Source organism: Mauremys mutica, chromosome 7 (genome assembly GCF_020497125.1).
Source record: "Mauremys mutica isolate MM-2020 ecotype Southern chromosome 7, ASM2049712v1, whole genome shotgun sequence".
Classification (NCBI taxonomy): domain Eukaryota; kingdom Metazoa; phylum Chordata; order Testudines; family Geoemydidae; genus Mauremys; species Mauremys mutica.
Window position 1 is genome coordinate 120,620,663 of NC_059078.1, and position 72,089 is coordinate 120,692,751.

General features: G+C 45.0%; 1 protein-coding gene across 1 annotated transcript; it reads right to left on the bottom strand.

The window, feature by feature from the left end:
* Positions 1-12,490: 12,490 nt before the first annotated feature.
* Positions 12,491-27,662, bottom strand: DUSP5 (dual specificity phosphatase 5). The gene is made up of 4 exons (XM_045024919.1): positions 26,985-27,662; positions 21,418-21,560; positions 18,019-18,238; positions 12,491-14,112 (listed from the first exon to the last, which is right to left on the bottom strand). The coding sequence occupies exons 1-4, from the start codon at positions 27,376-27,378 to the stop codon at positions 13,712-13,714; spliced, it is 1,158 nt and encodes a 385-aa protein (XP_044880854.1). The 5' UTR covers positions 27,379-27,662; the 3' UTR covers positions 12,491-13,711.
* Positions 27,663-72,089: the final 44,427 nt, after the last annotated feature.

The window sequence follows — 72,089 nt, forward strand, 5'->3', positions numbered from 1 at the left end:
CCCTGAGTTTCAATGAGGTTTAGCCCAACCCATCACAACATTTTTCTTCAGCTGACTGTTTAATGGCAGGGTAAGTCTTCACATTTCTTTCCTGTGGCAGCCTCCCTTGGTAAAAACCTCAGAAAATGATCTCCACACAGCAATTTGTTTAGTGCTTTCCAGCACAGAAACTCGTGTGCCTATGAAAACTAGTGATAACGCTACTATTTTGCTCTCTTCCCTGCTGGGTGTATACGTATGAACTCACATGTGTAGTTAAATTAGTGCCCTAGACATCAGGAAGTCAAGTATATTTTGAAAAAAAATGGAGATTATTGCGCTGCAGACTTAAAACCACCATCCAGCAGGTGGCAATGCGTCACACAACAGACAGGGCTGGTATTAATTTGAATTTCCTCATGTGGTTTTCTGCGTTGCTGCAAGTGCGAGCAGTGTCTTCCCAGTTATTCCCCCTGGTTTGGGATTACCTGGGTTCCAATTCTGCTTACACCAGTATTTACTTCTTATGCTTTTTAAACAAAATTTGTAATAGCATTTAGTATACTTTAGAATACTTTAGAAATAATAATAATCAATTACATATTAGGGAAATAGTTACTTTAAAAATGATACATTGTATTGTCGATGTCCAAATGTTTTGAATGTTTATTAGGGGGAAGGCACTTTTTCTGCTCATTGCCTTTCAACACAACACATATCAATAAAATATGGCTTGTGGCTCAATTAAAGGATTGCATGTTTCCCTAATTGTCTGAGGCAAACCGTACACCAATAAGAAATTAAATACAGAGCTCAGAGATAATTCTGAACACATGTAATGGATTTCTACCAGCAGGTGGCGCAGGTGAAATCCCACAGCATATTTCCTACACAAAGTTGATGTTTAAAGGCCTGATGTTAGCTGGCAAAAACCAGAGGGGTTTCTATATTTTTTTCTAGGCTTGTAAATTAAACACGGACAAAATGTTTGCAACTTTTGTGAAGGAGAAGCTATTGCTTCAAGTTTTGACCCAGAGAAATTTATTTCCACCTAGAACTCTCTAAAAAAAAACAAGTGAAGGGCCGGATCCTGCTATGTTCAGACTAACCTCCCCTCCCTCCCCCCACCCCCACTTTCCCCGACATGATAGTGCATTGAGTATACACAAGATCCTCAGCACCTCACTGGATCGGATCCAAATAGTATTAACCCCTACACAGTGGTTCTCAATCTTTTCAGTCATCTCTAGCAGATGATCGGACTGAGGACTTAGCTTCACTGCAAAGATAACTTGCGTTATAACTGAGAGGCTGCCCCTAACTTGAGGCCCACCTACACCTGAAACCTCTTAGCTCACGTGCAGTGGTGTTTTTTACTCAAGTTGCCTGGCCCAAGAAGGTTACAGGCTAAAACCTGAGTGGGCACCACTCATCAGCATCTAGCACAGGGGTAGGCAACCTATGGCATGCATGCTGAAGGTGGCACGTGAGCTGATTTTCAGTGGTACTTACACTGCCCAGGTCCTGGCCACCGGTCTGGGGGGCTCTGCATTTTAATTTAATTTTAAAGGAAGCTTCTTAAATATTTTAAAACCCTTATTAACTTTGCGTACAACAATAGTTTAATTATATATTATAGACTTATAGAAAGAGACCTTCTAAAAATGTTAAAATGTATGACTGGCCCACAAAACCTTAAATTAGAGTGAATAAATGAAGACACAACACACCACTTCTGAAAGGTTGCCGACCCCTGATCTAGCACAACCATTCAGTATAGATACACTACTCTAATACCTTACCACAGTTCCTCTTGTGTGCTAGACCAGAGAGACAAGCTCGTTCACAGTTCCCTGGGAAAGAATTCATAAAGCGGCTCAGCTTATTGCCGAGCTAAGAGCCATGGGTTGTGCCCATGTGTTCTAGTGTCACAGTCAGTGTGGCCCCAGCAGCTCTAGTGTTATTTCACAGCATGGCCAAGTGAACGCTGCTGTGAAGACATACCCTAGGACTGCATCGGCACTAGCTATTTCCTTCCCTCCTCCCATTCATTGTGTCTCCCGACGACAGAGCCTGGGCTGCGCCAACCCCTTCTGCCATTTGCAAGACTTATGGCTCATGGGAGAGGCAGTGCGGGCCAGTGGCTAGGGAACAGGACCAGCACTCAGAAGACCTGGGTTGTATTCTCAGCTTAGCTGTGAGACCTGGGGCAAGTCACCTCACCGACCTGTGCCTCTACTACAGATGGGTGGCTGATGGGAGGCATGCAGCAGTGCATTGAGCTCTGCCCGGGGGCCTATTATTCAGACAGAGAGGAGGAGCCTAGAGCAACATGCACAAAAGACTGATGTATCTATGCATTCACCAGTGATCAGGAACCACTGCTCTAGCTAGCTCTCCTACACAAGCACCCCCGGCCCTGGCTGCCCCATGGAACTTTCTGGGTATCGCAATCATTGAGGCACATTGTGATCACAGAGTCTACAAGAAAAAAAATGTCCCTTGGCTCAGGTGCATACACTTTGGTGATTGCCGAGGGCAATGCAAGGCATTCCATGCTACTCCCATTTCCAGGGTGAAGTACATCCTGGGACCTAGTTTAAGGGCCTGTCTATATTGGGGATATTTGTACTAGGGTAGCTACATCAGTGCAAACCCCCATGTGGATGTGGTGTAAAATTGGGCTAGCAAGGGCAGGGACTAACCCTGGTTTCTAACCAGTGTGCTACAATGGTATAAGCACTTTGTTACACTGGTGCAGAACCTCTGCCTGGGAAGGTGGCGGGGGGTTGTGCTGGTTTAGCAGCAGTGTACCTGCATCAAGGCAAATATCCGCATTACTGACAGGTCCTATATTTCTGGAGATTGGATCTGTACATCTGCCATTAGTGTACTCAGGGAGTGCCCCGGGGAGTGGGAATGGGGATGAGCTGTTCCTTGTCATAATAATAATCATGATAACAGTAGCCTTATTCACTTACAGAGAATTTCCCCACACCAAGATGCTCAGCAAGCTGAACAAGCAATTGCAAGACTTCCTGATATAAAGGAGAGAACTAGTGAACTTGAATGAAAACTTTACAGCTGCATGATCACCACTTGCACTGAAACCGTGTCTGGAAAAGACTCATTTTCAGACACTGTGGAATGGTGGGTGAAGGCCTGTGGGAAATCCAGTAACTATCTAAGGGAAGGACGGGCACATTTCCAGGTTCTGTAGGTGTCTCCTTTGGGCTGATGTCAGCTGCAAATCCACCAGCCAGTGGGCTGCTTAACCTAAGAGATATTTTGAAACCCCATCCCCCGTTCCTGGCTGCGCAGGGATATGCTCTAACAATGGGCTGTGGTGACACCTCAGCCTGTAAGGAAACCAGCATGCTGCCACAGAGAAGTGTCTGAAAATCCCTAGGAGAGTCATGTGTGGTAAGATGAGCTGTGGGATGAGGAGGAGGAGGAAAGTTTATGTGCATGAGCTCAACCAGTGCCATATAATTAAAGGGCAGAGTTTTGATTGTTTGTTTGTCTTCAGATGCCAGCTCATTTCTTACTGATTCAGCTAACAGGGCATTTGACTTCCACAGGAAGCTAAGAAACACAGAAAAGTCCCTCTTCCCATCCCAGTGCCCACTCATTGGTTCCTTGAAAGGAAGCTTTTGTATTAATGTTAAATCTGAGGTCCCTCACCAGAAGCTCTTAAGCAAATAGCACCCAGGGATAAGAGGGAAGGTCCTCTCATGGATCGGTAACTGGTTAAAAGATAGGAAACCAGGGGTAGGAATAATTGGTCAGTTTTCACAGTGGAGAGAGGTAAACAGTGGGGTTCCCCAAGGATCTGCACTGGGTGGGACCACATATTCATAAATGATCTGGAAAAAGGGGTAAACAGTGAGATTGCAAAATTTGCAGACGATACAAAATTATTCAGGCTAGTTAAGTCCAAAGCAGATTGTGAAGAGTTACAAAGGGATTTCACAAAACTGGGTAACAAAATGGCAGATGAAATTCAATGTTGATAAATGCAAAGTGATGCACATTGGAAAACATAATCCCAACTATACATATAAAACGATGGGGTCTAAATTAGCTGTTATCACTCAAGAAACAAATCCTGGAGTCATTATGGACAGTCCTCTGAAAACATCTGCTCAATGTACAGCAGTGCCAAAAAAGCTAGCAGAATGTTAGGAACCATTAGGAAAAGGATAGATAATAAGACAGAAAATATCATAATGCCACTATGTAAATCCATTATAACCCCACACCTTGAATACTGAGTACAGTTCTGGGCACCCCATCTCAGAAAAGATACATTAGAATTGGAAAAAGTACAGAGAAGGGCAACAAAAATGATTCGGGGTCTGGAACAGCTTCCCTCTGAGGAGAGATTAAAAAGACTGGGACTGTTCAGCTTGGAAAAGAGACGACTCAGAAGGAAGACACGTCTATAAAATCATGACTGGTGTGGAGAAAGTGAATAAGGAAGTGTTATTTAATCTCTTCACATAACAGAAGAACCAGTGGTCACCCAATGCAATTAATAGGCAGCAGGTTTAAAACAAATATAAAGAAGTACTTCTTCGCACAGTGCACAGTCAACCTGTGGAACTCATTGCCAGGGGATGTTGTGAAGGCCAAAACTATAACTGGGTTCAAAAAAGAATTAGATAAATTCATGGAGGACAGGTCCATCAATGGATATTAGCTAAGATGGTCAGGGATGCAACCCTCATGCTTTGGGTGTCCCTAAACCTCTGACTACTAGAAGCTGGGACTGGACAACAGGGGATTTATCACTCCATAATGGCCCTATTCTGTTCCTTCCCTCTAAAGCATCTGGCACTGGCCACTGTTGGAAAACAGGATACCGGACTAGCTGGAACATTGGTCTGACCCAGTTTGGACATTCTTATGTTCTGAGTTTCCACTTCAAGCCCAATTTTGGGTCACCCTCTTACATCCACCAGAATGTCAGATTGGCCTCTACATTACATCTGGAATCATGTTATTCTACCTGGATCTAACTCCCCTTTTGATCAAGTGATGATCATACACCCAGATCCATAAAATCACAAGCTTCCCAGATCAAACACATGGATGGAACCAAAATCAGCATCTTGAAATGGCAGTTGAAGTTTTGTTAGGCATTTTAATGCCAAGGCAGAGGCGCCGTTTTATAATTGGCACTAATTGGATCCCACAAACAGCAGCATCCTTTATGGGCAGCTGAGTGGCCCTCAAAATGGGTGAAATTTATTTTCATCCTTTGAAGATCAAAGGGAAACAAAGATGAGTTGCAGTCTGATCCTGGCAGCTAACTACCCCAGTGTTACACCTGGGAGCGGTTTGGTCCTCTGTCTCCCTGAGCCTTGATGGCAACATTACTTAGCACTCTTATCTCACTACTCCTTCCCAGGGAAGGCAAAGGAAAGAGCAACTTCCTCTCTTAGGCCTGGTCTACACTGTGGGGGGTCGATGTAAGATACACAACTTCAGCTACGGGAATAGTGTAGCTGAAGTCGACGTAGCTTATTTCGACTTGCCTCCAGTCCTCACGGCGCGGGATCGACGGCTGCAGCTCCCCCTGTCGACTCTGCTACCGCCTCTCGCCCTGGTGGAGTTCCGGAGTCGACAGGAGCACGTTCGGGGATCGATATATCACATCTAGATGAGACGTGATATATTGATCCCCCATAAATCAATTGCTACCCGCCAATCCGGCGGGTAGTGTAGACATACCCTTATCTTGTAAACATTGCCTCTGTCTTACTAGTACTGCTGAAAGTGACAAGTTTCATTCAATCCAACTCATCATAGGCATCCAAATTACTTTTTCTGGGCACTCTTTCACCTCTGCAAGGAAGTGACTTAGCACAATCACCATGCGTTTGTACATTTTTCTATAGCTAACTGGTAACGCAGCTTTATTTTATAGAAAGATTCTCACACAAATTGCATCTCAAAATGCTTTACAGAGTTAACTGGGACAAGGCAGTATTTGGGTAATAAATTACAGAAATCAAAAGGTGTTCGCTCCAAATTCTGCCCTCTTTTACACCGACTTCAGTGGGGGTCACCTTTGTAGTCTACAGTGGAGCTATTGATACTTTCTGTCATCTCAATATCATTTTCTTGTCCATTGATGAAGCCTACAGGAATCGTCTCTCTGCTGAGCTAGAGCGTTTCAGGGAGTCAGGGATTGCTAGCTTTGTCTTCTTACTTTGTTTTAGTCATTTGTTGTTGCCTCGTTTCCTGAACCCCTTTTCCCACCCCACCCCTCCTTCCTCTCTGCCTCCATCAAAATTCCCAGCCTCCTTCCTGAAGCAGGAATTTCCACAGAAGAGGATTCTCTGTTGGCTCTCGGGAGAGGGCTGAAGGAGAAGGAAGTGGGAAAGGAGGCCAAGATGGGGAAAACATCTGAGGTGGAAGACTTGGCACCTTTCTACTAATGTCTGCAGACACCTCTCACTTGTCTTGGTGACCCTTTCCCACACACCAGCAAGTCAGACATTCAGGCAATGCAATGCAAGATTACTCAAAAGCATTCAATTTCTCTCTTCCTGGCAGGTTTCCTGACACCTCCTCCTGCCCCCCTCCCCCCGCCCCACATGCACACTTTCTCTCTCACACACATTTTTTTGAAGCACATCCTCACCAGCCGTCATGCTAAACTCCAGAAAAGCAAGTACTCTTCACAGCTGGGTTTAGTCATCAGAACCGTGAGAAGCCACTTCAAGCTCAATAGCACGCAGACTAATATGCTCTCCCATTTTAATTCCCCCCCTACAAGTGGCCCCCTGATCAATGCGCCGAAGCATATCCGCCTGCGTATGTCATGCTGGCAGCCAGAAAAACAGCTGCTGTTCACAGCTGGATTTAGGAAGCTGAACCATGTCCAGGCATTAGCATTCTGTAGCCCACAGACTTTTTACCACCCACTCAGGGCTTTGCATTGTCGACTTACTGGTAGAGGGGCTGGCATGCCCTGTAGTTTAGTAAACTATTTTATAAAGTACGGCGTGATGTTTTTGATTTGAAGTAAAACATATACTGGAAACAAAATCAGTTGAACATTAACAATCTTATCTCTTATTGAACATATGGGTTCAGGGACTGGGAGGACAGAACTTAATAAATAATAGCACTTTACACTTCTATAGCACCTTCTGTCTCAAAGTGCTTTGCAAACATTGATGTTTTTCTAAAAGATAGGCTCTTGTTCAAACAAGAATTAATTCAGGGAAGTCCTATGGCCTGTGCTAGACAGAAGGTCAGACTAGATCATCACAGTGTTTCCTTCTGGCTTTATAATCTATGAATAAAGCTTCAAAGCTCCGCTCAGAAGTAGGTATCACTATTATGAGATGAGACCAGAGTCTGAATGAGATCCCCAAGGTTGCCCAGGGAATCAGTGGCAGAACCCAGAACTGCTCCCAGCTCACCTGACTCCTAGCCCTGTACGTTAACCACAGAAACGTCCTCCCTCTTTGTCAATTGTTTGAGGGCACTGTGAACATTGCACAAGAGACCACAGTTCTTAGGATTCAAAGCGTCCCTAAAAGTAACAAGCACAAGTTTACTCCATCTTTGTTAGAAATCTACCATGCTTAAGTAACCTTTTTTTTTTTTTTTTTTTTTTTTTTTTTTAAATTAAATCACTCCTTTAAGTAGTCACCTCCAGGCTTGCCTAGGCCACAGCTTTTGGTTATATTTTAAATCCAATGAATTGGTTTTCAATTAGCTTGACTTAATTAACATGATTGCAAGTGCTAATGTAGACACTCAAAAAACAGTGGTTCCTGGGTGTGGTTCTCTCTAGTCGGAGTTCTATAAAAATAACTAATTAGAAATACAGCACAAATCAGAATTCCAGTTACAGGGACCCACTTTTAAAGTAAAGCTATTCGGGGGATGGGGTGAGATTCTTTTGCCATATGCCTTACCCAGAGCCTAGTTAAATCAATGGAAAGACTCCCACTGCTCACAATGGGTTTTGGGTTAGGTCCTATCAGTGGAATCCAGTGTAAGTTTAAGGACTATTGCTGACTCGTTATCCAATGCTGTCAGCCTTGCACAGAAAGCTCAGAAACTGAGTGTCACTTGATGACAGGCATAAACCACAAGTCATTTGTTTAACAAAAAGAATAGGTACACGGAAAAAAACCCACAATCCAGCTTTGCTTTGGGGACACAGGGCCCAGAGCTGTAAACACCTGCCCACGTGAGTAACTTTTCAACACGAGTAGCCCAGGGACTTCAAGGTTGGGAACGATGACCACGTAACGTACTTTGCTGAAAAGTTAATTGAGGCAAATGGAGAGAAAAGTATATTAAGGGTGGGATTTTCACCTGCTCGGCATTGGCCTAACTCTTCTCCCACTGAAGCCACTGGAAGAACTAATGATGTGCTGTCCAACTGGTATACTGAGACGACTGCCTATCATGCAATATTGTCTCATTGTTTCCATGTGCTCCTTTTTTTTGCTGGTCTGTATCCACCTATGGTCTCTTGTCTTATACTTAGATTGAAAGCTCTTTGGGGCAGGGACCGTCTTTTTGTTCTGTGTACGCAGAACTTAGCACAATGGGATCCTGGTCCATGATTAGAGCTCTTAATGCAAATAATTAATAATTAAAAAAACCCTCCCACTGATTTCAATATGAGCTGTTAGGCCACTCCTGACCGCTTCTGAAAACCCCACCTTAAAGGGATATTTTACTGACACAAACCCTCATGAGAACAAAGTTGAAACAACAGCTGAACATTTAGGACATGAGCATAGAGGCTGTTTTGTTCTGTAGCCTTTATATTCGTTGCATGTACCTGTACACTTCGTACATTACGTACGCAGCCAGGGCAGAGAAATGCATCATAACTGGTAATGGAAAACTGAATTTATCTCATAATCCTTAATGCCTCATGAATGGCTGAGTACTTACAATTTTTAAGTTGAGATGGAATCGGCATGAAATGGCCCCATCATTTATAATATGAATATGAAATAAAGTGGGACTTTACAACTGAAACTCAAGTACCAGCACTTCATTTGATTTACTTCGATGACTCAACCTATCTCATGAGCTATTTTTCATATTCCTTATTTAGAGGACTTACTCATGTCTCAGAGAAAGCCTGCAATGTGATAAAGCAAATGTCAGGGAAGTGTAATGTGTGGTGGTGGTAACACCTCCCCTGCCAAAAATCTTACTTCCAGATTTATGTGGCTCTATAAATTCATTCTTGCTTTTCCTCCCAAAAGAATGAGAAGATTTTGTCTTTCCCTTCCAATTAGCACGGCCCCATGAACAAGGGGTCAAACTCCTGCTGGGTGGCACTCCATTGCCTTTCACTGAGTTATGCCTAGTGTGAATTTGGTCCTTTGAATTTTCGGTGCCCAGAGTGTTATTTTTAACATACGAATTACAATATTGGCAGAGAACCATGTTCATTCAGTTTTTGTCTCCTGAAAATTGTCTCCAAGGGAAAGCAAGGAATTAAAAAATAAACAACTAAAGTAGGTCACACTCAGGCTATGGCTTCACTGCAAAAAGAGTGGAATTATAGTTAATTTGATGTAAAATCCCAGTGGAAACCAAGTGCAGGTAATTTTTAACCTTGATGTAGCTAGTCCAGTTTAACTCTAGACCCCTAAGTTTACCTCAAGGTAGCTAGTCAAGGTAAAAACTATATTGCCCTATCTCCACTAGGATTTCACACTGAGATAACTAACTCACTGTAAAAATACACCTGTTTTTTAGTGAAAACAGCCTCAGTGGTGTAGCTTCTGCAATGCGAAGGCCCATAATCATATAAAATAGGGAAAAAATCTATTGCCGCCATCACCACAGAACAATATAGACCTTCCTTAAAACCAGTTAATGAACATCAGTGCGAGAGGTGCATGAACTTTCACCAACCTCTCTCCATAGTCAGACTTCTAACCCTTGTAAAAGCCCGGGGAGCTGCTAGAATGTGACTTGTGATAGGAAAAAAAAACCCTTATTGGCAAGTCAAACAACAGTTCTCAAATGCTTTTCATATAGCTGTTGCTCACAAGGTTCAAAGGCCAAGCTCAACGGGGGTGGGGGTAAGCATAGTGTTGCACTTGCTTACGCCAGGACTTGATTTGACTCACTGTTAACAGGGGCTAAATCCGGGCTTCTCAGGGGGATTAACACGTATACCTCCTGAGCTGCGACTGTTCCTTACTGGTACCACGTCACACTGGAAGTGAGGATTAATGGCTCTAGAAGATAACAGCTTATGTTTATTAAGGATCCTTCTCCCACCAGGCCACAAAATGCCTCACACAACCCCTGCTGTGCCAAAGAGGAAAGGAAGTCTGATAGTGCCATTTGGAGAGAGGCTGTGACTCAGAAGGGGTGAAAAGCTCCAGACAGATGGGATAGCATCAGTGAAATAGTACCTTTGGACGTGGAGAGTCAAGAGAATCAGCCTAGGCCTGAGCTTGCTGAGTGTGGGTGAACGGGGCGTGAATAGGATTTGGAGATGGATAGGAAGCCGGTGAAAGTGTTGGAGGATGGGATAGAGGCAGAGAGTGAGACAGTTGTCTGGGACCTCTGGGGTTTAGAAAGCTGTGTCTACAGCAGCGCAGCAGCTGTGGAAGAGTCAACCAGGTAATAGTATGGAAACCAACCGATTGATTATGGGGTGGGAGAGGAGCAGCAAACAGAGGAAGACAACTGCTGTGCTGTTGTTCTTGCGTCTGCTGTAGAACAATAGCGGACAGAACAATTTCTTGGCGTAGCTATTTTCTGACAGCTTGTAGATGCATTTGCCATTAGTAGCGGATTGGACATCACACTTTCACTGGGGGACATAAAATCATCTTCTTTATGTGAGTCACTGGGGAAGGGGAGGAGGAGGAGGGGAAAGTGGCCTTTAGCAAAGTGCCTAGTGCACAGAAAATACGTACTAGAGCCATACGTTGTTTTGAGATAGGAGAAATACAAATGATGGATAATACTGCAGAGCTTGCGAGGGAGGCAGCCTGGCATAGGGGAACCACAGGAATGGGAGGCAGGAGGCACGGGCTCTATTCCCAGCTTCATCACGGACGCACACGGTGACCTCCAACCAGTTTAACACTCTGGGCCTCAGTTTCCTCAGCTGGAGGGAACAGTTCTGGCCCTTCTCTCGTAAAGCATTCGGCCTGCCTCTGATGAAAGCTGCCATAAAGGCATAGAGTTATTACTAGTACTTACATTAAGGCCAGAGCCAGACACTCCAGGCAGTCGGGACAGAAGCAGCCAGAGGAGGGAAGCGTGGGTATAAAGAGCCCCAGCTGGGGTTACCCTTTTCTCCTGCACCCCACTGGACCCAGAGACCTCCCCCACTCTCAGACCACTAGGACCCAGGTGGTGGCTCCCCGCTGCCCCCTGGAGCCAGCCAGAGACTCCAGCTGGAAGGAGCAGAAACAGCCACGGCAGGGATCTCTGGACATTCAGAGCTTGGACTTGGCTTTTTCTGCCCTGAGCTGATTGGCTGTTTGTTCCAACCCTCCCCATCTCTTCACCTTCGCTTCACGCCACACCTGCCTTGCCTACCCTCTTCTTCCCCTGCGCCCTGTCCCTCACCCCCCGTCCCTTTAGTTTAGCCTCTCCTACAGATGGATGAGCCATCACACAACATTTGGAGGTTCTGCAAAGGAGCCAAAACATTTCATTCGGATACCTTGGAGAGAACAGGGTGTAGCGCTGAGCCAGAAACATCACAAGGGCGGCTTCATGGCAATTGCCACTTGCAGCTGGTTCCTGGACAAGAAATGGCTCAGACACTCCGACATGTCACATGAATTTCTGGGTTCCAGACATCACACCCCCACAGTTGGCTGTGCACTACATGTCCCTCCCCTCACCCCTTTGGGCTCCATTCACAGAACTCTTACAGCTCCCAGGCAGAGGACCTAAGTCATGATAGCTCATCTCAGTTGCTTAGACTCTGCCTGTTGGTATGCATACTTCCACCTTTTCATGTTCTCTGTATGTATAAATATCTCCTGTCTGTGTGTTCCATTCTATGCATCCGAAGATGTGAGCTGTAGCTCACGAAAGCTCATGCTAAAATAAATTTGTTAGTCTTTAAGGTGCCTCAAGTATTCCTGTTCTTTTTGCGGATACAGACTAACACGGCTGCTACTCTGAAATAAGTCATTCAGTTCAAGATGTAAAAGGCTCATGGTTTGACTCTGGGAATCCCCAGTTCAGTCCCTGCTCACAAACAAAATGGCAGCTGTCACACAGGAGCGTTCCCACACACCACCTGGAAATAAGCCACCAGGTTTCCTGTGGTTCAGTCTTTTTAAAATAAAAATAAATAAATACTTCTGGGGCCTTCTGCAGGTAGCCCACTTGCTTTTACCCTCTCTTCTTTCAATATACCTGCTTTGAGGTTCCCATGGCCCAAGACTGCTTTCACTTCTCTCCGTGGCACAAGCTTTTCATGAGCCTAATGGACTTATTGCAAGCAAATCAAGCAGAATTTTTCAACAGTTTTTCTTTTATTTTACACTCCATAAAAACATTGCAGTTTTTCTTTCACATTCACAAGATCTTCAGGGAATTATTGCTATTTCCCATATTTAAAAAAAAAAAACAATAAAAAAAAGTCAACGGACAAAGCAGCAGCACACACCGAACTCCCTGCAGACACAGAAACTCAACACAAAAGACAGTCAGTCTCCTTGTGAGAGACAATTTTACCAGAAGAAACATTAGGTGGGAGTGACCATACATATGACAGCAAGCCATGTAACACTGAACAAGACCACTTTTCTCCACATAGTACGAACCAGTAACACTTTGAAGAGGTCAGAGGATGGGGCTGAGACTTTTAGTCTAAATTCCACCAATTACAGTTTCAATGGATGGAAGAGTGACTTTGAGGAGGGTTAGATAGATGTTCAAGTATTACAGGGCAGTTCTTAAATAACAGATGAGATAGTAGCCTGATCACGTCATTTAAAGTCCCTGGTTCTCTGCGTTAGGTAAAAGCACATACAGTACAAAGGCAAGTGCAGAAACACAGGAAACGCCACACCTAAATAGATCAATGGTCCATGTAATCAAATATCTTGTCACAGAGAGTGGCCAATGCCTGATGCTTCTGAGAAAGGTGAAAACCCCCTCTAATGCCCCTGATTCTGCAATAATAAAACCACAAAGGGAAGTTTCTTCCTAACCCCAGCTTCAGATCAGCTTAATCCCTGATGCATGAAACAAACAGCAAGGAAACAGGCAAAACGAGTATTAGAGTGCTTGCCCTCCCTGTCATTTCAAGGATTGTGCTTTTCATTTGACTTGCTCTTTCCTGATACAGTTGTTTATTGCTTACACTTTAAACAAGGCTGTTACAATTTTTCAAAGAGACAGGAACCGAGAGACTGTTGTATGGGTCTGACCCTTTTACGTGGAAGGGGTTCCATTGTTCCATAGGGATCTGGAAGTACAGTAGTGGTTGCACTCTATTAAAAACTTAGAAAAGCAATGTTGTTTTGTTTGTTTTTAAAGAGGACATTAAATCTCTAGAAAGCCAGCCCTGCGTACATCACTTTTGTTTGTAGTCAGTGTCCATATACACAAGTTACCACCAACTATGACTATTCCATTTTGGAATAAATCAGTGAGGCCTTCTGTATTGCACGTTCATGAAATGTTCTTATTGGAATCACAGTTGGTATCAAAGGAACATATTATTTCTCATTTCCAATAGGGTTTAGCATGATGAAGATGCAGTAATAGGACTAAGTTTTAGCTGATGGACAGGAGAACAAATGGGCACAGAACTCAAGACTGAGGTAGGAAATGTGTAACATGAGCCTTCAAAGTTTTTGCTTAAAGTCAGTTCTTCTGCAAAAAAAGACACAGCTTCCCTTTTGCACGAGGCAACAGGGGGGCTAGGAGTGGAAGACAGGATCTCTGACTCATACTGTAGTAATTGGCCCATGAATCCAAAATTTGGTGAGATCAGACTCCTACGTTGTTTGATGTAATCAAATGCCTCCTCCAGGCGGAACTTTTTCGTTTTCATGAGATAAGCCATGCAGATGGTGGGGGAGCGTGAAATTCCGGCTTCACAGTGTACCAGGATTTTGCCTCCAGCTCGCCTCACGCAATCTGGAAAGAAATAATTCATTACAGACATTAGTTCTCATTGCGGACAGGAAGCATGCTGCAGTAGCCATTTCAAGTGACACTGAAAACAAAATGCATCATCTAGACGAAGCCACATGTCCAGTCATCCAGGAGGAGGGTGAGTCCCCCTCTTATTAGATACACAAACAATTCATAATCAAGCAGAGATGGGCCTGAGTCAAAATACAGATTGGGGTCTGCTTAAGAATTGTCCCTTTGGTCCCAACGCTAATTTTAATAAGTCTTTTTCCCTTCTCTTCTGCAAAAAAATTAAACAAATTCTCTTTTCCTACAAAGAAAAGATGGAAAGCAATTCCATGGTAAGCAGAATGTTGTATTTGTTCAGCTTTGTGGGACAGAGTTTGGTACCCAACAGGCATTTGTATGATGCTGCCCTTCTAGCTAGCATAACATTTTCTTCGTTAGTGCTCAGAGTCATCAATGCATGGGGCCAGTTCTGCTGTCCTAAACTGGACAAAGCTGCCGTCATATTCAGTAGGAGTTTCACTTGGGATAGGACTGCAGAGTTTGATTGGGTAAGTTCACTTGGGCAACTAGTGTTTTTGGAAATGATGAACCTGAACCTCACTTTGGTTTTGAGAGACAACATTACATGTATTTGCCTTCATTTGACAGCTGTGTTGCAAAAATACTCCCAAAACACCAACCTAAAACCACTCTTAAATGGTCCCAAACTGGAAGATAGACAGTTATTAGGTTTGCACTGGGCAAGTATCTCAACCCATCTTTGAAAGTCTCCCAGTGAGCTGTCGAGCGCAGTGGGTGAAGATAAATAATTGAGGGTTCATCCACATAGCAAAAATGACTGTTATAACACAAAACTAGAGGAGAAATACAGCACCATAACACAGCTGTAACAAAGCATGCACCTGTTTGATTGTAGGGCAGAACTGCTGTATAACATGGCTGGGTCACTGCTATGTAATAGCAAGGTCTCTCACCACTGCTAAGATAGGCTTCTAGCCAACGTGAAATACCATCTTTGTGCCCTGCCCTGGATCTCTCTAGTATGACACCCCTCCACCTCCCCCCCCCCACACACTCTTACAGTAGTGTGGGGATGCCAACCTTGATTCCTGCGGCTTCCACCACAATGTGCACAATAAATAGTATAAAGTCTCTAACTATAGCCCAGTTAAAGGATACTTGGACTTAAGTCAGGATATAAATGGCTTGTGCAAACTACCATTTTCCACATCAGGAGGCACTGAGGTTACTCACACAACACAATTATTGTTGTTAGATCAAAGAAAAATGCTTAAAATAAGCTCCTTCCATAAAAATCTAGTTTGAAAATAGAAATTCTCTGGTCAGGCTGGCTTGAGAAATATGTTCCCGAGTTTGCTGAGGAATGGAACATGAGTGTCTGCTCTATACGTGGCCCTGAAACAACATAGAAAGCTGAACACGTTCTCGTTTCTCTTTCCCCTTTTGTTGCCTGGCAAAGGACCAAATCCACGGCAGTTGGTTAAATTTAGTTGTTGTACAAAACAATCGCTGTGCTTGAACTGCCACAGAAATCTAGAGTGCCCACCATGTTAGAAATAAAAAGGAAAACCAAACGTTACACCAGCCTCAAAGTGTTTGGAGAGTTCAAAGTGACTCAACCTCTACCAGAAAGGGGGTGGGGGAAATAATAAAAAAACTCCCTACTGATTGTGGTGCACGGGAGTTTCCTCATAAAAATGTAAAAAGCCCCATAAGTCATCAGAACCAGAAAGCAATTAGGGGCTAGAAATGTATTTTACAACCTGCAATCTACCCCTGGCTTTTTAAGAGTCAGCTGAATCTGAACGTCCGAACTAAACTACCAGCAACAGAGAGGCAGAAAGAAGAGACTTCACAATTAACTTTGTGATTCCTCTGTTTTCCTTTCAAATGTTATTGACAGCCACCCTTTTACGGTGATCAATAGCACAAGTCTCCACCCAGGGTTACACCCATCTACTCTGTGTTTTACATTGTGCCTTCTTTTTGTAGTGCTCCACAGTTAACTGCCATGCCATTAACCCTATCTAGGTCTAGCCAATATCCTGGGGGTGAGAGGGGAGGTCTGGATCTTTCAGAAGGCCTCCCAATTTTATGCAAGATAGGGTTACTCTAAAGCAAAAGTCGAAGGGTGTGTCTACAGAGGGATAAAAAACCCTTAGCTGGCCTTGGTCAGCTGACTTGCGCTCACAGTCATCACTGAAAAAATGCTGTGTAGATGCTCCCTCCTCCCTGGGTCCCAGAGCTGAGGCCCTGGCCCAAGCCCAGAAGTAAACACAGTAATTTTCCCCCATGCAGTCCAGGCCCAGTGAGCCCAAGTCAGCTGACCCAGGCCCACCGCAGGTGGGACATGGGTCTTTTATCCCTGTGTAGACATACCCTAAGTTACTAAGCACTTGTCTACATGTAAAATGCTACAGTGGCGTAGGTGCACCAATGCAGCTGTAGCATGTCAGTGTAGACACTGCCTACTCCGACGGAAAGGGTTCTCCCATCGGCGTAGGTAATCCACCTCCCCGAAAGGCAGTAGCTAGGTCAATGGAAGAATTCTTCTGTTGACCTAGCTCTGCACCGGGACTTAGGTTGGCTTAATGCTGCCCCTCAGCATGTGGATTTCTCACCCCCCTGACTGAGATAGTTGATAGACCTAATTTTCTCATGTAGACTAGGCTTTAGTAATCAAAAGGACTTAAAGGAGAAGCAAGGCCAAAATGGCTCTGCAATAATGGGGACAGCGCCTGCCACAATGGGGTTCTGGTCCCATGACTGGGACTCCTAGGCATTACTGCAATACAAACAAACAAATAAATAAATACTAAGCTAACCCTGTATTCACTAGGAATCATGGGCCTTGTCCATAGGCCAAGAAAGCCAGTGGGAGTCTTTCCATTAACTTCAGTAGGCTTTGGACAAGGCCCGATGGGCAGAGGACACCCCCAGACGAAAGCTAGAAGGAAGACTGTCGTCTTTGGAAACATTCCTTTATTGTGCTGAAATTACATGCGTGTTTGCTGCAGTCTTACAGACACCTAAAGAAACCTCAATTATCTCCAGCACCATTCCATTGCCCCTGCCCTACGTATGCCTGCAGTCTGTGCAACTTGATGCCACTGAGTTGCCTTGTTCTGTCTTCTCCCGACAAACCCGAATATAAATCACATTTGTCCTCAAATTCTGCTCTCTACACAAATCTAGAAAAGAGACCCGGGAAGAAACTATGCTCCCAGTCCACATTTTCCTTATTTGCCTGCTTTAAATTCCTCTGCTGGTGAGGGAAAAAAAACTATCCATCTCATTTTATACATGCTTACAGTAAGCCTGGGCATTTGCAATGACATCTGGGAATGCGTGAAAATAATTTGTGCTTTCCCTTTTCTGGGAATGTGTGTAAATTAGTTGCCACATTTAGCCAGAAGAGATCTTTTTTAAATGAATCCCATTTATAAGACAGAATGGTTAAATGCAGTTTTCCCTTTCAAAAGTTAATTTGTGTGCCAATTCCATATGGATTTTGCACATAGATCTAGATTTAGTATTTAAACAGCGATTTTCATATTCAGACAGATGTAGATCTAGTTTTTAGGTCTGTTGTCTAGTGGTTAGGACAAGAGAAGGCGATCAGATTGCTGGGTTTTATTCCTAACTTTACCACTGACTTATGAAACCTTAAACAAAATCCTTAACTGCTCCATATGTCAATTAGCCCTTATGTGAAATCAGTATAACCCTTGACCGCCTCATGGGCCTTTCATGATTTGAAAAGCGCTTTGAGTTCCTTAGCTGAAAGATGCTATTGAAGTACAGAGTATTCCAGATTTTTTTAAATTCAGTGACTCTTTTAAATATTTTTTAAAGATACAGGAGAATAGCTATACCTACCAATGAAATCTATGGCTTCCTGGAAGTGAGAGCTGATGTCTGCCATGTGACTGTCCTCCACTGGGATCCATTTGTAACAATACTGCTCTTTAAAGGACTCCGAACCTTTCCTGGAGACATTGAGCAAGGCTGTGATGTGCAGATTGGCTAGGAACTCACACTTGGAAGCATGGTAGGCACTGCCAAGGTAAAGGAAAGGCAGGATTTCAACTGGACCACCCTGGAAGTTAAAGATAAAAATAGATGTTATTTTGCTTTTTTGCCCCTCCTCAAAGTGAGCTTTGTCTTAAGTGATGGCAGAATCAATGAACAGAGAAATTCAGCAGAGCCAGCGTGGGTGCTGACTCCCCTGTCTGGTGGTTTTAGATCCTGGCCAGTGAATCATGGTTAATGGCAGAGCCCACACAGAAAAAAGCTTTCGTTTTCTTGTCCGTCCACATCTGTAAGGTCCGAAATCAGTTCCAGCCCACTCGTGCGCATGATGTTTCCTGCTTTCTTTAAAGTGCTTCCCCTTAGAACCCACCCAAAGTGCTTTCATATGTGAAGCTAATTTCCCTGGAGTTTTTGCGGAGACAAAAAGGGTGGTGCCATTTCAAAGCAGTGCACAAAAGGTGTGCCCAGAAAGCCAGTTAGTGCTTTGAATGCAGGGCTTGGAAACCACGCACTCCAAGTATGTTAACAAGAAACCTCACGGTACTTAATTTGTAACCAAGAAAAAAACAACAAAAACCAAACAATCCCCCCCACCCCCAAAGACTTCCGAATGCCTAGATGTGTGTGTGCTGATTGTATGGCTGCTTTGAAAGCAAACCTGAAAGCATAAATGGATTGAAGAGTAAAGCACCTTTTTCACCCACACTTGCACAGTGACAGCTGGTGTCTGTTTGCAGAGCCTCCCCCGACCTTGGTGACAAAGCTTAGCTTAGCTGCCTCCATTTCCTGCCCGCCTAACAGCAGTAACACGGAGGCACAGAACTCTGCCACGTCATATGCACCAAACACTCACTCCTGCTGCTCTGGGCCACCCACAGCTCTCTGCCACCAGAGATGTAATCTCTGTTCCTTCTTCCACGAAAGGAAGTAAAGACTAGATGCGGGGGAGGAGGGGGAGAAGGGGAACAAAACCCAAAACACAGCCTGACAGAGAAGCATTTCAAAGTGACTGAATTCGGCAGGTAACTTTCCCATGGTGCGCTCACCGCACAGCAACCAGGCTGAACGGCACAGCCTTCATTTGCACTATGCTGAATACCTGCCTTAGTCTGGCTACTAATGCTGTTATTCGGCACATGCTGGGAAAGTGGCTGGAATCCGAGTGCTTTCCCTTTACAAGTCACCTAGAGACACGCTCCATAAGAGTGCTTTTTAGAAAGTGTTTTGTTCAGCAGTAAAAAGGAATGAACATTCTCAGCCTGCTCAGGACAAAACTGGCCTCCAGGTTCAAGAAACAGAACCCTACTGAACGAAATCATCTTGATCCCAGACTGAGAGCTGTAAACAGAAGAAGTGTTCCCCTGGGTGTGTTTCAGGTTATGAGGATCTCCCCAGTGGAAACCCCACAAAGAGGAAGTACCTGCCCTGTGTGTCCTCATCACGGAGAAATTGATCTATTCACAGAACCTAGTCCTCCCACTCTCACTCATAAGAACGGCCATACTGGGTCAGACCAAAGGTCCATGTAGCCCAGTATCCTGTCCACTGACAGTGGCCAATGCCAGGTGCCCCAGAGGGAATGAACAGAACAGGTAATCATCAAGTGATCCATCCCCTGTCGCCCATTCCCAGCTTCTAGCAGAGGAGCAGGCAACCTATGGCACGCATGTAAGCTGATTTTCAGTGGCACTCACACTGCCCGGGTCCTGGCCACCGGACCAGGGGGCTCTGCATTTTTACCATAGAATTACAAAATAAATCAACTGGAATATAAATATTCTACTTACATCTCAGTGTATAGACTATAGGTCAATATAAAAAAGTCATTGTCTGTATGAAATTTTAGTTTTTACTGACTTTACTAGTGCTTTTTATGTAGCCTGTTGTAAAACTAGGCAAATATCTAGATGAATTGATGTACCCTCTGAAAGCCCTCTGTGTATCCGCAGGGGTACATGTACCCCTGGTTGAGAACCACTGATACAGGGGAGTGAAAAGCGTTGGAGATCAAAGGTAGATAGGTGCGTAAGTCCTTAATGGCTGATAATACATGTGGCAGTTCTTTTCCTGCCCCTGCTTTAAGATTTAAGTCCCCTAGAGTGACATTTGCTGCTTAAGGATTTTGAAAAGGAAAGTCTCCTTTTGCTGACTGTGATGTACCTGCCAGTGTAATGAGAAAGTCAACAAAATAGAATATTTGTGCTAGTTATGCTGGTTTGTGGTTTTCCTTGTTTTGAAAACACTAGTACAAGGTGCTACTGAGCAGTATTTGGAAGGGCTCTTTATTTGACATGTGGATTGTGATTCACACTACAATGGCTTTTTTACTAGTACCCAGGGCTGTTTGCACAGCAGTGGTATGCAGATATTTCACAAGTTAGATGCAGCTATCATTTGTGATCTACTTAGGGGCTTTAATTCAAGAGGCATCATGATTCCTTTGGCTGTCAGTACCTCCAGAAGAGTTGCCGCAGTTTCTCAGATCAAGATTTGGTTATTTCTCAATTGGGGTGGCGGGGCGAGGCCGGGGGGAATCAGATATGTACAAATATTGTTGTCCCAAGATACCACAAAGACTATCTGGCACATCTGTAATTATGGATTTTTAAAAAATAAGACACATGGTATTTTGCTTTTTTTCCTATTGCTTGGGATAAGTGAAAGCTCTTTCTGTGGGCTCAGTCCTGTACCATGGAAGTTAATGGGAGCAGAAGCTGGCTGCTGTGAAAATATTATGTATCATACACTTTATATATATATATATATTTTATATAATAAATAGTTAGATTCTAAGGTAACTAGATTGTAAATTTTTTTGGACTTTTGCACGAGATGGGGGCAACACGTTGCAAAGAGGACAGAGGATTCCTCGAGTGCCTTTCCCTTTAAGCCCCTAAGAAATAACCTACAACTAATCTGAACCTCAGAGGTGCAGCAAATGCTATGTTCTCCTTACCCCTGTTTCCCTTTCCCTATATATTTCCCTTCCCCTATAGCATTTGTCAGATCATTTTGAATCTGTTTGCTCTGTTAAGTGGTATTTGCTGGCTCCAATCCTAATCTCAAGTCTTCAGCACTTATGACCCCAGGAAAACAGGAAAAAACACAGACCCATTCTTTGACAGCTTAATTGAAGCACCAGATGAAAATAACAGAGTGAATAGTCAATTATAACAGGAAGCCCTGGAAAATGTCTATGTGGGGGAAGGGACAGGGAGAATTATTCACAACTTCCCCTAAACACACCTGATCATAAGCCGGTTTGTGGTTGGTGCTCTGCTTCTCACAGTGGCTGTTGAGGTTTCTCTCCGTTTCATTTCTCTCTGGGGAAATGGGTTTTACATCGACACAGCACTCAGGATATTGAGAGTAAAAGGTTTCATATCCCCCTAGGAAAAAACAGAGAGAGAAATATGAATTTTCAGGTTTATGAACATTTAAGTTAATTAAGCTGGCTCACAAATTAAGCTTCCAATAAATCAGAATACTGCGTAATAAATGACCAGGCCCATGCGGTGTTCAGTAACAAAGAAAGTTCCATTCAGTCAAAGTGTTTGTTTAAAAAGGCTTTGTGCTCTCAAAGAAAAACTGTGCGACCGCTAACAATTATTAACTTGCTAATAAACTGATGGATGCAGATTAAAACCATTTGTGAATGTAAATTTCTTGGATCTGGCAAATATTAACTTTATGAGGACTAAACATTTAATGTGTTTTATAAATGATCAGAATTTCTAGCACTTGAGATAGAAAAGGAGATTTCTACATACAGTTTTCATCCTCTTTATGTCAATTATTACTCTATGCATTGTGACAACAAATAACAAATGAATTCCATATATTTGCATTTTTATACGAGTATAAGCATATAGGATGTGTTTACACTGTGATGATTAATTACACAATCACCAGGGATTGCAAGTTAATGAAGATGTTTTGAATGAAATCGATCCATTAAATAACAGCCATAAAACTTAATGAAATCCTGTGATAGCCTTTGACAACTGGATAGCCCCACATGAGCTATTCTGCACCAGTTTACGTACAGTGTTATAGTCACTGCATTGCTAATGAAAAGGAATTAATCCTATTATTACATTGTAACTCAAAGTTTGTCATTAGCTAAACTGACATCTATTTCACCACCATGAATATTCTGCACATCACTTTCAAGCGTGAATGCGAATAACAGTTGGAACAGAAACCATTTAAAAGCCATTTTTGTACTTTATTAATTGCACCTTTTAGTGAGTTTCCAGTAAAAGAAAAAAGGAAGAATAAGTCTTAACAGTAAATTTAATAAGCCTTAGGAGCGTGGCCCATCAGGAAATAAGACCCCTTGACCAAATAAATGCAAGATATGCTTAGCTGACTCGCAACCGTTTAAGACCACTATACTGTGTCAGTGCACGGTATCGTATTAATGGAATTCCTCAAGAACAACAGAAGTGCTAAAGTTTTGAATGACTGCATAAGAAAACTGGATATATTCGCTACCCAAATAAAGATACAGTCATGCTGACATTTTAACCTGTGCCTCAGTACGCAGCGTTTGAGAGGACATATGCTGAAATTCATGCTGCTCTTAATAACAGGGGTGCTGGAGTTGCAATATCTTTTCTATTTTCTTCAATGGGCTTTAGATCAGGCCCTAGAAGGATAGGAATTCCATCCATTCATAATTCAGAAGCATATCTTTCCACCTACTGCAAGCCAGTGCAGCCCTTTGCCAGTGAGTAGGTCAGGAGGCAAATAAATAAATAAAATACAGGGCTTTCAAGGGGCTAATAAAACAATATCCAGGGCAAATAGTGTTGGCTTTTTAGGTAAGTATTACAAGCCCTCCAACTCACTCACAACCATGCTTTGAAATTGCCTCTCAAACACCCCAAACTCCATCTAGGTTTTGATCAGTCTTCCTTGTCTTCCTGCTGGCGTTGCGTAGGAAGAATCTATGTTATTTATATATTTTAACCATTATAGCTTTTTATGACCCATATTGTTGTTTTCACTCTTGAATAAGCATAGAAATCTGCCCAAGAGAAATCTAGATCTGTCTTCCACAGAGACACAGATTTCTCTTGGGCAGATTGTGTATGCAGCAGGCAAATGGTTAAGCCTTGAGGATCAAGATATTTGCAGACCATTCTTAAAATGAGTCATCGGCTCATCTGGTCCTCCAGCTCTATCTCTCTCTCCCCCCTCCTCCTTCCCCTCCCCACCCAACCTAACGTCCTTGAGGTTATTTCTGCAAATACTAGATTGCTCATTACATTGAAGCACAGTACAGATCTCTATTTTCATCAATAATTAACGTAATTCTTGTTATATGAAGCTAATACCACTACCCAGCAGTAAGTCATTTATTGTTCTACCCTTCAATGACCCCTTCCCCTACACACACACACACACACACACTCTCACAGTTCACCTCCACTCATGGAAGATCTGACATGTTGAACTCCTAGAGCTAACAAGTTAAGGGAAGCTTACAAAAAAAATAAAAATAAAAAAAAAAAAAAAACCACCACCTACCCAAACAGGCATGATGTACTCAGTACTAAAAAGTATCAGAGGGGTAACCGTGTTAGTCTGGATCTGTAAAAGCAGCAAAGAATCCTGTGGCACCTTATAGACTAACAGACGTTTAGCAGCATGAGCTTTCGTGGGTGAATACCCACTGGACGAAGTGGGTGAGCTCATGCTGCTAAACGTCTGTTAGTCTATAAGGTGCCACAGGATTCTTTGCTGCTCAGTACTAAAAGCAATTCTTTATAGAATTGTACAGGGCACTGTGATTAGCCGACAAGAGTTCTGACTCATCCCTCTATCTCATCATAACTGCCTGGGTCAGGCCCCAGTTAGCCACACTTTCCCTGTAGCCAGTGCCCCCTCTCTTCACACCACCCCCTTGAATGGTAAACAAGGATGACAGGGAGAAACTGGCTCTCTTATGGCTCTTCGTGTTTATGTCCTCGCTCTACAGTCAGATGATTTTTAACACAATTCGAAACACAGACTGCGGCTTTAGGACAGCCTGCCTACCAAAGCCAGCAACAGCTTCCAGGAAAAAATACCCTTCAACAATCAACAGGATGATCCATTTCATGTACCTGGGATTAGGCAGCAATGTTAACGTTACAGAAAACAAAATTAAACTGTTTTCTGATGAGTGATCGGAGAGTTTCGAAAGTGATTATTTCCTTCTGGCATTTCAGAAGAGGGCATCTCCCGGAACCACAGTGACTTCCAGGGGTCTGTCTCCTTACTGAGTCAGCCTAGCTGCCCACTGAGTCAGCCTGGCTTGTTTCAAACCGCACCATTTCCTAAATGCTGCTACATGTTTTATGTTCCTGCTCTGGTGGACTCAAGCTTTCAGTGTGTTTACCGTAAATGAAACGGGGTTGGGGGGGGAAAAAGGGAAGAGAGTCTGTAGTTTTACTAATTAAGGGAAAGTACTTCTACACTGAGTGGATATAAAACATTTTGCAATAAAACCCCTGCGTGTCACTCTTCCTCCGCTATATTACATATCCCACAAACACAACTTCAAAGTGAGGGGCAGTGCATTACAAGGGAAAAGATGGTCTCGTGGTTAAAACACCGGACTGAGAATCAGCAGATCTCGCTCTTTTCCCAGCTTTTCCTGAGTGACCTTGGACAAGTCACTTAACACCCCTGTGAGGTGGAGGTTGAAAAGCTTAACTCGGCATTTGGAAAATGCTTTGAGCTCATCCAAGGGAAGAGGATATAATATTACTACATATTCCCATCTCGGGTGATGGGGGCCTTCCTTCAGCCTTGTACCATGGAATATATACCTGCATCTCACGCAACTACACTCCTCTCTGTTGTGTTGTGATGGGGGCCTTCCTTCAGCCTTGTACCATGGAATATATACCTGCATCTCACGCAACTACACTCCTCTCTGTTGTGTTGTGATGGGGGCCTTCCTTCAGCCTTGTACCATGGAATATATACCTGCATCTCACGCAATTACACTCTTCTCTCTTGTGTTGTTCCTTATATGACGCACAAATTGCAATGAGACTATGCGAACAGAAGAATTGATCAAATTACCCTGTGGTCACTAAAAGATTACGCTGGATGCATGCTTATCAATGGACATATTCTCAGGTTTGTAATTCACACAAACCACCTATGATTTACAACTTCTCCTCTCCTCACTTACAAATGCCCTACTTTCCCAGCATTGCTACAATCTATTTGTTTATTGGGAGGGATGGAAGCCTTTTTCTTTGTTTTAAATTTCCACTTTACATTTTAAAATCCTTTAAGGAATAAAATCTTCTGTTATTTCCTTGAATAGAAAACTGCAGCTTAAGAGTTGCAAGACCACAAGTGTTACTGAAAAAAGTATGGGACAGGGCTTCTGTTTCTTTACACGGATTTCCCCCTTCTCCCCCACGACCCCTATACTCCCCTTTACTAATAGCTAAAAGCACAGGCAGATAGGATTAAAAAAAAAAAAGGAATGAAAACGCAAGGCTAGAAGGACAAAAGAGTTACAAGGAGAAATGAAGGAGAAGGGTGAGCAGGGCGGACAGAAGAAAGGGCTGATTGCTCATTTTTATTGTTTTATGACCCATGCATTACACAAAGGAAAACAAAAACCAGCAATGAAAATGCTATAAATAGTCATTGGGAGTACTGTACTGGTGCCATCAGCCATTGGATTCTCACGCTGGTGAATTACTGTGGCCCCAGAGAAGTCTTTTTAGCACTGTTCTTCCCAGATTACTTAGGTGTTCTCTGCTCTGCTGAACACGGGAGCAGATTACTTGGATTTTCAGTTATACGCAGGAGTTATGGCATGTCTGACTGAGGTAATTTCCACCATTTTAGAGGATTTCAGACACTCAGCAACACTGCCAAGTGAAATAATCCATTATTCCCTTACTGGCAGAAAGAGGAATTCATCATTTAAATAGTGCCCACACTGCCCAGGTAACATCAATGTTCAGGTTAGCAACAACAGCCCAGCATACTTTTACCTGCATGACTCATTAACCCTGCAGATGGCTCTAATTCATCTCCATGTTGAAGCCACCTGGTTCCATGGTAATGAACCACACACACACTTCAGCTCTTATTCCTTAAAGGTGGGTTCGGCCACCCTAACACCAGGTCTAGTGGCCAAGGGACAGACAGGCCCGGGTCTACCGGGGGTGATTTGCAGGGTGAGGAAAAGAAATGAAATGAAACTTCAATCCTTGAGGGGGCCATTTAGGGATTAGGGGCACAAATTGGGGGTTGGTCCTGCTTTGAGCAGGGGGTTGGACTAGATGACCTCCTGAGGTCCCTTCCAACCCTGATATTCTATGATTCGGGGTGACCTCCTGTGTGTAAAATATGGCTCATGTCCCCAGCCCAGGGGTGGATGCTGATCAGGGGATCAGCTGTTACCTGGCTCCACTGGCTGGAGGCTTTGATCTGATTTTGTCGATAAATAACTGAGCTGGGCTCCCGCTTCACTGAGTGCTCATCTCTCCCCTTCACTCCTTTGTTTTCTATTCTACCCACCTCTCACTACCTTTCTAAGCCCCCATTTCTTCCCCCCCCCCCCAAAAAAACCACAATATATGGAGATATACCAATCTCCTAGAACTGGAAGGGACCCTGAAAGGTCATCGAGTCCAGCCCCCTGCCTTCACTAGCAGGACCAAGTACTGACTTTTGCCCCCGATCCCAAGGATTGAACGCGCAACCCTGGGTTTAGCAGGCCCATGTTCAAACCACTGAGCTATCCCTGCCCCCAGCTTCCCAGGCGCCCCTTCCCATCGCCCCCTGACCTTTCAGGAAGCAGACCCTGGCCCCGGTCTCGGGCAAGCTGGACAGCAGCGCGTTGAGGACGATCTGCGCCGTGCTCTCCTTCTTCAGCTTCTGCCAGTGCCCGGTGCCTTGATCCAGGACGATCACCGCCGCCAGCCGCGCCGCGGCCGCGCCTTCCCCCGGCAGCAGCAGCCGGGTTCGGGCCGCCTCGTCCGGCACCACGAAGTTGAGGGGCACGGGGCCGCCGCGGGCCCGGCGCATCACGACCGAATTGAGGTTGACATTGAGCGCTCCCCGCAGGCGGGAGGCCGAGTAGGACAGGTAGGGTCTGCAGTCCAGCACCAGGCAGCGGGAAGGCTCCTTCCGCAGGAGCTTCCGGAGCTGGCGGCAGTCGAGGGCCGTCACCTTCTTCATCGCTGTCCCCGGCCGCGGCCCCCTCTCCTCGAGCCTTCGCCGGCGGCGGATCCGGCTGCACTGAACGGGGGTCTCGCTTTTGCGTGGCTTAAATTGAGGATGGGAAGAAAGGGAGGGAGGGGGGATCCCCTCTACTGTAGGGGCCGGGAGCTTAACTGGGCGGGTTACAGCTGGTCCCCTAGTCCCCCCTGCCTGCCGCTGCGGCGCGCCCCGCTCCGCCGTTGCATTTCCACCGAAGCAGCAGGGGATTCCGTTCGCCGGGGAGGAAATTTATCTGAATGGAACGCCGGCTCCTGACGGCACTGCCCATATAAGGAGAGTGACGCCACCAGCGTTCTAAATATGGGCAACCCCCGCCCCCTCCACGCCGGGGCCGCGGCCACTGCCACTAAGGTGGGGTGGGGGGGGGAGGGACGCGAGCCCCTCCCCCCCACCCGGTGAGCAGCGCCCGGGGGGAGGAAGAGGGGAAGGCAGAGGCGCTGCTCAGCAGAGTTAGTCAGCCCCGAGCAGAGGAAGTTGAAGAACGCCTCAAAAATTCTCCAGTCATCAGCCTCCTTCAGCTCACTCATCACCGCGGGCCCCGGCGGCTTCGTAATGGCAGCGAGGAAGCGCGATGGGGGAGCAGGAAGCGGGCGGGAGGAAGGGCAGGGGTTGCTCACCTTCCTGAGAACCTGGGCCCCCGGAGAAGGCGGGGGCTTCAGAGGGCTGCAGCTACCTCCTGGGGTTGGTGTTAAAACCGTAGCGAGGCTTCTGATGAAGGATGCGGACTGGGGTGTCAATCGACAGGAAACACAGGCAAGGCCCTGGCTACAGGCATCAGGGCAGAGCCCTAAAGCAGAGGCAAAGGGGCTAGAATTTGCACGTTACCCCCATTTCTAGGAGGAATACGTGACCCCCGTGTGAGAAGAGCAGATTTGTCTGTCTGCACCAGGGGGTTCCCGCCACCATGGTGGCTAAAAGCAAGGCAGCTCCCCAGTGTAGACAAGGCCTAAGATACAGCACAGTCTGGCAAAACACAGGGTAACATTCAAGGAGAATTAGGATAGCTTTGCCATGGTAATAGGTTTTAAAGGGGGAGGAGATGGTGTAGGGGAGGGTATGATGTGGGAATACGTCCTGAAATCCATCAACCCCTTTTTTGCTTATTACTCTGACTTATATCATGTCTAAATTCTAGATTATAAACTCTTTAAGGCAGGGGACCTATTTTACACTCTGCAAATTACCTAGTACCCTTGTGGATGCTATAAGAATCATTAGGTACTTAGATCTACCCTCAGAGAGTGTGGGTGTGGAGAGTATCTAGCACGGTAGTTCTCAACCTATTTAGGCCCACAGTGTGTTATGTGGGCCACATCCAATACTACCTATACAGCCCCGAGGACGTCACATGGGCTGCAGCTGTGTGCTGATTGGGCAGCAGGTTGAGAACCACTGACTAGCACCATGGGGCCTCTGTCCCTAACTGGGACCTACCCAAATACAACTAATAAATACCACTTAGGGCATCTGGTGTGACATTTTATGTCATTGTACATATGTTTTGTAAGATGACCAAATGGACACTGGCAATACCTGAAAGGTCGGCACAACCGATACACGAAAGCATAAGCTCAGAACCAAACTACAGCAGCCACTAAAGATCATACTGGCCCTAATTCAAAACATTATGTATAGATGTCATTATTTAGCTGATGCCTCAAAAGTGTTCCAGGCAGCTCACAGAACATACTGAAGATGCTGTCCTTAACCCAAATTGCTTACAATTTAAATAGATAATAAATTATAATCTACCTTAATTTTTTCAAATACTACAAATATACCAAAGTACAAGATTCATCCTAACTCACAAAATAAGTAAAGAGGGTTATGATAAAGGGACAGGAGGGGAAGCGATATAACTATCTCCAGGGGGTCTGTATTAGTCATACACCTCTGAAAAGTCAACCCAAAAGTCAGCCTAAATTCAGGCCTCCTCCTTCTGTGGAATGCCAGTTGTTCGTTAGCTGTGAGGTCAGCCATATCACCAAGCCACGTGTCAATGGTTGGGGGTGGGGGGAATCACCTTTTCCATTGTGTAGCATTAATTTTTTAGCGACAAAAGCTGCACATTGGAACAACACTGTCTTGTTACCAGGTCGTCTCCAGGTATCAGGAATATATTCAGAATGAACCTTAAGGAAGAAGGCTCCAACTGAGCCTCCAATATCAAACTGGTCCTTTGACCTACCTCATAGCAGAAGTTCTTGATACGTAGAGAAGATGTCTGTCTACTTCGTAAAATCTAACGTGCAAAGAAAATGTTCGACGTGGCGTTAGGTACATGCTATTATTCTTTTTTATAGTGCCCCTTTCCCCTGCCTCTTGTAATCTCTCCACATGCCCCAGACTGCTCCATCCACCCTGACATCCCCCCAAACAGCCAGTCTCATAATGAGACCAAAACAGCCAATCAGATGTTACCAATGATGAGGAAAGTCTCTGGTGGGTGGGTAGAGCCTACATGCCTCAGCTACCTCTAACAGCTTGAATGTAGGCATGCTTTGTATTCCCATAGCACCTTCTACCCACAGTCTCAAAGAATAGCCTCACCCCTAACCCTGAGGGAGGTAACTATTATTACCATTTTGCAGGTGGGGAATCTAATAGAGAGGTGAAGTCTCAGGCACAAGGCTCAGCGTGATCAGAACCCACATTTCCTGCCTCCCAGGTCTGGGCTTTAGCCATGGACCACTCTTCCTCCCCCTCAGGGAATCTCAACTGTAGAGAGTGGACCTTGGAGAGGCTTCCCCCTTACCATTTACTCCCCCTGATTGAACCAGTCAGTGGGTGTGAAGCGGGGAAATTTGGAGACCAGGCAAGGGAACTCACCCTCTCCAACTAATCCTTCCTTATTCACGTCCACAGAACACAATGGAAGAGGAAGAGAAGGATATGGGAAAGTAGATGCAAAGTTCCCCTGCCCAAGAAGGGGGGAAACCAGTCACAGGACGTCTTCTCTTACTCTCAGGATGGAAGCACAAGAGAAAAGTGAGGGGGTAGAGGAGGGAGCCTGACTGCCCCATTCCCCAGCCCAGCCATCTGACAAAGCCCATGGTTACAGTGTTAAATGACAGGGACTCTTTCCTATAACACCCCTCTCACGTTTAGGAATACGTCAGCAATACAGGACCTGATCCTGTAACTTATTGAGTGCATGGGGTTAGTCACGTAAGGGCTGCAGGACTGGACCCAGGCTGTTTTCAGTTTGGTGTGAGGCATTGGTGTGGTTCCTTTATTTTGTGATTAGCAGGTGCTCAAAGTGAGAAGAGAGAAGGGGGTTGGATTCTTGTAAAGGGAAGTGGTTGAGCAAGCCAAAAACCACCCTGGTTTAGGTAGGAAACTCCCCTCCCCCGTTCTGCCTCCCTCTTTCACCTTCCATCATTACCTCCTGCTGCTGTGCTCTCTCTCCCCTCCTCCCCCTTGTTAATCTCTCTGGCTATTTCTTCCACTGTTCTGGGCTTTTTTATCAGCCCTCTCAGAGCAAATGGTCTCTTTCCTTTTATTTCTGACTATTTCCTTTAAATTATTTCATTCTTTCCCCCACAACCCGAGACTCTTTGTTTCTCCTTGTTCTTGGGAAACAATGAGAAACTTTTCCTTTGTGTGTCAGATGCGCTGGCACTTGGCTTCCGCTAGAGAAAAGGGTCAGAACAAAGCTTAACTGTAAATACAGGTAAAAGCTCCCACATGTGCAGTATCCAGGGTACACTATTCAAGAATAATATGCTGCCTCTTAACAGACCCAGCGTGCCTTTATTAAGAATATAATTAAAAAACAGCTTTAAAAAGGCTTAGTCAAATAAATAAACACTGCTCCTTTGAGCACTACATATTTTAAAGGGAAGAGAGACGTGATCAGCCAGCTTTCCATGACCACCTGTTGTGTTTATTAGTATAATCATTGCATATAAAGGCCCTGTTGTGTTAGGTGCTGTACATACCCCTTGTAAGAGAATCTTTGCCTCAAAGAGATGACAGTCTAAGTAGATAGTACTGAGAAAGGAAGTGCTGTTAGCCGCATTTGAGAGATGGGGAACTGAGGCACAGAGAGTTTAAGTGACTTGTCTGTGGTTACACATGGAAATCTATGAGAGCTGGGAGCTGGACCAGTTCATTAACCGCAAAATCATCCTTCCCAAAGCAAAGTCCTTACTCTGCTCTGGCCCCAATTTGTGAAGCTGCATTTCAAATGTGAGAGAGACTCAAAATGAGGGACAAAACCGCTGAGCAGACGGCTTGACATTTCTTTAAAGGCACATGAAGTTTTCCATAATCTCCCTTTCTAAATTCAAACTTGCTGATGTCAAACACAGAGCAGCAAGCAGTGAGATAGCAGGTTTGTGTCAGTGATGTTGGTAAACTGAGGTCTAGAAATGAAGGTTAAATACATACCTGGGATTGAGGGATGGCTGGAAGACAACAAACACAAGATTGGAGAGTTAAGGACACAGAGATTTGACAACTCTAATTCTCACTGTTCATAATCCTAATAAAACAGAGCAAATAATGAATTAATGATCCCTGCATTATAATTTATCTCAGTCTGAATATAGTAACATTGTCAAGTTCTGATTTTTTTTATTGCTATATACAATCAAAGATAAATACTCTGCATTCCATTACAATCTCTCACCTTGCTTAACGGCACCGCCAGTGTGATTCATTGTTGAATCTGACCCTCTTTTCAGAAAGGTGTTGCTAATTTGAAGACTAGTAATTGCACATGCATTTGTGATAAACTGAGTTAATTGATCTTTGAGTGCAGCATATGTAGATTCCAGCAAATCGTAAATGGCTATTGCCAAGGACTTATGCAAAACTGGATGCCACATATTGTAAAATTAGGCCCAACCAGCTGATGGAATTGGGGTTTTATTGTAGAATGAGTGTACCAGACTTGGAATCTATTCCAGATCTGCCACTAACTTGCTTGTTGACCTTGAGCAAGTCATAACCATTCTGTGCCTCAGTTTCCCCACCCATTAATGGGCATAACAACAATCACTTTTCACAGTGCTTTGAGATCTGAGGATTGAAAATGTTTCTGATAACACAGATAGGGCTTGATTTTCAGAGGTGGTGAGCACCTGCAGCTTCCACTGAGTCTAGTTTTATGAGCCAGTGGTTTTATGCACCATAGGCCTGATTCTCATCTTGCTTACACTCACAAAACTCCATTGATAGCTGTGAAGTAACTCCTGATTTACAGCCGTAGAAATGGAGAATCAGGCCACTTGTCTTAATTTAGAAGCTGCTCTTCTCTCAATTACACTTGCTGGTAATTACTTCCACCTGTGGCTTTAAATGGAGAACAAATTTTATAATCAATCATTCCAAATATATTTAACAGTCAGACTAACTCCTAGGCCAGGGGCTCTTATACTTCACAGAGCATAAACCCTCACCATTGATGTTAATGGAGTATCTTCTGAACATCTCTCCTACCAATCATGAGTGCATATCTCACCTGTCTTCCTATTTCTGATCCCATAACATCCCTGATGCAACTACACAATTGCATACGTGGAGAAGTATTTGTATATTTTAGCTGTCTTCAATGTGGTATAAAGCCCTTTTGCTTTTTTCATTGACTCTTCAAATCCTATCTATTCTTTTCCTCTCTCTGCCCCTACTGCACAGCACATGTTTCTCTGCCACTTGTTCCCAATCTCTTCCTTTTCCCCTGGATGTATTTCACAGTAGCTTAATCCTCCTCTCCCCCAGCACATGCTCCCCGTCTCCCTTACTCACCAGCCTGGTCTGCTTTATTCATACTTCCCTGGACATACAGCCTGGCCATCTCTTTCTAGTCTTCCCTGAACATTTGTCTACTGCAGGTGGCCCCAGTCCCTGTGGGTGGTCTTTGCTTCCTCTCTATAGGATAGTATAGGGAGTTGGCAGATGACATTATTATAGTTTTACATGTTCTGTTTGACTGACTGCATAGGCAATTAGATCTTGGAGAAATGATAGCATGGTGCAAGTTAGTGGGGGGATTGGGGTTTTTTTTTTTTGTGCTTTCTTTTAAGCAGACACTAAAGCTGCTTCTCTGTGCCTTGGTCTTTCTGACTCAATTGCTTCATCAGTGCCAAGCTGATGTCCATAGAATATAATCATGCAAGTGTACTCCACTGTACAGAATGCGTTCCGCGTCCCTCTCTGTGCCTGACCCACAGAGAATGAGGTTAGTCCAGTTCGGGCCGAAAGGAGTTAGCTCTTTAGCTCAAGATGGAGAATCTAATGGTTTTGGCTCTGTATGTCTCTGGTTCAACTCTCAGACATGACCAAGTTGGTGGCGAACATACACGCAAACAAAACCAATACAGGAATCAAAATATTGCATCCACCTCTTGTATTAGCAGCAGCCTTTAGCAGAGGCAGGTAGGCTGGCTCCCACTCCTTGTTCTTAGCAGTCTTACGATCCCCAGGCTTTGTACAGACACAACAATAGGACCAGCCAGCTTCCCACAAGGTGTTAAGTGCTCCATAGACCACAGTTTGAGACCTGCTGTTTCTAGACCATCATGAGTTGAACTTTTTACCATACAGTCTTTGGAAAGACACTTTTTCCCCCTAGATCGGCAAAAAGACCTAGGCCTTTTTCTACATTCTATAATCTTGATTTCAGCAGCTATTTATGATCTTCTGCAGAACCTTTGACCCTTTCTTGGTAGATTATCCTTGTAATGTAACAAATTATAGAAAAACCCTACTAATAGAACCCATAGATTTCCAGGACGTAACTTACACTGATTATACCTCCATTGCTCCAGTAGCTCTATTGGTATGTCTAAGGTTTTTCCCTCAGTGACATTTTGAATCATCTAAAAGGAGGAATCAAATCATCAGAATTTTAAAAGCATTTAGTTCCAAATAATCTCAAACACACATTTCTCATGAAGGGAAAGAAACTTATAAAAGAGTAGAAAATAATTTGCATTCCTTAGCTTTCCTCATTTCTCCAAGGCTCCCACCTACTTAACCCCAGGTAAACTTTGTATCAGCTTATGACATCCGGTGAAAGTACACTACAGCTTATTAAAATTTAAAGCCATTGCTCCAAGGGAAAACACTGAAAGCTATTTTATAGATTAGCCAGTGGGCAGGATGAGGCTTGTACTTTGTATCTTTTTGATAATATAGCCAGTTAGAACAGCTTTATAAAATAAAAGTCATCCTCTCACCTCCCCGCTTTCCCCCCCGTGCACTTTCAGCTAGTTATATTTTTCCACTTTGTGCTCTAACTGGTGTGGTGCTAAGAAGTTTTGCATTCCACTCCAGAAGTGGCTACATTTCATTGATGGGTGAAGTAATCAGAGTTTATGTAAAGCACTTAGAGATGCTTTAGACGAATGTGAATGTGCAAGGATAATAAAAGTAACTTATAATTTAAAAGAGGATGAAGAGTAATTTAAAATGTGAAGGGTAACTTCTTAGGCATGTGTTTAGTTCACATATGTACTGGGGAACAGAGGCCACGACTAAGGGCTTGTCTATACAGAAATGTTTGACCAGTTATACTGGTGTAGTTAAATCAATATAGTTATACTAGAATAACTCCCTGTGTGAACACTCTTACTCCAGCATAAAACTAGCTTTTTTCAGTTTAGGTTACACACCTTTCCCAGCATAAGGGAATTAAAAAAAAAAAATAGGCACTCCTATACCAGAATAAGAGTCTCCATGAGGGGAGTCATACTGGTATAACTATACCGGTTTAGGTTCACACTGCAGTATGTATTGGTATAACTCTTCTCCAGTAGACAAGCCCTTAAAATCCCACTTCTCTATTTCCCTAACTTCAAGTACATCATATGTAACTTCTCTGCCGATAATTGAGGGTTTGGGAGGGGAAGGGAAATAAGGTGTCCCAAACTTGACAGGGATTTCCAGATTTATTAAGAAATTTGCGGTCATAAAAAAAAAAACCCGCTTGAGTTTCTCAAATTCCATCTGGGAAATACCCCTGCGTATGTAACAATGCTGCAGCGCTACCACAAGTTCTACAGAAAAGGAATAGTGTGTATCCCTGGGTAAATATTCATAATAAACAATTTTTCCAATTAATTTAGCTTTTGCTTTCTGTTGCCAGGTTATCTGCACACACATGACATTTCTATCAATCTGGCATCTTATATAGCTGCAGTGTCTAGAGGAGGCAGCTAGACTGGTCCCTCCTTCTCATTCTAAACTGCCTTCATCACAGGCCTTGAGGTCCTGTAGAATCAGAAACATATTTTACACAAATAATTCAGCCTAGGGATTGTTTGCAAATTATGGGCATCTACTGTCACTATTATTCATAGTTTGTGAGCGGGGAGGGAAATCACATGGTATCGTTTCTGCTCCCCGATTGGATGTCTGAAGGTTTGTAACTGTGTCTGGGGAGGAAAGCTTCTGGCGCAAATAGCAAGTGCTGGTGTCAATGCACCAGTCCCGTCAGTGGCCTGAAAATATGGGTGCTAGGCTGCTGGGATATTAAGACCACTGCCTGTCGTGCTGACAAGTATTGTCTCATTGTTTCCTTTGCGCGTGCGCGCGCACACACACACACACACACACACCCCTCACGGGTCTGTCCATCTCCATCTGCTGTCTCTTGTCTTATACTTTGATCATAATCTCTCTGGGACAGGGACTATCTTTTTGTTCTGCGTTTGTATAGCATCTAGCACAATGGGATCCTGGCACAGGACTGGGACTTCTAAATGCTACGCTAATACCAATAATATTCGTGCAGTGAATGGCCATTCTCCCAACATTTGTATGAACAAAAATCTATTCACAAGGAAAAGGGAACCAAAAAGGCAGTGGGAACACAGCTTAACTGGGAAGCAATTCAGCATTTGCCAAAATGTTTATTAAAGATTTCACCCATTATTCCCTCTTCTCTAACACTGCCTCACTTGAATATATCATCCTCCAAGCACAGCAAGCTGGTATTGTAGCTAGCATGCTACATAGCTTGTAAATCACATGATTTCAGACCTTCAGTTTGCACTTCATACAAGGGCATTTGTATGCTCTTTGCACCACAGGCATTTCCAAATGATACGCTCTATCTGACCCTGCCTTAGAGCCAGATGCAGGGTGGGTGCTGTATGTCCCTGGTTCAGCTCTCAGACATGACCAAGAAACACAGTCTGGGACGTGGGGATGAAGAGAGACTCTATAGTCTGCCATTCCCAAGGCTCTACTCACTCACACGTGTGTGTCACAAATGTGCCTATTTCCTTTCCTGCAGCCCACAGGATTCTTGCAGAAGCTACCATAAGAATCACAGCCCTAACAGAGACCAGTAACAGGAATATTTTAAAGGGGCAGCAACCTTGATAGGCTCAACCTAACAGCCTCCTTTCAGAACAGCCTTACCTTCTTTTGAGGAAGATCACACAAAGTCTGCCCCCACCCTCCCCACACACACACTTCTTCACCGTAACATGGCTTGGGTCTTCAGCAATGTTGCGTGTGGATTACTAAACAACCAACTGAAGTTCTCCCCACACACTGAAGTTTCTGAAAATCCTTACAGTACATCCACTGGCAAGGAAAAAAAATGTCCTTTTGAACTGATCTGGAACCTCGGAAACTGTAGATGTCAAAAAGCAGCTTTGGCTTTTGAAAACATCAACCGAGGAAGGTCTATGCGCGAGAACTTTGTCATTGCACAACCCCACCACGCCTGTAACACAGCTTGTGTCCACAAATCACAGTTGTTGCGATGGCTGATTTTCACGTTTATTTTATTTATTAACAAAATCAAACTGGCTACCCTCACACTGCACAAAGCCTGCCTATTAAAAATATACTTGTAATACTGTTCAAGCCCATTCTCCCTTCCCCTTGCTGTGTCTAGTATTGCACTTAGCTTGTCAATGTTTGGACCAGGGATTGTCTCCTCTATATGTTTACAATACCTACACACAATAGTGCTCTCACCTGTCTGGGGCTTCTAGATGCTATCGTAACACAAATACATAATTATAGCTGCAAGAGTGGTGCACTGGTAGCCACCCAGCATCACCAGTAGATCACAGATTTCTCACCATGAAACAACTTTACTTAGCATAACTCATCTGAAAACAAGTTTCCTTTGAAGGCAGCGAGTAGTGTACAGCAAATGGAGTTTCCTGTCATTTCCCTCTTTCCATTTCCTTCTTTTAGTGGACAAAGGGGATGAAAAGATCCATTGCAAAAACACACTGACGGAACGGACAGTGACCCATAGAATTATGGCTGGACATGCGGAATAATCATAAATGTTACATGATTTATTGACCACTCCTCCTTGTCATAAGCTAAGCACAGAGCTTTTGTATTTGCATTTTTCCCCCCATTTACTGATTCTGTATATGAAGAGGAGAGAAAAACAGCACACATCTTGCAGGGATACTGCATAGGAAATACCTGTATATTTTAGGATCTAAAGAAACTGACATTGTCCCAGAGCAGTTCCCAAATTTGGGTTCAATATTTGCTTCAATCCTTACTGGTTGGGCAAACTGTCTTTAGGCAGAGTAAATCTGAAGTGGCTACAAACAGGTCTGGTAACCGTGGTTCTCTAGTCACCACAGCTGGAGCCAGGTGAGTTAAATCTTCCCACATAACCAGGGCTTAAATTCAGCCAGAGCTTTTCAGCGTGGAGATCTGGCGTGCCCAGTGGGGCTGAAACCCTGAGCCCCGAATGGAGGTGGGGTGATAAATGGGGGACTCCCGGAAATACTGTGAGAATTAAAGCCCTGCCCATAACAGATTATACACCAGGTTTTGCTCAGGGCATAGCGACAATACCTTTGGGATAGGTAAGAAACTCCAGGCCAGGATTTCACTCTGATTGGCATTAGGTTATCCTAATGGATTATGCAAAGGGAAGAGACTATCATCTGTCTGATGATAATGCAGACTCACTTAGCTTACATCCTACCTAGACAAATCAGCATACTATTATCCCCCAGGGCAAATGCTTCCTTACGCAAACAGTTGGGGTTCCCAAGCAAGAGCTAGTTAATGAGTTCTGCAGACACTTGGTGCTTAAAGTGGTCTCAGCAGCCTGCAGCCCATCTGCACTCGGCTTTCTCAACATTGCTAACACCTAGGGCTTGTCTAATCGAGGACAATAGGTGCATTTAAAAGTGCACAGAGAGCAAGAGGTATTTTAACATGTTAGTTGGTTATATGGTAGCCTAAGCTCCTCACTAGGGTTCACCCTGACCAGCTCACATGTTAAAAGGCAACTTACCCTGTCTACACTGAAGTGTTAAACCATGGTAGTTAAAACATGTTAGCTGATGTGTTTTAAGAATACACTTTTTATCCTAATCTAGACAGTGCCCGAGCTCGGATACTATGCGAGTGCTCAGCATGCACCTGGCAGGATTGGGTCTTAACAATACAGCATGGTACTTCCCAACAGAAAGCCCAGCCACATGATGCAGGGTCAGACAAAGAAACCAACTTTACCCTCTGAAAAGGGTAGGAAAATCAAGAAAAGGCCTGAGGCAAGTAGACCCTACTCCCGCATTCTGGTACCCTATGGAGTTCAGTGCAATCAGGCTGTTTTAAAGGAGTATATTAGCTGCAAATGTATCTTTCTGGGTCCATCAGGATGGAAGTGCATTGGGATAGGGTGAAATGGGAGGTCTATGGAACTCTGCTCTGGCCCTCTTTGTTCCCTTTAATCAGCACTATCACAAAGAAAGAAACAAACAAAGAAAGCAAGCTAGAGAGAGACACATTTTATATTAATCTGACATTTAAATGAAAGCCATCATGCTTTTCAAATGGACCCCATAGTAAACAACAGTGAAGGTGAAGTCAGATATCTTTAAAAGCCATCTGTGGCTTCCCGCTTTTGATACTGGAAATGTACTATATCTGCTCTCAAGCCTATTCTCAAGAAATCTCCTGGCCCATCAGACTTCGTAAACTAACACCTGGTATCCTGCCTCCCAATTCCTGAGCAAGGTAATGAAGAAAGTGCTAAGAAGCACCTCCAAACACCTATGCAAAGAAGTCCCCTATAGAGGCAGAGAAGGATGCCCATAACTGTACACATGGACCTGTCTGCGGCATTCGATAGTACTGATCAGAGCACGGTGCTATCCTCTCTCAGACGTGTTACTGGGTCAATGAAAAGCACTGAACTGGTGCCAATGGATGGCCCTAGAGAGTGCTGATGGGCAATTTATTCTTCCACCTCCAGACATCAGCACCTGGCTGGAGCTAAACCACAGCAAAAGCAGAGGTGAGTGGGAAGCAGGAAAATGGTTAGCTACTACCATCATCTCTTCCATTAAAGGTTGTGAGGCACGAAGATATTACTGTGATGGAGACCATGTAAGTATCTTAGATAGAGTCTCAAAATAGCTACAGCTGTGAAAAATACCTTCCTCCAACTATGACTGGCTAGAAAACTGCCTCATCCTATCAGGCTGATCCATGCATTAGCAACCATACTACAATGTACTATATCAAAGCATGAGCACAAAGACCTCCAGAACAGCTTAAATTAGACCGGAATGCATCAGTCATAATTTTTCCACAACAGGCGACTTTATCCATTTATTCAGCTTCCATTCTTTGCCTGAGTCTTGGGCTGGAAATGCCTGAATAGAAGACAGTTATCCAGTCCAGTGACCATCGATAGCATGTTTAGAATACATGCTTATTGCCTTGTACTTTAGCTGTCAGTATATATCAAATCAGTTTGGACACACTATGAGAAGCTGTGCTGCAGTACACTGAGCCCTGTCACGCTGAATGCCATGTGGAGACCTATCAAGGGAGGCAGGATGCAGTCTGACATGCTGAGCCCAACGCAGAAAGAAGTGGATGCACATCCAGAAATAAATCCTTATTCTAGTGGACACTAGTTTACTAAAGGCAAGTACCTTACTGCACATAATTAATTCACTCACTCACTGATGGATGGGCAGCGTGTGCATCCATTCAGCATTTATTTGGGCACGATGAAAGTGGTTATCATGAGATTTGGATCAGACACATGGGATTATGAGATGCATTTTATTGCAGTGGCACATAATTCTATCCTGTTAATTCTTTACCTGAGCACAGTTCAATGGGAAACAAAGCCCATTAGCAAACAGAGATTGTGTGTTGATATTTGCTTGCTGTTAAATGGAATGGCTCCAGCAGCATGCAAAGTAGCAGCAACAGCGACATCTGCATATGGGCGGTCTCCTGTTTCTCAGGTTAGGCATCACCATAGCTACAGTGCTTAGGGTGTGAAAAATTCACACCCCTGAGTGCCAGAGTTAAACCAACCTAACTCCTGCTGTAGATGCATCTCGGTTGACAAAAGAATTCTTCCTTCCACGTAGCTTCCACCGCTTGGGGAGGTGGATTACCTCCTACAGCGATGGAAAAGCCCCTTCCTTCATTGTAGGAAGTATCTTCACTACGACATTACAAGGACATAGCTTCAGTGCTGTCGCTGTGCTGCAGCAGCACATGTCCTCAGCCTTGTTTCTTCTCTTCCACGCAGGGTATAGCAGAGTTCAAGTAAAGCAGAAGGATGCTGGTTTTGTTTCCAGTTACAGTAATCTTCTAACTCCATGATGATTAATTGCAAAACTGTTTTACCGGAATCCATACATAAAAAGGCATCTGTACAAGGTACTGGGCTTAATACAGGAATAAGAGGACAAAATTATACCCTAGGTGTCTATTAACATGATTTTAAAACACTGATACAACATGGCTTGGTCATATCCACATATGTCCGCCAAGCCATGCTGTAAACTAGCTCTGTTGGAATTGGGAATAAATGGTGTTTAAAACACTAACAAATGGTCTTTTAACCATTGTGAACCAGATAAGACAGGGCTTGTCCCCACCAGAGCAATGTACATTCTAGTTTGCACTAGCGTGTTGCATATGAACTGTCCCATATGGACCCTGCTGGTGTGCACTAAAAGTTTCCTAGTGTGAGTTAATATAGTGCTGTCTGAAATGGGGCTACATTAGTGTCCACTAGGGAACTTTTAGTGCATGCCAATAGGATCCGTGTGCACTACTCATGCAATGTGCTAGTGCACACTGGAATCTCACACTTCTAATGTTCACTAAGACACGGTGCAGACAAGCCCGAAGCAGCATATCCTTGGACCTGGGAGCTGAGGTGTTCTCAGGGGGAAGTCGTTCTTTTTAACAGCTCTAGCTGTTTGCCAGTGGACAAGGGCTATTGGCACCCCAGAGTTCCGATCACAAGAGAATGCTGTCTTTTCAAGACAAAAATCTCACCAGTCAAATAACTGAGCATGTGATAGACGTGAAATAAAGAGTGTTGCAGTAATTGGCTTTTACGCTGCAGCCATGGATCTCAAAGGTCTTTACAAAGAAAGGCTGGGACCATATGTCCCCATAGTGCCTTGCCCAAGGTTACCCAGCATGTCCAATGGCTGAGCTGGGATCCCCCCCAACTCCCAGGCCAGTGCCCTAATCCTAAACCTAACCCTATGCAACTGTTTAATGTACTCGCTTTTTTCTGTCAGACAGCTGGGCTTTCTTGTCTTTATATCGAAACTGACACGTGTTATCAGCAGTGCAAGTAGGGTGGTCCAGTCCGGTAGGCCGTACCAGCAAGATATTTGTAGCCAGTACAGTGCACCGGAAAGACACAGGGCAGGAGGAGCAGAACGTAGGGCCACTGGGCAGCCCCACGCTGGCAGCTCCTCCAGTGCAGCTGTACCACCCCCAGTGCCGCCCCCCAGCCCTGTCCTCCAGCTGTGTTCCCTTCATGCCATTGTATTTGTACATACACAGGCCCTTAGAATCTCCGCACTAGACCACCAGTCACAGGTGCTGCACAGGCAGGAGGACCCAGGTGCAGTAGAGAGCTGTGTGGGGAAGCATACAAGGCACTTACTTACGCCATGCCTAGCTGTAGTCGTTTAACAGCTGGCTAGTCTTAAAAACAACACCTAGAAATACAGTTTAACACCTGTGGTTCCAAGAGACTCTAGGATGCTGAAAGCGTCCCCATTCTTCTGGCTTTCAGACTGCCTGGACCGTGCAATTTCTTATTCCCCTGAATCTGGTGTAAAGGCTTTGTAGACAGTTAGACACAAGAAGCCACTCTCTGTCTAACGGCAGAGATGAAACCTGGGCCAGAGCAAGTTTGCTGTTTTGTTCTGTAGAGCTACTCAGGGATTCTTCAAATAGGGGGAGGGATAGCTCAGTGGTTTGAGGATTGGCCTGCTTCAACCCAGGCTTGTGAGTTCAATCCTTGAAGGGGCCATTTAGGGAACTGGGGTAAAAATCTGGGGATTATTAGTCCTGCCTTCATCAGGGGGTTGGACTAGATGACCTCCTAAGGTCCCTTTCAAGCCTGATATTCTATGAATTAAACTGTTTTTCATCAAAAAAAAAATCAGTCAATTGAAACCAAAACTTTTCACAGGAATGCATCAGGGGAAGGTTTCTCACATCCAAGGGTGGAATTTGGGGTCAAAGACTGTACACACCCCAGAATAGTTACATGGTTCAGGCCCTCCCTATGATGTGGGAGAGCCAGGCTCAAGTCCAGAGGCAGGCAGAACAGGGATCTGAGAGCCCCAGTTATTCAAGGTGTCTTGTTCTCTCTCTTGTTTTCCACAAAAGGTTTCTAGCTCATCTGAGGAAGAACAGGAGAATTTTTGAAATGTTTGGAAGTTTTCATGGGATGGGAAAACTGTTTTGCACCTGGCTCTATTGTAAATGTTTTAGAGGCTCTAGTTCTTGTGAAAGGCCCTGGGTTGACAGCCCTGGAGTGAAATCCTCTCCACTCCACAAGCAGCACAAGCAGCAATAGCTCACCGTTTCCACTCTAAACAAGAGAGAACACAGCTAGGGCTAAGAAGTTAGTTCCGTCTTCAGGCTTATTCTGCCCTTTGATTCTCTGTTGAGACTGCCAATAAGGTTGTTCATTATAGTAACATTTTTTTGTAACATGAAGATCAGCCCATTGGGACCTGGCCTAAGACCCACCAAACTCATTTCATATGGGCCACCAAGAAGCCACCAGGTAGTGATTTTCAATCACTATCAACCTGAGCTGGATCCATCTTCCATTTCCAGTCCAGCTCCCTTTGCTAGTTTATATTGGTGTCTGGGTCAGGGTCCGAGTTAAAATTATTTAGCAATCCTTTCCTTACTGGTGAGAAACACTTAGACCATTCTTATATCAAAAGCAAAACCAATCATTGTATGAAGTCAATCATATATGGGAAAAATAATTTTATGCTTAGATTTCAGATGGATACTTTCCATCTTTAAATGACTGCATTTCAGTGGTCAGGCATACACTGACATACTGTACTAATTTGCCTTGATTAACACCCTCTGCAAAAGACTCAAAGTTACTAGGGCTAAATTAAGGCAGACTTCAGCACACTATGTGGGTAAATCACAGAGATCCTTTGGGATGAAAAAAAGATTGCTCCTGTTTATAGACTTTAAAATCTGGTGAAGAGCTTGGCTGGGTTATATTGCAAGTCACCTTGCAATCTAGATTGATGTGAAAAGCACTACCCACACTGAACTGGTCATCAACGAAAGTACACAACACCAACACAATGCCCATTGCACTATGTGCAGAGCATACAAACACAGCAGCTAATTGGCTTCTCTAATCAGGAGCCAACCTTTGACTTCTCCCAACCATGCGCCAACGTGAGGGAAACTCAGTTCTGAGACACAACAATGTGTGGTCTCCCCATGCCAGGGACTTTGATCAGATTTCCTTATTTAGCAAAACTACGACTGATGCTTTGAATTCACGAAGGCAAATCCAAGAAGAATTTGAATGATGGGATTGCAGCCATAGTGGCCAGCCACATCTTAATACTGAGAGTGTCTCATGAACTCCCCCTGCTCCCATTCCCATTTGCACAGACTGTCTCCCCCACTGTTTGCAATCACATCACATCCTTCTGCAACTGCTTAGAATGTAAAAATTAGTATTAGGAAAGTACTCCATGTATTTTAGCGCCTTTTAATGCAATTTAACTGCTGGAAACAAGGGAGAGTCATCCCCATGAGCCCAGGTGGGGTCCATGCACCATGCTTTGAGAACCACACAACCAGAATATTTCAAATGGCAAGAGAGTAATGCCTCAACAAAATAAGAAAAATGTAGCACAATCATGAACCTGATCGTCCATTCCTTGCCCACTAAAAATTCCCATTGCCTTCCGTGTAAGGTTTGGGCTGGCAAGATCAGGTCCATAGCAGGCGATGGTATCAATTTTTCATGGCCATGGGCTTGGGAAGCAGTGCATAACTGAGGCAAATGAGTGTCATCCCTCCCGCTGACTGTATTCCATACCACCACATAGTCTAGATGGTTACACTTGCTATTAGTCCCAAGTAGGGCTGAAATCCTGACAGAAAATTCTTGGTGAAGGGTCCCTGGCTTTGGATTTCCTTTTGCCATCCTGCAGGAACCATGTTTTGTGACTTTCAAACCAAGCTGCAAGGCTCATCTATACTACGTTCCTATTATTTGGGCAGTAAGCTGGGGGTGTGGGAAAGGGAAATTAGTCAGCACGTAAGATTAATCGGGCTCGCTGCCAGCCACCAGCAGCAATTTTGTCATTGTTAATTGCATGATGCACCCACATGTCGAGCTGATGGTGCAGTGATTTCATTAGATACACATATGCGCCTATACCACAGAGATCTTGGCCCTGATTCGCAGAGGTGCTGAGTGCCTGCAGCAGAGCTGACTTCAGCTGGAACTGAGAGTGATCAGCACCTTAAACTGTACCTGTTCTTATCATACAGATTTATATGTAGGCAGTGCTACAGTGATTAGGTCACTTCCTCGCCCCAAGATTCGATTTTTGTTACAAATAAATCCTTTAAATTAAGTGGTTAATGACAATGGTGTTTTATATACACAAATACACTGATAGAAGACACACAGGGACACAGCAAGAAACAATCCTGCTCCCTTAATCACATTTGTAGTCACACTGAAATCAGTGGGACTGTTTAGACAAGCAGTATGTGACTCTGTGTCTGTGTATATTTATAATGCCCACATTCCTACACACACAGTACTGTGCCATACATCATTAGTTTAGTTTTCAGTGAGTTGGCCTTTAACCCCCTTCATCTTTATTCTTCAACAGGAATTGGAGGACAGCTTTCACAGCCTGGGTTTTGCTCCTGTTTCCAGTGATGGAAGCTCTGGTAAGGAAGTCAGGTTTAGTCAGTGCTGAGCTAGACGAGACATGCTCTGGTGATCAGTCTGATGCATGTGACATCATGAAGGTTTAGTAGGAGGAAGCTCTGCATATTGTTTACCTACTTGGTTCTCAGTAATACTCCAAACTGCTCTAGAGCAAACAAGCGTTTTAAACATTTGCCTATCAACATCAAAGACATGAAGGAAGAAAAGAACTTGATTGGATTTCCCTGCAGTCAACAGGAACTCTTACCTCTCAGCTGCCTCCCTTTATATGTTAATCCAGCCCTCATTTTCTAACCCAGTCCTCCTGCAGCCTCTGGGATCTGATAAAAGCCCCACCATTTGCTGCAGTAGTTAATTATCCATAGACCCAAGAAACTAAAAATACAAAGTTCTAGAGTAGTCTGTATCCGCAAAAAGAACAGGAGTACTTGTGGCACCTTAGAGACAAATGTTAGTCTCTAAGGTGCCACAAGTACTCCTGTTCTTTTTTTAAAAATACAAAGGAGCCCCATTTTCCTTTTCAGCCATCATTTCTGCATGGAGAGTCAAGTCATGGGTAATCCTTCACTTTGGTCTTTCTCCCATATCTGTGTTTCCATTAATGTCAATTTCCCACACATCCCCCACTTATCTTTGATAAATTTAGATAGACAATTATAAGTGACAGATTGCTTTTAAAGCTGGTTAGGTGGAACACCTTTTGCAGTCCCATTATGGACTTTCTAAAATCTGCAATCTGAGGAGGTTCTTTATTGGGGTGGGGTGTCCCCGTAGTCTAGCATTCCATGGCAGGCTCAGAGAACCCTCCAATGAGGGGCTGAGTCAGACTGGCTGCCCAGGCAGATTATCAGATGGCATTTGGGTTCAAAGGAATGACTTTGGGGCAACGCAGTAGTGAGGTGGGGTTGGTGCTTCCCCTTAGCTGAGCTGTCTATCAGCCAGGTAATTTAAAGCAACGCTCTGGCTCCAAGGCCGTAGAGCAATAGGAACTCCCAGAGACAGTACTGGTCCATCAGGGATGGAACAAGGTGGAAATGGCATGGATCAGAGAAGGGAGTTGTAGAGCATGGCAGATGTTGTTCTCCTCCCCACAGTTACATACAGAGCTGGGGGTGGGGTTTTTTGGCCCCATCTCATCTAGGTGATATTTCTCTGTCTGCCATCTACAGAACAAGCTACCGTCTGCTGGATTGGGTCCCTCTGTGTATGTGTTTTAAAGCTACCCACCCTAACACAGAACAAAGAACCAGTATTCAGCACCTTACCGATAGAGCAGAATGCAGAGGAACCAAGTCCAGGTCTTGATCTTGAGCCCTCATTCCTAGGCAAAAGAGGGGTGGGAGGGAGAGATCTCAGGCGCTTGCATTGCTCTCTGCAATATTTGCTTTGGCGCAGCAAGAAGCTTTCTTGACTGCCCCCTCCAGAATCTATGTCCTTGGCCTGAAGGACAGTTGGCCAGATATGGGGTTAGGAGCAATGAAAACACAGAGCCTTGGAACTTGAGGAACTCGGTATGTAAACAAAAGTTTGGAATAAGAGTGAAACTGCTGGCTGCCTTTCAAACTCTGCATCTAAAGTGAATAACAAAACAAAGCCCACAAGCTTCTGAGCTACTGTGAATACCTGGTTTCTAGGCAGTTGTGTGTACAAACTAATAGAGTATTGAGAGCCACTCCAGGAGAGTTTGATGCTAATTTAAGTCAGGGCTGTGGAAACTCCGCAGGGTTCAGTTAATGAAAGGCTTTGTGGTTTGAACTCTACAGTTTGCTTTGCAGCAAGTGGAAGTGAATTAACACTTGCTGATTTCAGTTTGACAAATGAGAACCTCCCAGGGGACACCCCACATGGAGTACCCTTCCTCAGTAAGGAATATCTCTATACGGGTATGGCCTCCTTCCTCCCAACAGACCCTATTCCAAAAACATCTAGGCTAAGGTGGTGTGTCCCCAAGGCCCGATGAGGGAGTGAAGGTTCACCAGCAAACTTTGCCCATGTTCACATGGGCTGAGATTGACAAACGCCTCACAATGTGAACCTGAAAGGCGAAGTCTGGGAGAGCCAGTGATTCGATGGGACACTGGGAGGGCCTGAGGTTCTATGTGATACAGTATTTTATAAGGCTCTGGTTTGGGTTCCCATAGCTATTCCATTCTTATCGCTCAGGAGATGCTCTGCTTGCCCCGGGATTCCTGCCACGCTCCCCAGCCTTCCCTGCTCCACAGGTGCAGACAGAAAATACATTTACTGCTTCCATCTTATGACGTGCAGGCATCAGTGCCAGAATGGGGGTGCCTGGGGGCCCCGGCCCTCCCACTTTTTGCCGTGGGCCCCTCTATCTCTGCCCCCGTCCCCCAAGCCAGGCCGGCAGGTGGAGCCCAGCCAGGGAGCCTAGGCAGCGGAGGGCACCGTGTCACGGACCCTCCACCTGCCCGGAGGGTGAAGGGATCTTAGAGCAGCCTCCCGGTCCACGTCCCTGCCCCTGGGCAGGTGGAGGGTCCATGGCTCCTCACAGCTGCCTGGCCGCCCGGCTCATACCATGGCCAGGCTGCGGCTTCGACGCCCCGTACCCCGGCCGGAGCCAGGTCAGCCTAAGATCTACATGGGCAGCTGTGGGGAGCCGGGAATCCTCCACCTGCCCTGGGCGGGGGGCCCGCAGGGCAGGGACACGGGCCGGAGGTTGCTCTTGGGCCACACACCCCAGGCAGCGGGAGGGTCCGCGGCTCCCGGCCCGCTCCAGCTTCTGGCTTGTCTAGAGGCAGGGCCTCAGGCATAAGGGATGAGGCAGGGCCACAGCCCCCTACTTTGGGGAAATCTCCACCGGGACTGTGTGCTGGAGACCGGGCAGTAAGCAAGAGCACAATTACAGAATCCTCCAGGGCAGTGTTTCTCAACCTCTGATACCAGGGGCCTGCTTGCTGCCTTCCTAAACTGCGTCAGGGAGATCTCAGGGACCGGCACTGGTCCACAGACCGGTAGTTGAGAAACACTGCTCTAGAGAACCAGAGAAGATGTACATCGGGGGCAGCCAATAGGCGGACCGCGGGCCAAATCTGGTCCACCAGACACTTTTGAACAGACCCTGAAATATTTTGATTTCTTTATTATCATTGTTATTAATTTTTTATTATAATTTTCTCTGAAGTCTGGACCTTGGCCATGCCTTCACCAAGAAATCTGGACATTTACAAAAAATAATTGTCTATCCCTGATGTACTCTCACGTATTTCCTGCATGGGCACTCTCATGTCCTCTACAGGACTGGAGAGTTACAGTAGTCTCTGCTACACTCACTATAAAGCATTACGTCAAAACCAGACTTGAAACACCGGTTGTCACTTGAGTTTCTCCACAAATCATGGGTCCGCCCAGCATGGGCGGCGGGAGAACCCCCCACTTCGGGGCGGCTAGACCCTGGCCCTTCTACCTGAGGACTCACCCCTTTCACCCACTGGAGCCCTGAGGGCCCCCAAACCACCCTGACTCCTGGGCTACCAGCTGGCCTGATCCTCGAGCTTGCCTAACCCACCCCTGGCCATCAGCCGGCCAAGCCCCGAGCTCCAGGCCACTGGCCAGAGCTGAGTCTCTGCCGGCTTCGGGGGAGAGGGGAGTGAGGGCAGGGCCTCGGGACGGAGCATGGTTGGGCCCTCGGCCTGGGCTAGGGGAGGCTTAGCCTCCCTGGCCTATTATATCCGCCGCCCAGGCAGCCCAGTTTCCCTCGGGTTGCAGCCGGGAGGAGTATGAATCACCTCACTGCCAGAATGCCCGCTGACCACAGGATAAGGAACGTCAAGGCCTGGGTCCCTCCTTTTGGCAGCTAAATGTGCTGCTGTCAGCTACAGGCCCCCGCAACGCAAACTTTGAGAAAAATGACCTAATAGATTTTCTTGACTCTCTTCCTCTCATTTCTGCCTGCCAGTTTCCTGGGTTTTCTGTACTTTCTCAGAATTCTGAGTGAGAAAAGAAAACAGGCAAGGTACTAGAGCTATGCGGCCTTTCCAAATCCGTATCTGATGGTTTCATTTATTCATGCCCTGGAAGCTCTGCGACCCGTTGGTGTGGGGGCCCAGCCTGAGTTTTGTGCCATGAAAGCAATGGGGAGGGATTTATAGCATCGAACTGGAACTATAGGAAGCTCTGAGACTTCAGCTCAACATTTAGGGGGTAAGGCCCCAAATGAACCACACCTGCCATGTGCCCTATTCCGTGCTGTAGGATATAAAGCCGGGAGTGTGAGCTGAAGAGAGAACTAGGAACGTTAGCGAGCACTCCTAAGTTAGAGGGTACAAAACACATCCCAATTCAGGGCAATGCTTGTTGCATTAACACTAATCGCACTTAGCTCTCCTTTCCCCAAATTGCCACTCACTCACTCCAGGGCTTTTTGGTGCTGGTGGCAGATTTGGCAGGTCACAGTGGGTGACAGTTGTCTCTCTGTTCTCTCTTGCTTTGATTACATTTCCCTTCACTGAACTAGCACAGTGGGGTGGGTCCGTTTTAATAATATTTGCCTCTTTTATAGCATTTTTCATCAGTAGATCTCAAAATTCTGTGTACCAAGGAGGTCACTATCATTCCCCTTTTACAGATGGGGAAACTGAGGCACAGAGAGGCGTCGTGCCAAAGGCCACCCAGCAGGCCAGTGGCAGAGCCAGAAATGGAACCCAGGTCTCCTGAATGTCTGTTAATACTCTATCTACCTGGCGTAAGTGGGCAAATTTATTGACATCAATAAATTGCAAGCACTTACACCAGGTCTGAATGTTGCCCAATGGCTATCATTGGCAATGGATATAGATAGACTAGTTCCTGATAAACAAGAGTTTTAAAAATCTTTAATGCTTCTTAAACAGCAACAATATTCAGAAGGGGAGCGTTATTCTCCACCATGCCCTATAGAGTCTGCATTTATAGTATGTCTACACAGCAAGCGGAGTGCTTGCAGCACAGGTAGGCAGAGTGTTCACTGTAAATCTACCTAGTATGGGTAACAATAGCATTGACAATGTAGTGGCATAGCCTTCAGCACAAGCTAGCAACCAGAATACATACCCAAGGTTCCCAGAGACGCTGGATCTAGCCCGTGCCACCATGTCTACACTGCTATTGTTTATTATTATTAAAGCTAGGATGGGTGTATGCCTCCCCATGTTGCAATCACACCTTCACCTGAAGTGTTGACATACCCTTAGAGGGCAAATTCAGTGATATAGCTCACTACTAAGTGCCTGTCTAGGTTACAAGCCCCACCCACACAGTAATGGGATCTTCTGATCTACCGTCCAGCAAACAGAAAACCTGTTCTCTTACATGTAAAGCTATAGAGAATATAGAATGATAATACCTAGTCCTGCTTGAGTGAAGGGGACTAGACTAGAAGACCTCTCGGGGTCTCTTCCAGTCCTACAATTCTATCACCAGAACCTGATGATCCAGCATTTTGGTTTAGCCCATTATATGGACAAGGGCAAATGCCCCTTAATCCGCACTCCCTAAAGATCCTCAGATGGAAGGTACTATGGAAGTAAGAGCCAGTCAGTCTCTCGCTCTGTCTTCCCACTTCTCCCCCCTCACCCAGATGCTCCCGAGGTGTGTTTCATGCTTCTCACCCCTCCAGGATCAGACTAGTCTCTTCCACGGGAGGGGATGCACATCTTCCTTCAAAGAGCAGCTGCCAAGCGTCCACATGAGCCCAAACCATTCCGTCAGAAGCTCCTCTAATCTCACCCCACCTCAGCTGGTGGCCAGCAGCCAATTGCCATTACCAAATCCTAGCAAGATCTTTCAGCAAAGCCAGTGCAGCGTCACCACTTCTGGAGCTTAAAAACAAAACAAAAAACCCCCTATGTCGCATGGCCAGTCTAACAGCAGTTGGCTGATCTGATTTCAGCCGTCTGCTAAGACACAGCATGCCTATTTATCATAATCAGCTTACTGCACAAGGACAGTGTTAACTAGGCTTTGCTGGACTAAAGCCTGCCAACTAATTCATAACACCTAAGCGATCAGTACAAAGTGCTGATTCCTTGTTTTGTTTAAAAATATTTTATCTGGCATTAAAAGAGGGAACACAAGGGGCAAGGAAAGGGAGAAGGATGGATACTTAAAGTGGTAACGATCTGAGACTGGTACAAACAGTTCCATAATAATATGGTACAGGAAGTAAAAGGACTTTCTGCCCAAGTACCGACGCATTAATACAGCGTAGAGTCCTGAACACAAAGACCATGTCCCGACAAATGCATCCTCTGGAGTTCATGACCCTTTCTAAATACACCAGCAATACCAGCATTCTGCCAAGTTTCAGTTGCAAAACTCTGATCAAATTGCAATTCATGGGCAAAACACATCATTAAACTGGAATTAAAGTAATTTATCTGTATTTACAGCCTAAAGGGAGGAAAATCTTAACACCACATTGGCGTTTAATTTTTTTTTCTCTGAGTGGACTCATTCCGGATCTTACAAGTGTAAATGAAAATGGAACTTCACCCATACTTTCAAAGCAAGAAAAAGCAAAAATAAAGGATCCATAGCACTGGAGAATATGGAATCCTTTAGCATCTTTCTATAAGTAAGCACAGATTTAAGTCATGAATGACCATACTACTCTCACGGGGCTGTAAAGCATTACATACAAAAGTAAGTTTTAGCTTTTACAAATTCTTTTAGCGCCTCTGTCATGCACGGTCTATTTGCTTTAAACAGTGGAGATGTTTCTCTGTGAAGACTGTCTGTACGTAGTACAAGGTCCTCTCAGGCATTCATCATAGAAGTTCTCAGATCATTTGGGACAAAACAGCTGTCTGGGATGGTCTAGGTATATTTAATCCTGCGTCAGCATGGGCAGACAGACTAGATGACCTCCTGAGTCCCCTCCGGCCCTACATTTCTGTGATATCACTGGCCAAGAGAACAGTTAAGCCATTCCTAAATCCTCCCCAGGACGCTTGAAGTATTCACCCTGAAAACCATAATCCAATTTCGTTCCTCTTCACACAACTCTGACCACGGTTATTATCCATTCCTGCCTTGCACATTCTGCTTAATGACCAATAGGTAATGAGAAAAAAATTGTGATTGTGTTTATTTGAAGCCCAGCTCTTCATGACACATGGCTTCTCAGGTCTTATGTATGCAAGGAGAGAAAAAAAGTTACTAGGTTAAAATATTCCAGCCAACTGTTGTGCAGCTCCTGTACAAAACCTTGTGTGTGTAACCCACACACCTCCTGGGTGTGGTACTCTGTCCCATCTAGTGGCACCAAGACCACTTACTGAGAGATTAATGAGTCTGCTCTACAGTCTTAATTAACAACTATATGGCTTGAGGCTCATACATTTAGCTCCAAAGGTTCTAGGTTCAATCCCGCCCACTAACGACTGGGGCCTGCCAGTCAGTGTTACATGTGCATATACAGACACCCTGATGGTCATTCCAGGTCTGACCATTTGTCCCCAGTGTTGTGTTGTGTTCTTCTCAGTAAGGTTTAGAGACCTTGTATATAAGCTATTTCAGTGTTGCCGGCTCTTGTGATTTTATTTCAAGTCTTGCGATATTTCGTTTTTCTTCAAGCTGCCATTCCTGGAGTCATGTGATTATGTGAAAATATCAATTTTCACCTACATACCCTCATGACTGTGGAGAGAAGCTTGAAAAGGTGACCCCCCCAACCCCACCCCAAAAGGCTCAAACGTTGTACAAAACCAAAAAGAACCTCAATATTAATTTATTTTTAACTCTATCTTAAAAACTTTGGGCTGGCAATACTGAAATTATTTCACACGAACATTACATAACAAACCACCACCACCAGAACTGGGTGTTGGCTGCCTGCCGCTCCCTCCAAGCTGGTGCCCCACCTTTCATGATTGAGGATGACCTTTGATCTCTGCAGCTACACCCCAATCCTTATGTAACCATGGCAGCTGTTGCACACACTGTGGACAGGAAGTGCCAAACCCTGTAGCTGCACTGGTTCAGCCAGGCCTCCTAACTGCATTGGACAAAGGAATGCCTTGTGGGTGAAAGCTACTCCACACAGCGACAGCGCCCTCAGCGGGCGCTACGGAACAGCCTCGCAGGAATCCCAGGATGCAGTGATACAACCACAGTTGCAAGGCATTATGCATGTGGATGCCCCGAAACAGCTCTGTCAAGAACAGTGCCCCATGGAGGCACAAAGCCCTAGGACAAGCAAGACTGTTCCATGCAGCCAGTGTCTCGTATCTATCCATCTAGGTTCTTCTATCGGCAGCCATTGCCGGTGATAGACCAGGGGATGATAGCAATGGTGAGTGGGAAGGTCATAACCAAGCGTTAACGCTGTTTTTACACCGACTCTATTACACTGGATTGGCGAGTTGCAAATTACAGGCTCAGCTTTTTGGAAAGAATTCCCAGATGGGGCTTCCTCAGGGATATAGCATTTGTCACTCGCTTACCACCCCCGGATGGATACCGCATGACGGTCTCAGGTGGATAAAATTCATGTACTGCTGACTCCTCGTTTACACTATAACTGGGCTCGCCGAGGAGGAATTTTCGCTGAGATGATGCCGCCAGTGGCTTCCCACTGGACGCTGCTCTGCTGAGGCTGGGAACAACAGTGGAGAGGAGGCGGGGGGCTGGGTTACAGAGGCAGAATGTAAGCTGAGAACCGAGAGTGGTTTTCCTCTCCCACCCACTCTCGCTGCAGTAAATGAAGCACAAGGGCAGGTCTGCAGACACTGATCCCTCATCACACAAACACCAGACCCACGGGACTCCCCCACAACACCCACATCAAGGACTTTCTCAAAGGAAGTCAGTCCATATGCGAGGCCCTTTAAAACACTCTCTCGCGCTTGCTCTCTGCCACCCCCAAAGTCTGGTAACTCTCCCACAAAGCCCTTGCACTCATTCAGATTGACCAGGCAGCTTGTCAGCAGTGGAACCTAAAGGAGGACAAACACTGATACCTAAAGGTGCCAGCTCAGAACTAATTTACAGCAACAGTAAAGATTATATTGGTCCTGACTCAAAGCAGGGTACGCAAAACCCATCAGCTGGACTGAGGAGTCTTGTGCTGCTCAGGACAGCAAAACATTGGAAGCCACGCAGCATGGTCTGAACGAAGCATAAAACTGGGAGCCATGAAATCCCGAGTTCTAATTCTGGCTCCATCACTAACCAACCGGGTGACCTTGGGCAAGTCACCTCACAGCGCTGTGCCTCAGTTTCCCCATTTGTACTATGCTTACCTAGCTCACAAAGGTGTTGTGAAGAGTCATTAGTGAAACCAAGGACCGCTATTATTAATAATAATAAATAATGTCTGTATTGTTGTAGCATCTAGTCTCGGAAAAAGATGCCAGACCAAAAAGACTGTCCCCACCCTAAAGAAATTACAATCCTAGTAACAATCTACGATTGTTAGGGGCGGGGTCACTTTTCAAGGAGGAAGGAATTAATGGCAGCTAGTGCCATTTTGGGAACAGCATTCATTTCTCTAGGGTATCCAAACCATTGATGTCACCTCTGCCCTCAGACAGACCTCAAGTAGTGTCTAAACTGGGGCGGATAACCACAACAATGCAGCCTCCCGTAACGTTGTTTCCACTCCTGTGCACAGGAAGCCATGGGCTGAGCAGAAGAGCTGGGTGAGCCATCTCTGTTTCATTGACGAGGGTTGTTGATGCAGGCAGGCTTCTCAGTGGCGGAGCTGAGGAAGGTGTTCCGCCTACAGCGCATAATCAGTGACAGATGTAGGTCTGTGAGCACCCAGATACAAAGATTTGTACTACTCATTTCAGCTCTTTCTGACGTATTCTCAACTGTGCTAGTAGAGCACAGGATTGTTCTGTAACTAACAATAACCTTCGGGCAACCAGTATTTTAGACTCTGTGTAAGTGGCCTAGGCTGCTACGCGACTGCTACTAAAAATAAAACAGATGCAGCAGTAAGATAGACTCTAAAAGCTTTTATGTCATCCATAATGCTACCCGGAGTTGTTACTCGCTGTTGTATAACTGCAAAGTACAAGTAAAGAGATACTAGAGACGACCTCGCTCATTTTTTAAAGAGATTTCTGTGTCTCTTCGCCACATTATTAAAATTATTAAAATCTAAGGCCTGGGCCTTCTCTTAAAAATTAGGTGGACACAGCTACGGCTCTCATGGGAGTGAAAAATTCACACCCTGGAGCACCGTAGTTAAGCCAAACCCACCCCTGGAGTAGATGGGGCTAGGTCGATGGAAGAATTCTTCTGTGGAGCTAGCTACCACTGCTTGGGGAAGTGGATTAGCTACAGCTATGGAAAAACCTCTTCCGTTGCTGTAGGAAGCGTCTACCCTAAAGCGCTACAGCAGCATAGCTGTTGTAGTAGAGTGTAGTGTACATCATATGGCCTAAGGAGGGAGATTTTCAAAGGTGCCTAAGGGATTTAGGAATGCCTGTGGGTGTTGTGCTTCTAAATCCCTTGGGCACCTTTTAAAATCTCCCCCTAGATTCTTTTAAAAAAAAAAATCTGATTTACTGTTCATCTTTCATGCTGTTTGTTTACTGTCTTGGCATTTCACTCAGCTCGGACAGGGGCACAAGACTGGTCAGTTTCACTGGCTGGTTCTCATGCAGGAACAGAGTGCTGTGGCATTAGGTGTTTCCAGCACTGCAGGGGTACGTTGAAATAAATAAATATGTAATTTCATTGGATTCTTTTAAGATTCATGAGAACAATTCTCTGATTCTATTAATAATGTTTGCATGGTCTAGCAGATAGCGCAGGACTAACAGCTAGTGTATAGGGTTATGTTCACAGCTCTGCTACTGACCTGCAGTGCTATCTTGAGTAAGTCATTCTACCTTTCAGAGCCTCTGCTTCCCCTCTCACCCTTTGTCTGTTTTGTCTGTTAAGACTAAGTTCTTCTGGCCAGGGACTGTTTCCCACTATGTACTTGTGCAGTGCCTAGCGCAGGGAGTCTGCAATCTTGGTTGGGGCCTCTAGATTCTATCTATCTAAACAAACACAACATTTGGTTTTGTAAGAGTCCTTTCTCCCATCCAACCTTTAAAATAAAATCTCCACTTTAGAGCAAAAAAAATCAGCCCGACCCCTTTGACATTTCATGCATCATTTTACTACTACTTGTTTAAAAGCTGTGTGATTTATGTGATGAGCAATATCATGAAAAGGGCACATATACACAGCTGGATAGGTAGGTAAGCGGTTATTAAAATCAGAATGATGGGGTTTCAGAATAATTTAGAACTGGCTTATTGCAAGAGTGTGCAACACCCCTTCTTTTGCCTGAATATATATTTTAAGAGAGGATGCATGGAACATTTTTCACAGAAAATCCTGCTCATTGAGATCAACTTGAGCCCTTTGCTTTTCTGCAGGGGTGAGGGTGGGGATGCTGTGGCCCCAACAATATAACATAAGGAAGTGCCTGAGGCAGAAATGGAAGCTGTTTTTATATAAGGAAGTATCCGAGCTAGAACCTTTTTATGCAGGGTGGGGACCACGGGCTATTTATTATAGGGAGGCATCTGAGGTGGGCTACTGGTTTGTTACAGACACCCTGGTGCAAGTGTAAAATAGGCAAGCTTCGGGGGTGGGGGTAGGGAGGGGACTCAGGATATAGCAGGCTTAGAATCATAGAATATCAGGGTTGGAAGGGACCTCAGGACGTCATCTAGTCCAACCCCCTGCTCAAAGCAGGACCAACCCCAACTAAATCATCCCAGCCAGGACTTTGTCTTGACCTGTTAGGGTAATAGCGAGGTGTTTATAGCATTGAGAAGAGGCTGGGGATGCATAAGAATCCTCCCTCTTACTACACAGATGAGACCGTCTCCTATTTAGTTCTATAGAGTCTCTTAGGATAAAGATTGTCTGCAAGATGCTGCACTGTCTGAGGCCATGCCTACACTTACAAGCTTACAGCGGCACAGCTGCATCAATACAGCTGTGTCACTGTAAAAGCGCGTGTGTAGCTGCGTTACGCTGACAGGCGAGAGCTGTTCACACCCCTGCGCAACAAAAAAGTTTTTCCAACCTAAGTGCTAGTTTAGATGTGGCCTAAATAAGAGCCCAATCCTGCAAACCCTTGCTGGGTCACCCCAAGGACTCCCATGGGACTATTTACCGGAGTAAGGTCTGCTCATGTGAATAAGGATTTGCAGGATAAGTCCTTAAAGTTTTATTCAGTGCATGCATGTGATTGGTAGGTTAACAATGCCTCCCACACCTTCACAATGAAGAAGGGACCAATACACTCAGGAAAATATTTAGGGCGGCATTTTCAGGAGGCTCTCAGTACTGGCCTAACTTTTCAACGGGAGCTGAATTAGGTCAATGCCGAACACCTTTGAAAATCCCACCCGTCATTAACTGACATTTATAATGTTGGCTCATCCTGAGTCATGACATAACCCTGCCCAGTAGCCCACATACTGTACACAGGATACAGTGACACTGCAATCAAAGAGAGAATCTTGGGGATGTTTACTGCCACCAGACAGTGTAGAATAGCTGTGGCTAGTCTTACTGGCTACATTGGTCACATAATTTAATACTTTCATGCTGACAATATAAGAGCAACAGGAAGTAAAAACAAACAAACCCCGTCTCCAAACAAAGTCACAGATTTTGCATTTCTGCCCTGAAAACTAACAAGAAAAATCTCTTTGGATAATATTTAGCACTTGCTGACAACACTTAGGGCCAGATTTTTAGAGTTATTTAGGCACCAAAAGATGCAGAATGATCCCTAGGGAGATTTTCAAAAACACCTAACATTTTATAGTGCCTTTTATAGATGAGGAAACTGAGGCACAGAAGTTAAAATAACTCATCAGTGGAAAAGCTTGGGCAAAATTTTCAGAAATTTCAAAAGCACCAATGTGTCTTTGTAATCAATGTTCTATTTTCAGAGTAAACTTGGGCACTTTAGGAGCTTAATTCTAATTCAACTTTAAGGGGCCTTTGGTTCCTAAGTCACTTGGATGCTTTTGAAACTGTTACCCCAGATGTTTCTTGGGTGGAAGATGTTGTGGCTGAGAGGAGAAATGGCAAGCAGGAGATGTGGGTTCTAATCTCACCTCTTCTGCAGAATTTTTGTGCGAACTTCAGCAAGTCACGTAAACCCTCTATGCCTTAATATTAACCTCACAGGGGAATACATTTCCCTACTTCATAGGTATATCAAGAAGATGAATTTAGACTATTTGCCAAGTGCATTGAGCTCCTCAGACGAAAGGGACTATAAAAAGAGAACAGTGATATTTTTACATATTGCTGATCTCTCTTTCTTAGCACTCATAATTCAGCTTCTCTCTACATCACATGATGATAAATATGAGAACAGGACCTAGCTAATTTTCCTGTCCCGAAGGGTTTATGCAGAGGTGTCCCGTTTCTATCAATATGAGCTGCAGATGCAGGAGGCTATTCTACGGTGTCTCTGTAAGAGAAGGTTCCTGTGAGAGACAGAACACATGCACAGGTTATTCTTAGCAGACAGCAGCTTGTCATATAAGTCTATTTCATATCCTTTTATTTAAAAAGTTAATTATGTTAAGGTTTGAATACATGATGGCCGGAGACAGTTGGGGCAGATTAAAAACTACATGCTCCATCTTCTGCACATGAATGGATCTTGCAGCAAAATCCTACCAGCTAATTACTAGTATGTATACAGAACTGCTAGGTTTGTTAGCCACAGGGTACTAATGTGGCTAACACGGTAAGGAGAGGAGGAGGAGTGTCTCAGTCAGGGCTGCAAATCAGCTAACCAGAATGAAACTGGGAATCTTTGGGACAGCTCTAAAGCACAGTTTTCCACTCAAAGTTTGATCTATTATTACAACGAATGTTGCATCCTGCTACAGGAAAGTGGAAAAATAACAGGAAGGATTCCAAAAAGAAGAGGGGAGTCTTGTAACAACAAGAGTTAGAGAAATAAAGGCTTTGCAAGCGCAGCGGCTCGACCGGAAAATAGTTATGGGATCATCCTGTGTAATGTCATTTGCATGCACTGCAGAGCGGTCAGAGGAAGGAGTTAACCGGCTCCTGTTAGGTCTGATGTTACAGGTGCAAGATCTGGAATCCCACATATCATTGCTGCACACATCCAGATTTCATCATTTTCAATGTTATTTTTAAAAGAAGGGAAAAGGGCAGGTGTAATTGGCCCTTCTGCTGACAACTTCAGCAGATAGGCCAAGGGTCAAATGGGCCATGAAGAGTGAGCTAGTCTCTCAGCTCCAGCGGCGCTCTCTCCAGGTCAGGATCTAATAGCAGGGCAGTGTGGAGAAAGCTTGTACAGCTGCTGTTGCTACTCACGCTGTATCTGCTTGCAGACAGGCAGGGTTATTCAGCGCTCAGCAGTGATAATCTGGACTAGACAGAAATATTTAGAAGGAGAAAATGATCTGATTGCCAGCAGTCAGGTAATAGCCACCTAATAAACAGGACTGTAAGCCCATTGGTACAACCTTCCATCTGTGGATGTCAGAATCCTTTGCAGTCATTCACAAAGCAAGCTTCCCAATATCCATCTGTGGCAAGTAAGTGTTATGGCCTTAAAAATTCAGACAGTGAAACCAAGTGACAGAGGCAGGGTCCATCTTTTTGCCCTGTGGTTTGTTCAGGGTACAGGTCCCTGACTGGGACTCCTTGGCATTATTGCAATACCAATGCATTAGGTGTTAGACCAGAGGTGGGCAAATTATGGCCCGCGGGCCACATCCAGCCCGTGGGACCCTTGTGCCCAGCCCCTGAGCTCCTGGCCCAGGAGGCTCACCCCGGCCCCTCCCCTGCTGTTCTCCCTCCCCCGCAGCCTCAGCTCGCCGCGCTGCAGGCGCAATGCTCTGGGTGGCCGGGCTGCGAGCTCTTGCTATTTTCCACACACTCCTATAGCCATAGCAATGGGGACAGGGCAAAGCACCATGCCCTCCCCCCCTCCATAAATACCCCTGTGTGTGCTTAATTTTAAGCATATGTGCAGTCCTCATTGGTTTCCTCGGGACTAATAATGTGCCTAAGTGTTGGCAGCATGGAAGATGGGACATGTTTTCTACCCGCTGCTCAAGATACAAAGATACATAGCAGCACCTGCCAGCATCTTGTCTACATTAGGGTTTCCACTGCTCCTTCTGTCAGTGGAGCTGCACTAGTGGTGGCAATAGTGGGAAATTTGAGTAGTATACACAAGCCAATGCTACAAAAGAAACCATGTTTAACCATGACTGTGGCTGCACTGTTAGTGTGGCTTATTCTTGACTGTGCAGGCAGTAAAAGCCACACTAGAGAACCTGGTTTTAAACACCTAGGCTGAAAACAACAGTAAGTCCTAACCCCACTGAAGTCAAAGGGAGTTTTGCTATTGACATCTCTGGGGTCAGGATTTCACCCAAAGTCTCCAATATGGTAGCAGCATTTTTTTTTCCTGTTTTCTTGGGTAGAGCCTGACCACAACCATATCAGTCACTTGTGTTTAACATGGTTATTTTTGTAGTATATAGGCCTGGGCTATACTTAAAATTTAGATTAACATAGCTACATTGCTTGGGGGTTGAAATAGTCACACCCCTGAGCAATGTAGCTATGCCTACCTACCTTCCAGTGTAGATGCAGCTTGATTGACTTCAGTCAACCTAGCTATCTTTCTACGTAGATTGTGTCTACACTACAGAGTTATATGGGCTTAGCTACAGCACCATAGTAATGCCACTATAGTCCCCGGAGTGTAGACCTGGCCATAGATGGAGAGATGTTTGATCAATGTAAATAGTGCCTAATTCTCATACAAATACTTGAATAAAGACAGTGATTAAGAGAGCTGAAGATTCAAATTCTTCCACTTGTCAGTTTCAAAGACATTTGTTGTAGCAAAGGCTTGTTCCTTACTGGAAAAGAAGGGACTTAGGCAATAATTAACATACTCCGTAGAAGAGTCTGATTCTTGCCTTGTGCAAAAACACACACTGACACAAGGTGCAGTGTTTTAATTACACCTAGTTTAGCTTTGCCTATTTATTCCCTGACATCCTGACTTATGTCAATCAAATATATTCCCAGGAGCTCTATTCAACACAGGTGCATAAAACTCTTCTGGATGATATATTTCAGGATAGAAGTCTCAAATGCTGTCTTCAATGGACAACAAATTCACACCGTTTGGAACACAGCAAGAGAGGGGATGAGTGGAAAGTAAAAATAGTTTGCTATATTCTCCCAAGAGTTAGAGTTGGGATCCAACTGTGTTTTGAGCACAAATTTTTGGAATCCTAAATAGAGCTTCTTACATTAGGACAAGCTCAGCCGGAGACCTGAACAAGCCTATTTCTTCCATTAATAAGTTAAATACATCAAAGCTCTCGAGGCTTAGTGAAGCCAGAGGAGGATTTCATTAAAGTGACTTGCTGTTGCTTTCAAAGATGCCCACTTCCTGCTTCACCTGGGTAGGAAAGAGGGCTGGGGCACAGGAGCCAAACCGATCCTCATTCCTCCTTCCACTCTGCCCATTCTGAGATACAGGCTAGGAACAAGTTCAACATTAAGACCATCTTTTCCCATTCCTCACTGTGCCTACGTACAGCACCATGCACAATGGCAGCCATAACTGAGCCTCTCGAGGTCCCTTCCCGTCCTATGATTAATCCAGCACTCACTCAACAGAGCAAGAGTGGCCAGCCTCTGGGATACTAGGACAGGAACATGAGGCAGGTTGTACAACTGCAGCCAAGCGGCTCTGAACCATGGAGATAAACACAGTCTCCAGTGTTGTTAAGGCAGCGCCTTTCCTCAGCACACAGGTACAGGGCGAACAAATTCAAGAGCAAATTCCTGCTTCCACTTCCACAGTGAAGTGGGAGCCTCTCCAATCAGCATTAAACGCAGTGGCAGGCATATAGTCGATGACTTTAACTAAGCTCTTAGGCACAGAGGTTTAAGGAGCCTTTTGTTTTCCCTTTAAACAACAGAGGAGAGCTTGCTCAGTTCTCACTCGGCAGCTTTGGCCAAGAATGAAAACATCCACAGACCTAAATCTTCCTGCTATATTTCTGTTCCAGGGCACCTAGGGAGGCAGACAAGCTCAAAGAGGGTGTTCAGAGGATGAAGTTTTCAAAGACAAATCCTGGACACACTGTTGCAGGTAGGTAGGAGATCAGGAAAGTGAATGGGGAGGGTTTTGACACACTGAAAAGAGGGTGAAAGGACACCACCTCCTCTTCCCCCTGCCCTACAGCATGGCTACAAGCACCTTGGCAGCAGGTTTGTAAGTTGGAAACATAGTTTTTTGTAAACCCATCCAGGAAGCTAGGATGGCTGGAGATTCCTAGCTTTCTGAGCCATCTGATTACACGTGAGTGGGGAGACTCAGCCAGCCTGCTGTCTATTTCATGGGCAGTGCAAGGGGTTACCGAACAGAGACAAACCGGCAGAGATACTGGAACCAGCTCTGAAAACTGAGACATGATTATACAGGCTCCCTCACGTTGCCATCCAGCCACTTTGGCTCCCCAATGAAACAAAACCCCAGGATAACCTAGAATAGGTCCAGATCTCCCCATCTTTCCCTGAATGGGTCAGCCGGACACCCCTGAGCGCTCCCACTAATTCAGAGGGGGCTTGTCATCCATTCATATCAACCCACTTTTCAAAAGGCAGCAAGGCATTCTCTGTCTCACCAGTCAGAATAGCCAGAGAGGCTAAATGACAGCCAAAGGTCACGCAGCACGTCAGTACCTCGGCTGGGAGACCCTATGCGCTATTGAAAACCTGTGCTGTTGTCGTGTCTGCCATCTTGGCCAGCTCTGGAGAATGAGAACTGAAAGCACAAGTCCCTACAGGTTGGGCTAAAGAGCCAGGCTCTGTAGCTAGTGGCAGTAGCAGCTTTGCATGCCATGTAGGCCAGGGTACACATAGCACTCACTGACCTGTGGGTTACACGGTCTCCACTGTTTATATAACCCAAGGCAAGCTCCTATGCTAATACACCATTGAGGCGCAGAATTTAAATAAGCCAGGGTATTTAGAGTTAAGGATGCACACATCAGCCCACATGTACCATTGGCCCACTCCTTCCTGCCACACATGCAACCCAACTATGGCCACATTAACCTTAACTCTGCTCTCTTCCACTATACTCCAACCCATCTCACTCAAAGGAGCTGGAGAGGGCAGCACTGGGCTGCCAGACTAACCTTTTCTCTTATACATGTTCCTATGATGGTCACCAACTAGATTTGCACAGGGCACTTGTCCCTAGCAATCCATCAGCTCACACAGGCTCAGCTAATTCATAAATCTACTTCACACACATCAGTATGATCAATGAAAGCACAAATTAAAATTAGGTATAACTAATAAGATTATTAAAAGCAGCAAAGAATCCTGTGGCACCTTATAGACTAAAGGACGTTTTGCAGCATGAGCTTTCGTGGGTGAATACCCACTTCTTCGGATGCAAGTAGTGGAAATTTCCAGGGGCAGGTTTATATATGCAAGCAAGAAGCAAGCTAGAGATAACGAGGTTAGTTCAATCAGGGAGGATGAGGCCCTGTTCTAGCAGTTGAGTGAAAACCAAGGGAGGAGAAACTAGTTCTGTAATTGGCAAGCCATTCACAGTCTTTGTTTAATCCTGAGCTGATGGTGTCAAATTTGCAGATGAACTGGAGCTCAGCAGTTTCTCTTTGAAGTCTGGTCCTGAAGTTTTTTTGCTGCAGGATGGCCACCTTAAGATCTGCTATTGTGTGGCCAGGGAGGTTGAAGTGTTCTCCTACAGGTTTTTGTATATTGCCATTCCTAATATCTGATTTGTGTCTATTTATCCTTTTCCTTAGAGACTGTCCAGTTTGGCCGATGTACATAGCAGAGGGGCATTGCTGGCATATGATGGCATATATTACATTGGTGGACGTGCAGGTGAATGAACCGGTGATGGTGTGGCTGATCTGGTTAGGTCCTGTGATGGTGTCGCTGGTATAGATATGTGGGCAGAGTTGGCATCAAGGTTTGTTGCATGGATTGGTTCCTGAGCTAGTTACTGTGGTGCGGTGTGCAGTTACTGGTGAGAATATGCTTCAGGTTGGCAGGTTGTCTGTGGGCGAGGACTGGCCTGCCACCCAAGGCCTGTGAAAGTGTGGGATCATTGTCCAGGATGGGTTGTAGATCCCTGATGATGTGCTGGAGGGGTTTTAGCTGGGGACTGTATGTGATGGCCAGTGGAGTCCTGTTGGTTTCTTTCTTGTGTTTGTCTTGCAATAGGAGGCTTCTGGGTACACGTCTGGCTCTGTTGATCTGTCTCCTTATTTCCTCGTGCGGGTACTGTAGTTTTGAGAATGCTTGGTGGAGATTTTGTAGGTGTTGGTCTCTGTCTGTGGGGTTAGAGCAGATGTGGTTGTACCTCAGTGCTTGGCTGTAGACAATGGATCTTGTGGTGTGCCCGGGATGGAAGCTGGAGGCATGAAGGTAGGCATAGTGGTAGGTAGGTTTTCGGTATAGGGTGGTGTTAATGTGACCATCAATTATTTGCACCGTAGTGTCTAGGGAGTGGACCTCCCGTGTAGATTGGTCCAGGCTGAGGTTGAAATCGTGGTGGAATTTTTCCAGAGTCTCCTTCCCATGGGTCCAGATGATGAAGATGTCATCAATGTAGCGTAGGTAGAGAAGGGGCGTGAGTGGACGGGAGCTGAGGAAGCGTTGTTCCAGGTCAGCCATAAAAATATTGGCATATTGTGGGGCCATGCGGGTGCCCATAGCGGTGCCACAGGATTCTTTGCTGCTTTTACAGATCCAGGCTAACACGGCTACCCCTCAGATAATAAGATTATTGAAACCTCATTGCCTTTTTTTTCTAAATGACAAAAAAACCCTAACACAACTTCTCTTTTTAAAATGGGATTGTAAGTATAATTCTATTAGGAGGAGCCCTGAGCAAAAGATAGAATAGCTCTGTAAGGATCAAATGATCCTACTGGCTGCCATTAATCAGTCAATCAAATAGACACCAGTGGGCATCTAAACAGCTCTGAGACATCCGGCGACATGATGTCAAGGGACTGATGGTGGACTGACGACGGGCAAGTGTACTGGAAAAAGAGCATCAGCATCATACTTTGGCTTTTAGGTTTTTCCTTCCTTTTTCTTGTTTTAATATGCTTTGACATTTAAAATAAGTTTTCAACTTTTCATATGGTTTTTTCCTCCCTTTTAAATTATGCATTTTAAAAAGTTAAGAACATGAGAACGGCCATATTGGATCACACCAAAGGTCCATCTAACCCAGTATCCTGTCTTCCGACAGTGGCCAACGCCAAGTGTGCCAGCGGCCAAGAACAGAACAGGTCATCATAAAGTGATTCATCCCCCGTCGCCCATTCCCAGCTTCTAGCAAACAAAGGCTAGGGACACCATCCCTGCCTAGTCTGGTTAAGAGCCATTGATGACCTACCTCCATTAAGTTATCTAGTTATCTATAACCCTGTTATAGACTTGGCCTTCACAACATCCTTTGGCAAGGAGTTCCACAGGTTGACTGTGCATTGTCTGAAAAAATACTGTCTTTTGTTTGTTTTAAACCTGCTGCCTATTAATTTCATTTGGTGACCCCTAGTTCTTGTGTTATGAGAAGGAGTAAATAACACTTCCTTATTTGCTTCCTCCACACGAGTCATGATTTTATAGACCTCTATCAAATTCAGCTCCACTCTACAGAAATAAAAGCATTTCATCCACCACACTAGGGTACAAATCCTTGGGAGCCAGACCTCACTATCAGTTCAGTTTATCCTCAGGGCTTTGTCACTGGCTACAATGAGAGCAGGTTTGTCCTTTAGTCCTTGCCTACCATGCCAGTTTCCTTGGAATTTCCCATTGTTGCAGTAGCCTAATTGTAACTCCACCAGTGGCACCACTAGTGTAGACAGGGCACGTCTCAGTGACATGGCGGTAAAATCACCAATGGTCGGTTTGTGCTGGCATTCCCACCATTGTCAGTCCTAGTGTAATGGTGAGAGGCATTCAGGATAAGGTCACAGACATTTTCCATTTTTAAAAGCCTCTATGAGATGGGGCCCAAATGTTTAGGGATCATGGATGTAAATCCAGCCCCAAACACCGTAAGCCTTAAGGTCACGTAAGTCCAGGAGGCTCTACAGGAGCTGCTCTGCTACAGGGGGGAATAGTCACGCTGGAAGGGGTATCAATGGCATGATGGTGCAGTGCTTATGCCAGAGGTGAATATGTGTTCACACACATCATCCAAACTGTTCTTATTTGAACTCTAAACCAGGGCAGTCCCTGTTCCAGGGGAAAAGAACATAATAAGAATGTAAGAACATAAGAACGGCCCTACGGGGTCAGACCAAAGGTCCATCTAGCCCAGTATCCTGTCTTCCGACAGTGGCCAATGCCAGGTGCCCCAGAGGGAGTGAACCTAACAGGCAATGATCAAGTGATCTCTCTCCTGCCATCCATCTCCATCCTCTGACAAACAGAGGCCAGGGACACCATTCCTTACCCATCCTGGCTAATAGCCATTAATGGACTTAACGTCCATGAATTTATCCAGTTCTCTTTTAAACACTGTTATAGTCCTAGCCTTCACAACCTCCTCAGGCAAGGAGTTCCACAAGTTGACTGTGCGCTGTGTGAAGAACAACTTCCTTTTATTTGTTTTAAACCTGCTGCCCATTAATTTCATTGTACTTGGCTAAAAATCACGTTGCTTTACTAGGTTTTTAAAGACCTTCCTCCTTGCAATGCTGACTTCTTGCCAAATGAAAATTATTTCTGGACTGCAATTTACAGAACCAAAAGAATTCGTCTCCAGCCTATCTGTGCTTCAGAAATGCATTATCATGGATTAAGAAACGCATTATCATGCTCCTGTAAGCAACAGCTTGGAGGGCTTGGAGGAGACCAGCAGTTGCAGAGACATCAGAAATTTATACTGAAATAGTCATCAAGCAGCACTCTTGTTTTTCCAAGAGCAGAGGAAGTAATTTCATTGTCCAGCAAAGCAACATTCAACGAAAGTGAACGTTATATTACATACATCTGAGTGATGGAGTGAAGGTCAGAGGGGTCCACCCTCTGGCAAGCTCCTTCAGGAAGGGACTGAAAATAATATTTGACATTTCTAGTATGGGTTTCATTCCGAAGGATCACAAAGCACTTTGCAAACTTTGTGACAAATTCTGTACAAAGTGCACATAGATCATACCTACGCTGGAGAACTGAACCACTGGGCATTGAACCAGTAGGACTGCACCAGTGTGAATAACAGCTGTGCAGTGTGTCTTCACTAGCCATGCTGTTTCACTTACAGTTTTTTCCTACAACCACACATGTGCGGCATTACATCATTGCAGTCATGTTGCTCTCAAGGTACTTATCCCACAGATCCCTGAAGAAGGGGGTTGTGGGAATTTCAAAAGGCCTTCTGGAAAATGAGGTCATATTCCCACAATAGCCTGTGGAAATACCCATAATTCCCTGGGAAACTCCCATAATTCCTGTAGGAAATCACCAAAACTGATACCATTTCTTCTTCCTTTTGTTGAAATGGAAGTCATGACAAATGGCTCACTCCTTGTTCATCAAAAAAGGTGTTTGCTAAAGCTTTTGAAAAGCAGTCACAAGCATTGAAAGGAGGCTGCAGGGAGGGAGTGGAGGTTGTTCTGTCAGCACTGGTGGTGAGCCAGAAACACAAACCAGCAGTTGATGGAGTTTCCATTTCAAGAAGCAACAACTTGTCTAGACTGGACACTGATGGTCGGAAATTTAACTGAATATGCAGACCCACCACAGTATGGCAGATGATTTTTTATTACATCCTATCACAAGATTAAACACAAGAACTAGAGATCACCAAATGAAATCAATAGGCAGCAGGTTTAAAACAAATAAAAGGAAGTATTTCTTCACACAACACACAGTCAACCTGTGGAACTCCTTGCCAGAGGATGTTGTGAAGGCAAGATCATAACAAGGTTCAAAAAATAACTAGATAAGTTCACGGAGGATAGGTCCATCAATGACTATTACCCAGGATGGGCAGGGATGGTGTCCCTAGCCTCTGTTTGCCAGAAACTGGGAATGGACAACCGGGGATGGAGCACTTGATGATTACCTGTTCTGTTCATTCCCTCTGGGGCACCTGGCACTGGCCACTGTCAGAAGACAGGAAACTGGGCTAGATGGACCTTTGGTCTGACCCAGTAGGGCCATTCTTATGTAATATCATATGTTGGGCTTTCTGCTATTAAAAGAATGCAAACAAACCCCAAAACCATAAGAGGACAGTCGAGACAACCTTCTTCTTAATCTTCTGGAATTTTCTTGCCAGTTTGATGTCCAGGAATAGATTTGAAATGGAACTTCTAGAAGTCAGCTGTGATTATGCCAATAACAAGCTGCTCCTTTTTGGACTTTGCCACAAGTTCTGCTTGAAAAGCTGCCAACTGACTTAAAACCCTACCATGGAGACACTCCTGCTGCTCTGAACATGATGTGCAGGACTAATAAAGCCTGAGTTCTGTGTATTCAGAGGACTCCATGGCTGCTCTAACATATGAAGAGGGACATGGTTAGCAAACATTGCTTGATTTGCACTTCAGGGAGAAGACTGGAAGCTATACTACTCTGTTCAGGCCCAGATCACATAGAAAGGGTCAAGCTATGGTCCAATCAGATCTCTCAAAAAGCATTCATGAGAATGAATCACGGCTCCCATGGCACAGTGATCACCAGTGAGCAAGAGAGCTCTGGGGGCAGGGCTGAGCAAAAGTGAGCACTGGTAACTAGAATCTTTTTCTGAGCCAAAGTGGGGAAGGGCCGTCACACAAATCCTGCCGCCCATATTTCAGTGGGAGAGCGTTGTGTGTTTTCAGCAGGAAAGTTGTGCATGTGTCAGGGAATATCCTTTAAATCTATTCCATTCAGAGTCTCCTCCCAAACTCCCCAGGATGGTATGTGAGCCCCTTTGACATACTGGAAGCTGAGAAGTTGGACTATGATGACTTTTTGATGAGAAAGTGCTGATCTCTTTCCGGGATCTGAGATCTGTTAGACTGCGGAACAGTCGCTCAAGGGAAGCGATAGAAGCCCTTTTGCTTGTAACATTTCAAACCAGCTACACAAAAGCAATGGAGCCTATGCTGTAGGGAACAACCCTCCACTAGCCAAGCAGAGGATGGATTAGGTGACCTCAGATTTTTTTTAGAACTAATTTTCTGCAACTAGCACTGGAGGAGACTTATCAGGTCACCCACTATGTCACCCTCGCAAGCTGCCCAGCGGCCTTAGTGACAGCGATAAAAGAACGATGCTCAACGCAACCTAGCGCTAAGGCGCTACCTGATCCAGATGTAGGCAACTGTGTTTTGTTTCCACTGAGGCCGGAGGCAGCCTAGTCCACGCTTTAAAATCACTGGGTCAGAACTAAAATCAAAAGAGGCCCTGCCCCTCTGTTTTTATTTAGTGGAGGTGCAACTGCTCAGCACCAAAATGGATCTATAGAAAACTGCTGCCAAAGATACAAGGTCATCATGGATATTAGTCAATATTGGGACTAGCACCTACAATTGCAAGAGTTTGCATGGATTCAGTCATCTCTCTCTCTACCTTCTCCAAGCCTGCACATCAAGGCTAGCACCCAAATTCTCCCATCCCTAAAATAATCCACCTCCTTTTCTTCTTTCAGTGGACAATTAAGCAATTCTTAATGCAGGCTAAAAAAAATACCCTGCCATGCCCTCAATAAAAACAGAGCAAAGCGCGCCCTGCTGTTGAGTCCTGCCTGCATTATTTTTAAGCCAGTGTGCAAATGGATGCTGTTCCCGTCAGCCAGGGCATGCATGAGCGTCTGTTAGAGGAGACTTTGCATTTCAAAAGGCAGCCAACATGTCATGTGCTACCACTGTTGCCGTAGCAATGTCCATGCTTAGTGAATACTGTGGCATTAAGTCACATGTTGAACAAACAAAAAAACTAAAGCACAAGTTAGATCGGCTGTGAGCAGCCTTTTCTTGGGAGGTGGCATTTATTTAATTTTTTTTTCTTTGCCATGTTTTTGTGACTAGGCCTAGTCCTCCCCCCCACCAACCTCTCCCCCCCCCAAACACTAGGATTAACTTTTCTGGCTCCCTCTATTTCAGACTGTGCATGGCTTGGGGGCAGAGTGAAAGTGACTCAGTTAGACACAGAAGAACAGGACTTCTATAAATGCCAGATCTGCTGATTTGACTAGCTCCTCTTGCTTGTAAATTTACAGCACTACACAGGCAATTAACGAGCAACAATTTTTTTTAAATCACCCTCTATTCAAAAGTGGTTTCTATTTAACAACCAAGGTTCAACCTGTTATATTTGCAAACGACAGGTCAGAGGATGGACAGGTTATTTAATGAAGAAAGGTTATTGCAGACTAGCATATATATATTTTTCAGATGTTTAGAGAGAAACACATTCACCCTCTGAAAGCGGAGCAGACAGTGAATGTTCGCCTCTGTTGCGTCTGACACTAGCCTAATGCACAGCCCTTTTGTGCATCTATCCATGCTAACAGCAGGAATAGTGCGTACAGGGGACATTTGCCTGGAGCTGCAGGTGTGCATGCATATAACCATAGACCAGACAAAAGGCACCAATGGGAGGGGGAAGCCATGACCGTGGCACTGGGAGGGCAGGCCCTGTGTGAGGAAGGGTGGGGGGTACTGACACAGGACAAGCAAGAGAGAAGGCATCAGGAGCCTATATAGATGGGCCTGACGAGGGTATCATGAAGGGTGATGCTAGTGGCAGGGGATGGTGCAGGGTGTCCAGGATTAAGGAAGCAAACACCCAGCAAGCAGGACTGGCGCTGACATCTCTCCTGCTGCCTCTGCCTACCCATAAAAGTGAGTAGGTAGCCATGCACATGTCTGATCTGGTTGTGCTCCAGTGATTCTGCCCAGAGAGTCACACTGCCAATCTCTAACAAAGGCGAATCCCAATCTTGTAATACTGGCACCAAATAGCAAACTCTCTGCCTAAAGAGCGAATCCTGTCTCACTCACGGCAGTTTCCCTCTCTGGTTCACAGCACAAACTGCTCAGCTTCTGCTTTGTGTAGGGTTGGAAGCATCCTGAGCAATCAAGGGTAGGATCTTTTTTTTGGCTGAGTGATTCTGGCTCACCCCATAGCTGTGCAGGGCTGTTACAGCAGGAAAGAGGCTCATGCATGAGCAGAGTCAAGGACAGAGGACACATGCTCCCTCTTTTTTTGGGCATCAGCTTGCCTGTAAATCAGCCAGCCCTTGCCCTTTGGCTGTTCAGTCCCCTCCCTCCATCCGCTCATGTTAAACCCACACCCAGCTGCCCTGTCTCGTGTCTATAACAGAACACATGAGTTCTCAACAACCAGCTACTAGTCAAGAGGAGCATAAGCACCCTGTTGTAGTTTATTTCCTACGGAAAACCTAAGATCTAAAGAGCATCAAAGA

Excerpts from the sequence above, each read along its gene's own strand:
- DUSP5 (XM_045024919.1), bottom strand. The coding sequence starts at position 27,378 with ATGAAGAAGGTGACGGCCCTCGACTGCCGCCAGCTCCGGAAGCTCCTG. Across the intron at positions 21,561-26,984 it reads CAGGGTCTGCTTCCTGAAAG|GGGGATATGAAACCTTTTAC; the intron begins GTCAGGGGGCGA and ends GTTTTTTCCTAG. Across the intron at positions 18,239-21,417 it reads ACAAACCGGCTTATGATCAG|GGTGGTCCAGTTGAAATCCT; the intron begins GTGTGTTTAGGG and ends TTTAACTTCCAG.